At 41.8% G+C, this 72,089-nt stretch overlaps 3 protein-coding genes across 4 annotated transcripts; 1 reads left to right on the top strand and 2 right to left on the bottom strand.

Moving 5' to 3' along the window:
• Positions 1-1,536: 1,536 nt before the first annotated feature.
• LOC119657499 (synaptic vesicle glycoprotein 2B-like) lies at positions 1,537-20,535 on the top strand. Its single transcript, XM_038064433.1, has 8 exons — positions 1,537-1,662; positions 9,195-9,278; positions 9,334-9,658; positions 10,149-10,515; positions 15,501-15,815; positions 15,876-16,005; positions 17,261-17,417; positions 20,252-20,535. Exons 1-8 carry the CDS (start codon positions 1,596-1,598, stop codon positions 20,496-20,498), a joined length of 1,692 nt encoding a protein of 563 aa, XP_037920361.1. The 5' UTR covers positions 1,537-1,595; the 3' UTR covers positions 20,499-20,535.
• A 2,679-nt stretch (positions 20,536-23,214) lies between these two features.
• LOC119658382 (synaptic vesicle glycoprotein 2B-like) lies at positions 23,215-38,111 on the bottom strand. Its single transcript, XM_038065748.1, has 8 exons — positions 37,819-38,111; positions 32,741-32,830; positions 32,360-32,684; positions 31,720-32,086; positions 27,715-28,047; positions 27,519-27,648; positions 23,559-23,715; positions 23,215-23,502 (listed from the first exon to the last, which is right to left on the bottom strand). Exons 1-8 carry the CDS (start codon positions 37,862-37,864, stop codon positions 23,265-23,267), a joined length of 1,686 nt encoding a protein of 561 aa, XP_037921676.1. The 5' UTR covers positions 37,865-38,111; the 3' UTR covers positions 23,215-23,264.
• A 9,485-nt stretch (positions 38,112-47,596) lies between these two features.
• LOC119658410 (synaptic vesicle glycoprotein 2B-like) lies at positions 47,597-69,702 on the bottom strand. Of its 2 annotated transcripts, none has more exons than XM_038065807.1 (8): positions 69,503-69,702; positions 62,700-62,777; positions 62,320-62,644; positions 61,754-62,120; positions 57,229-57,549; positions 57,037-57,166; positions 47,973-48,129; positions 47,597-47,905 (listed from the first exon to the last, which is right to left on the bottom strand). In XM_038065807.1, the coding sequence occupies exons 3-8, from the start codon at positions 62,619-62,621 to the stop codon at positions 47,668-47,670; spliced, it is 1,515 nt and encodes a 504-aa protein (XP_037921735.1). In that variant the 5' UTR covers positions 62,622-62,644; positions 62,700-62,777; positions 69,503-69,702; the 3' UTR covers positions 47,597-47,667. The 2 variants fall into 2 exon arrangements, with proteins under 2 accessions (XP_037921735.1, XP_037921734.1); XM_038065806.1 differs by having other exon boundaries at positions 69,366-69,702.
• Between the last annotated feature and the right edge of the window lie 2,387 nt (positions 69,703-72,089).

Consider the following 72,089-nt stretch of genomic DNA (forward strand, 5'->3'; position numbering starts at 1 on the left):
CTAATGGGTTTCAGTCTTGATCCGCACTGTCTTCGATATAAGATCCATGTCTCTGTAGTCTAGAACCTCCGCGTCATTGGCTGAAGTGTTTGCGACAATCGGGATGTAGTAATACATTGTCGCATGGTCGCACACACTTTGCGTTAAAACGCATCATCGCTGTGATGCGGGCCTTTGGATGTTGCCTTCAGCCCATCCTTAGGTTGGTCGCCCCTCGGTCCGGTTGGGCGGGAAGAGGGTCCGTGGGCTTTTTTAACTATATATTACGAGCTAAGTACTAATCGGACAAATCCACATCCAAATGTCTTTTTAAAGAAATACACAACACCTTTCATACCGGAAGCGCCCAGCTTCCGGATTCCCGGCTGGTTTTTTTAAGGCGGCTACGGTTTCCATTCCAAACAAGAAATATTTCAGCTTCAGCCGGCAGGCAGTTTCCCCTGGATATAATTCCTACCCATGACGTGTTTACGAATTAATAAAAGGGAGCGAACTACATCTGCTAACCACTTCGGTCACCCTGGTCCCAGAGCCGAGGCAGTGGCAGTATCTAACGGATTACCTCTGTCCTAGACAAAAGCGTGGTCGTCCTTTTTTTAAAAAAATAAACTAACAATTCTGTTTCGAAGGTCAAAAGCCCCAATAATTCCACTAAATGGAAAATAATTTATGAAATTTTATTTAGTCAATCCTAGATGTATAGTGTGTGCAGACGCATTTAGTGTTATAATTTCCGAAATATCATATGCTGTATAATTGCGATATTTTACTGTGCTAATTTATTCAGCAGAATTCAGATTCAAAATTCCCTCCTGAAATTATTATTGGAATGCTTCTAGATAAGCTCAATAGCAATAGAATCTGTCTGGAGATAAAGAACATAAATGCCATTTACCATATTTCTAGAGTATATATTCTAAATCATTTTTATATCTAAGACTAGCAAAATGACGTATTGACGTTAAACAGGGGTTGTTGGGAAGTAACATAAATCATCTTCCCAAATCCGCCTACATGAAGTATTTGCTTATCCGCTTCATTACGTCTGTCAAAATTTATATCTCTTGAAACAAAGATTTAGCTTTTTCTTACTATCTTAATAGTTAGAATGATGCATGAAAGATTATTTTGTAACCATAAATACGAGATTTTTGAAGTGATAATTCTCGTATACAAACTGCATTGTATTTAATGACATCAATTCTATGATGTAAATAGAAATTAAAACTCATTGTTTTATCCTTTATTACAACTGGAGGTTAGTGCACGCAGAAGAAAGTAAACGATTCATTCAGTTATTAAAAATTAGCCATTTTATCTCAATCAATTCAGTATGAACTATCTTTACAACTATTCTATCATATACCAATCCTTATAAATACACTTATTAATAGGCGGAAAATATTCATGGACTTCTGAATATTTTAGATTAGCCATTTCTGCCATTCAAAGTGGATGTTAGTCGGCACTGGCCCTAAGCCAAAAAATTTGCATTAATTCAACTCAAAGATAATATATAAATTAGTGAGAAATGGGTATCCCATTTAGTAAATTTGGGGGTTCCTACAATATATCCTGGAATATTAGTGCTTGCGATGACGTTAAGTCCGAGCGAAAATGAATCGCCCGAGTTGTGTGGACGCCCGAGCAGTGGTTCAATTGGTGATTACTTTTTTAATCTTAATCCTTTAAATCAGAATCCTTACAATATAAGTTAGTTAAATATAAAATATGTGCTCGCTAAAATAAGTACGTTCGTGAAATATACACGCACCTTCAAAAGCTATGAGGAGCGATATAAAAAGATTTTAGTTAAATATTTATTTAAAAGAAGGTTCAAGAGTGTGGCATTGTTGGTGACACCCAAAAGAACAGTCCTAAAAGAAACTTGGTTCGATGTGAAAATATTTGTATTTCTTCATAACTTACTGAAAGTTCAGTGGGCATATTGGGCATGTTGTCGAGTGATCCTTGTATGTTCAAAAACGCACAATATGCTGTTTCTTTGGTGTCTATTGTATCCCGTAATTCGCCAATCCATCAGCTGGTACAGGACAGTTTTGGTGGACGGTCCTGCCCGGTAAGCTTGTTGTTATGGATGTTGGGGAATACGGGTTAGAATATTAGTGCTAATACTGTTGTCCATGATCTTCTCGACTGTTTTGAGTACAAGCGATGCCGATGCCGAGTTATAGTGAAAGGAATTATTTTTGCTCACTTTTGAAATAAAGGCCAGTTATGTCTATCTCCATGGTCTTGGTATATATCCCAAGGTTATGCTGCACCTTACCATCCTTAGAAATGAGCCTAGCATAATTTCTGGGTCCCTCTGAAGTGGCGCTGAGAAATACTAGTTTCCAATTTATCTTCTTTTTCCTTCTGTCTATTTTTTTGGTGTAAGGCAAAATGTCCTTGTGTTGTACCGTGGACCTCGGAAAATATATTCTGAGAAGGAGATGTACCCTGTCCTCCTCATTCACGATAAATGTCCCATCTTCCTTGTTTAGAAAGACAAAAAATCGGTGCCCTATTTTTGGCTCTAGCTTTGCTAGATGCTTCTGTGCTTTGTCCAATCCCTTCACAGAATTCCTTGATGCTCTGTCGATTTGATTTTCTGATTGCATTACTATATGTCGTCAGTGTATTTTTGTATACCGGCCAGTCTCTCCTTCCAAGAGTTTTCGAATTTTTGGTCTCATTATAGCTGGCTTCCAGTTCCATCGAGGTACTTCCCTTGATAATGCTACAGTGTTAGGTGGACCGCTGGCCCTATATGCGTCAATGAAGACCTCAACAGTCTTCCACCACGGTTTCCGGCTCTAGGTCGCTTCTGATATCACCGCCCACTTCTAAATGAGCCAGGTTATTACTTAGGCGCCCTATATAGGAGTCCTGCTCCGTTTTTTGGAATTCCCCACTACTTCTACTTCAGAGTTGCCATCAATATCGACTCTGGTTGTTCCGTGATCCTACATAAAGTTCTCATCCGATTTCCGCCAATTCATAACTATGCGGTTCATCAGATTAGGTATTCCTTAGAGTTAAGTCTAGCACCTCTTGCCTGGTGCTAATCACGCATGTTCCCACATTATATATTTCCATTCTATGACTAAGGATTAATTCAAGAAATTACTTACCTCTTCGATTGGGGCGCTTGTTCATCAGATTTCATTATGGGTGTTGGGTTGTTGTTGGTTGGTATGACAGCTGACGTAAAGTGGTGGCGCCTTCCTCTCACAGAATTTTACCAGTCTAATGACATATTTCAGTAGTATTCGGCTATCGTTTCCTGAAAATTGGGCCGATACCATGACTGCTCACTGAGTTCTCCCTCTAGTTTCTAATGAAACTTGGACAACTACGAGCCAGAAAATCTGAAAATATATATTTCACTAGATTTAAGAATGATGCATGCTCTTGGGTTTTCGCAATAGGAATCCTAAATTACGTGCATATTTCCACCTTGCAGACCACAAATCTACCCAGATATGCCGAGGATTCTTGCGCCAACAATATTCCAATATTGTACTTGGATTGCTCTGCTATGCTCTCACAATTACTGCAGATGGAACTTTTGTTTAGTGGAGGTTTACTTGGGCAATCCTAGTGCTGGCCATTGATTCCATTAATGCTTGGACCTCTTCTCAAATGTCGAACTATCATCCTCTTCTTCCCTATATATCGCTGTCCGCCCAGCTTTTCCTTCTCCGCGATTTCTTCGGAGATCTCGGTGGACTTTGCACCCGGCGTGTCCTCAGAAGTATCTTTCCTCGATTTCTCCTTGTGTGCATGCATAGAAATGTTGCCAAACCTGTATTGATAAAGCAGCTATACCTTTTAATTGCCTCTACGGATTGGTCATCTACCCTGACCGTAAGGAGTTTGCCTTTGCTTTTCTCCTTTTCCTTGTATAGATTCTCCCCAACTGCGTGCGAAGCTCTTTATTCTGAGCGATTAAGAGGCCCAGAAGATTCTCCGCCTCCGTTGCTGTGGCTCTGGGAAAGTAGACTGTCACCCTATGTACCTCTGGTACTTCATCCAGCCCCGTGTCAACAGTTCTACTCCCTTCCACCCTGGCAATTTAGGGACTACGATCTTAAGTCATCCTGTCATATCCTCCGTCGCGCAGTCCACCAGTATAAAACTTGGTCGAAAGCGTATGTCACACATATGCACATCTCATCATGATTTGAGTATTTGCTCCCGAAATAATTTTGTAGGAATAACCAGTCAAATGCATCTTATTGCACTAGCATAAGTAACGGCGACCATCTTGGCTCCTACCGTCACCTCTGACCTACGCGGAATTTTCTCCCATGTTATTCATAAGTAACCTTGATCCTCCATAACAGATGTAGACTGCACCCACCTAAGAGCTGCCGACAATGGAACCTCCCCTGGCTAATTGGTTTGCTTTATATTCCTATCAGTAGCAGCCCAGGACAATGAAATTTCTAACGTGCCTCCCAGATTATTCAGCTAGGCCTTGCATTGACTTACTAGGTCATTGCAATTCTACTTTTGTTAGAGCCTCCTAGATAACTTAGCGTCAACAACGCGTCGGATAGGGACTCACCTCAAAGCTACGACTCTTGGCAATTGAAAAAGGACTATTATTAGTTTTTGGAATGTGCGCATGCATCTTGACAACCGTACCGAGGTTCCTCATATTGCTCGCTTTCTTCAACTCGAGCGGGGATCACGACGATATAAACTGGACATTCTGGCTCTAAGTGAAGTGAGATTGTGGGACCCTGGAGAGTACTCCTCTCCCCTTGTCACACTAATGGCTTGTGTGCATTTATACTCTGGAAAGCCGAGTGATAGCAGATGCGAATTTGGTGTCGGGTTGTTTCTGACGGCTACTCCAAGGCTCCCTCTTGAGCGGGGAGCCGGTTTCTGATAGACTTTAGACTGCAAGATTCAAGTCTAAGTTAAGGAACATCATAATCGTACAGTACTATGTACTATCGGAGATTTTCAACAGAGTGGAGAAATATGCTTTCTACGATTAATTATACGCAGTTCAGGAGAGGCTACTTAAAGCGACATTTTGATTGTGATGGGTGATCCGAATGTGATGAAGAAAGACGGTCTTGGCGACTGTAACGATTATGGTGGGAGATTCGTGGATGTCGGCAACTTTTACCGCCTCGTAATTTTTGACACATTGTTCGAACACAGAGCTGGCCATAAGATCAGTCACCGTACGAGCAATTAGATTGATCACTTCGCGATCAGCAGTAGATTTAGGAGTTGTCTCCTGGATGTGCATAACAAGAGAGACGCTGACGTCGGCCTCGAAGGGGATAATCATCTGATGGTTGTTTACATTCAATTGCGTGTTGCGTCCCCCAATTTTCGCAAGTTTGGAGAGCTACGACCCCCTAAGTTCAGCATCAACCGCTTATATGATCCACCTGTCGCTCGACAGTAGGAGGGCTATCTTACTGCTCGGACGGCAGATATACTGAGTACCTCGCCTGAGAATATCGTTGAACATGGGGCCGCCATGAAAAATGCTCTTTTCTCGGGTGCTACATAGGTTATTGACTACATCCCGAAGGGGTGGAAGTTGATCGATGAACAAAAGGGGTTGAAGGATCTATTGACCGCTGCGAGTGATGGTGGGCATAATGCACTGGAACTCCGATACCGAGCGAAATTCCGAGAAGTTCAGCGTGCTATGTGCTGTAACAAAAGGGAGTTTGCTATTGCTCTGGCCATGGAAGCGAAGATGCGCAGAACGCAATGATTTCAGAAGTGTATACATCATTATGAAATAGGTTCCATGTGGTCGCAAATCTTATGTTGACGTTGTCGGTGGACTCCTCATCCACGATGATGAAGAACTGAAGAGGTCACCACGGTTTTTTAACCGTATTACAACCGGTGAGCTTCCGCTTCTTGTGGATGAATTCAGAGTATTCCTCCAAACAGATAAAAATCATTTCGGCCATCAATGCATTCAAACGGAGTAAAGCCGCGGGAAGTTTAGATCTTCGCTGCACCTGCTCTCTATCGATTTCGAGAAACCTTTCGATAGTGTGAACAGGGAGTAACTGGAGTGCTCTACGCAGGTATCCGGTCTAGGCTTGCGTTAGTAAGGAACTCCAGACATCCCGCATTCCGCCGGGGTCCACTAATTCGACATCCCTAAAAGCTGTTTGGCGATCTAAGACTAACCTGAGGCAGGGTCTGCCAAGTATTCTTTTTCTACCATAGATATTGCTCATATAAACTTTTCGGGCTGGATCATCCTCACCCATACAGATCAGGGAAGCGAAATCTCGCGGCGCCTGTTCGATCTGTATGAAGGTAGACTGTACATTTCGGGTTGTTCATCACATAATGTCAATATCGTCAATGTAGGCCAGTAGCTGGGTGAACTTGAAGAGGATGGTGCCTTTTGCATTAACATCTGCATCAAGGATCACTTTTTCTAGGGCCAGGTTAAAGAGGACGCATGATAGAGGATTCCTTGTCTTAGACCGTTGTTGATGTTGAATGGTCTCGAGAGTGATTCTGCTGCTTTTATCTGGCCACGCACATTGGTCAGGGTCAGCCTAGTCAGTCTTATCATACCGAATTCTTTCATGATCGTGAACAGTTTTACCATGGCTATGCTATTATAGGGGGCCTTAAAATCGACAAAAAGATAGTGAAACTGATGTCCACATTCCAACAGTTTTTCCATCGCTTGCTGTAGAGAGAAAATCTGATCTGTTGCTGATTTACCTGGAGTGAAGCCTCCTTGGTATGGGCTAATGATGTTCTGTGCGTATGGCGGGACCTCCAGCTCGCCGATATTTTGGTTGTTGAGCAGTTCATCACAATACATAATCCATCGCTCGAATATGCCGGTTCTGTTGAAAATTAGATTTGCCCCTTTGTCTTCGCACGATGAGCATCGAGGTATATAAAGCTTCATCCTGCTGGCTTGTTTGTAAAACTTGCGCGCATGGTGCGGTTGCTCGAGAAGTACGAGTTCCAGGCTTCCTTTACCTGTCCGTGAAATCGCTTTTCCACTCGACGGTGTTCGTGATAGGCCTCTGCGCGTGCCCGCGTTCTCTGAGAGGGTAGCATTGCCCGGTATGCAGCATTCTTCCGTTCGTTTGGTAGCTGACATTTATCGTCGAACTAGCCATTCCGACTTTTCTTGCGGCTCCCGGAGCATTATACCAACGAGATAGTGATCCGAGTCTATATTGCCGATAATAGCAGCTGTCATTTTTTGGCTGACTAAGGAACCTACTCCGAGCACTTGGTTTACTGGATGGCCACTATAATATATGGCGTAGTGTCCAAAGTATCTCTTGCAATGCTGTTACATCTGCCTTATATTAGGACAGGGTATCGGCTAGCTGCTTGGCAGCTCCATCTCTGTACAGGGAGCGCACATTTCATGAAGAAATGCATAAATTGTTATTCCATTTTCGTTGCCGTATTCGTCGTTATGAAATCCATCCTATCCGAGGCTCCTTTCGCGGTTTCGTAGCTTCAGTGTTTCATGGAAGGTGGTCAGCTCTATCCAACCCCCAACCTGAAGGACCAGTTTATACAGTTTGCCCCGTTTCTAGGCGCGGGAGATCCGCCTTCATCCTTCTCCGTCTGCAGTTTTTCATTAAGAAAGAACTCCCAGCGATCACCACGTGGAGGTGGAGATAAGGTTCAGCTGGCGTTTTCTCGGTTTTGTGATCGGTCCATCATTTCACCCTGGGACTTATACTACCCTTCGGTCGAAGGGACAACATATTATGCCGGAAAATGTCACGTACTGCATGGAGGTAAAATCTTGGAGGATTTTGAGGTCCACAGGCGAGTTCGCGAAGGTTGCATCTTATCTCTTCTTATCTAATCTCGCGGTGTTTCTAGCAATTAAATTATCTGAAATAATTAAGATTTGCCTTTTCTATTGGCTAGTAATATTTATTAATCTTGCAAGCTACAAGTGTTGTTGTTGTTACAAGACAACGATGAAGGGAACCACTGAATATCGGTATTTGCAAGGTTAATAAATATTACTAGCTAGAAAAAGGGTTGGATCTTGTCACCGATGTTATTTCTTCTTGTTCTCGGTGACGTTCTTCATGTCGTTCTTCATCCGGCCATCCGGCTTTCTTATCGGGCCATGCACCTTGGTCAAAGGGCTTTGGATTTGGATAATGAGGCAAGCAGAGTTGGACTGAAGATACACACCAACAAGACCGAGGTTCTAAGTTTGATAGGTCGTCCCAGTTTTGCTACTTGCTTAATGGGCAGGGCATAGAAGCGTTGATCAATTTGTATATCTATGATGCGTGATTTCTTTTGATCATGGTGGCACCGAACTGGATGCTGCCCGGCGCATTAACAGCGCTAGGTTCGTTTTCGCTGCTTTGCCCTAAATCTGGAAATGTATTTATCTCAACACCAACATTAGGTGGAGACTGTTCTTTCTGTATTGCTATATGGAAGTAGTACATGGAAATTGACCCCCACTGCCACTCAAAACCTCCAAGCCTTCGTGAGCACCTGTCTGCGGCATCTCACTGGGGTCCGCTGGCCTTCTACTATTACAAACGAAGCACTTGGTTGACGCACATGCCTGACACGCGTGCGCGTTGGGAGCGTAAGGCAGAAATGACAGTGGATAGGCGACACATTAAGGACGGGCAATAATGGAATTGCACTGAATTCACTCTATTAAGATGGCTGACGGGTGGGGCCTCCCAGGGGCACTTGCCGCAGAAAAGTAGATTAAGAGTTCGAGCGTCTTGGGAAATCGTGGGGGAGCTAAAGCGTATTTCAGGTAACCGCGAAGGTAGATGTGGTTTCAGGGTTATACCCCACAAAGGGGTAAATGGCAACCGTATATATCATATGTGTCCTTGAGGCAGTTACCGAGTGTTGTTTACTCCATTATATACATATATGTATTTCCAAATACCAATTGAGTGTGCGTTATACTTACGAAAAAGTCGCCTAGCTTAGACCAACGCTGACCCAAGCAAATTTCTGTTTAAGGATTAAACGGGTCTTACATGCGTCCTTTAATACTGCATTCAAGTTTTGGTGTTGGTTTTATGATGTATTTGCGTTGATTATCGTACAAAGTATTTATATTGCTTCCTAAAAACTAAAATTAAAACGAACCTCAATGCTTGCAACATCCCAAAGAAGATTTTAGATTCTAATAATTTTTTTCTAATTAGCTTTTAAGCCCATTGACCTTGACTCCAAAAACAAGATTCAATCTGATGATTTCGTATCAATTGAGACCGCTTTAGCAGCAACAGGTAAGTAATTTGTAACCTCCTTTCATTCATTATTTCAAATAAAATCTGTTGACAGGTTTCGGGATTTACAATTACTATCTCATCGTCATCGTGGGAGTAATCTCCGGTGGATTACTTGTAGAATTATTTGCCATTGGAATGTATCTTCCAGTAACTGACTGTGATATTAAATTAAGTGCTCAAGAAAAAGGAATAGTTACAGCCGCACAATTAGCTGGTGTTTTGAGCAGCTGCTACTTTTGGGGATTTATGGGGGATATCAAGGGTCGACGAAAGACAATGGTTCCAGCAGTCATGATTGCTTTTTTGACGGATGTTGTAACGAGTTTCTTAAGTGATTTTTGGAGCATAGCTGCATTTCGTTATTTAAATGGGTTCTTGTAAGTATCTTCACCTCGAATGGTGTATAATTTGGACTGTGCGATAGCCGAGTTGTTTGAACTTAAACCTCTCTATCTTGTTGCGCTTAGTTCGATAAATGTTTCGTCATCAATGTTGGTGTTAGTCCTTGTGCTTGTCCTACTATCACTTGCATACCATTGAATGTAATGATTATTAAGCACAGTCTTAATGCCTTATCATCCAAAAAAGAGTGAACAGGAGATCTATATCTATGCAGTCATTCAAATTTTCATCCAACAACTCATTCCACGGAACAGTATATGTTTACATCTTTTATCTTCCTGGTTGAAATAGGAAGTGATTTTATAGCCAGTGTTCTAAGGTTGATAAAAAATATTTCTTTTATTGTTCATTTTTGACAAAAAAATGTTTTCCTCCTTATTCAACAAGTACCGTATGTCGGGAACCAATTGTTCCTTTTTTTGGTGTTTAGATTCCGACTAAACTTCTTTTTTTTTGTCTTTTTAGTATCGCAGTAACCTGTACAATTCCGTTTACATATTTGGGAGAATTTCATACAAAAGAATTGAGATCTAAAGCGATTATGTATGCAAATGTGGTTTATTCGCTATCTATCGCCGTCGTTATTTTCGTGGCATGGCTGGTAATAAATCAGGAGTGGAAACTTAACATACCATTCCTCGGTATTGTGTTTAAGCCTTGGAGACTGCACCTCATTGTCAACTTTCTCTTGGTGTTTATGTGTGGCATTATATTAGCATTCATGCCTGAAAGTCCAAAATTCACTTTGCTAGAGGGTAAACAAGAAGAAACGATTGAAGTCCTACGGAATATTTTCAGGAGAAATCATAGGAATGCCCAGAATGAATATCCGGTAAGTATTTTATATTTCATGTAAAGGGTAGTAGAAATGAGACAGGTGTCGCCCTCAGAAAGTACCCGACATTAAACCGAAGGTCTAGGTCACAAAATACACCCAAACCCAATACCTACTAACATTAAATCAATAATAATATATTCCGAAATCTTTGAAATTCACTGGAAAATCCGACATATCTCCATGTTGTATTTGATGATAAGGCATAGGGATCTGAAGGCACAGGTTGTATGGCCCAGGGCCTTGGTGATACGCGTTACGTGGGGCCGACTGGAGTTCGGCTTCTTTAACGGTTGGAATAGGAGTTTTGTTGATTTTGATGGACAGGGTAGATATGCCCTTCCATATTTTTGGCGACAAGTGGGTGTTTCCGTGGAATAGGAGTAGGGATTCACGGCGACAAGTGGGTGTTTCCCATTAGGAGAAGTATTCGTAAAGGTCGTCTAAATAAGAATTCAGGTGTTTGTATTGGGATGGGGTTTGGATATAATGGTGGTTTAGAGTGGTCGGCGGTGAACAAGGAAGAGAGGGTGGCAGAAAGGACTGGTCCTTATAGGATGTCAGCAATCCATGAATAACATCTGGGCAGGTTTTTAGGAACTTGGGATTTCCACCTATCTAGGAATATAAGAATTAACTTTTAGAGGTGCCGATGGACGTTCAGGTCCTGGAAAGTTTAGAGGCTGCTCCATACTGCCGAACAGAGTCAGGCGATTGTCGGGGTTTTTCGGTTTAGACTGAGAAGAACGCCCGATTTCAGACTGAGGAAGATAGGTATGTAGCTTTCGGGATTGAGAGGGTTTTGGTTTTTCTTGGGAATCCGCACAATGTGAACATTCTTCAGTCGGTGGGAAAGTGGGCCTTATATAGTAGTTGATGTTTGAGGATAGGAAGATCGAAATGCTTGAGGCACATTTTTTGAGATGTTTGGCAGGATTTCAGGGTCAGAAGCTGGTTGGTAGAAGGGGCTCGTGCTCACTTATCGCAGTAGAAAGGATGGGAAGGAGGGGAATTTGGAAGTGAACTTGTTTACAAAACGCTGGTTGTGAAGATGGAGGGTACATCGGCGTGTTTGGATGAAGTGGTCTGCGAAGGTGTTCTGTTTTTCGGACGGGCGATGTTTTGGGGGAAGGTACAATGTAGCGAAGTTTTCCTAAGGGAAAATTTTTTTCTGAAATCCTTGTATGTCGCAGGATTTAATTCAGTGTTGATGAGGCGGTTGTGGATTCTCGCGAATTGACCTGCTTTAGGAACCGATTTCATCTACGAGGTGTGAGGTGTGATCGCGTAGAATATCTGTTTCTAAATAGTCTCTGCCGGAAAGTTTTTTTATATTTGATATCCTTTAAGATATCGCTGAGAAGGGAGACCAAATTGGTCAATGGTATCTTTGGAGACATAGCTGTTGGAGGGGAGTAAGAGACGTTAAAATTTGGATTTAAGAGCTCCATTTGGACGGGATAATGGACGTGTAGAAGAATTGAATTTTACAGATCGCTAGTGTCGGGGGACAGTAGGTGGATGCTACGAAGACCGTGGAACACGGGGTTTAGAAGGAGATGCGGGTGAAAGTGATAGGAGGTTGGACAAATTGTGAGAACCGTAATTTCTCGTGCGACTACAATTGTTGCAGCCTTGAGGGTTGGGTTGAGGTTGGTCCGTCCGGCAAAGGACGGAATCGTGAAAATTGGGGTTATATCTCTAGTTCAACCTGGTTTCCCACACGGGAACTATGTTGGGTTTATATTCGCCCAGGAATAGCCCAAACTTGTGCCTGCGAGCACGGGCGATAATGGAGTTGATGTTTAACTCGATTGTCCTAACGTCCATTGTTGGAAGTCAGGATAACATCGCGTTAAACATCTGAAGAAATTACTGGAAGTTCCTGCGAACTTGAGGAAATCAGGATTCTAGACTGTGGCAGGAGTTGCCGGATGGGCGCGGGGTGCGGAACTGGTTCGAAGGCATCTGCAAAGAATACAAATGGTCGGGTGAAGGCCGGGTTTGTTACCGGCCTGTCAGTGGTTCGCCGGAATTGAGAGGGAGGGGGATGGGAGGGTGATGCACGTTTCTGTGTGTTTCTCTTTACCCCAAGCTGAAGATCGAACAGCCGTAGTACTTAGCGGGGTGGTAGTTCTTGTAGGCATCTTTGGGCACTCGACTAATCCATGTGGCTGGTCACATTAGACTGAGCGGCAGGTTAAGTGGCAGTCTGTTCCCGTGGTTCTCATTCGCTGGCAGTCTCCGCATTGCAGCACTTGATTATTTTTAATCTGCCCGAAACGGACGATGTTCGACTGTATCGGTTTTATCCAGCTGATCTGATCATCAGTAAATGAGGGGTCGAATGTGACTAGCCAAAGCGCGAGGTTTGCATTCTCATTTTCCGCCCACATCACGGTTTAGCACTCGTGGCGCTCGAGACGTTTCTTGAGCCTTTAGCTCATCTACGATCTTCTGAGGGGAGAAACTTGTACCGAAACCTCGGAGGATGAAGTTAGTAACTGGTATGTGTTTCCGTTTCAATCAAGTAACGGTTGGGTAGAGCGTGAACGATTTTGGACGTTTGGACACTGCCCAGAAAGTTTCATTGTTTTCTAGTACAGCGAGTGAATATATTTTTCCACTTACCTCCTTTTGCTTTGCTGTAGCGGTGGTGGCTATTGGAAGTCTTCCTCCTACGAAAGTTCCACACTGTCAATCGCTGCTGCGGGTGCCGCGACTGACTGTTGCTCGGTTTCGTCGAGCGCCCGTTTGATAGTCGCTTCGAGCGGAATCACGGCCTTCTGAAGCCCTCGGGTGGGATTCTTCTGCTATTTATTTTTCGCAAGTGCTTCCTCAATTTTTTTGGGTGGGCGACTATTTTGTTTTTTTTTTTTTTTTGGTGTGCAACTGCTTCCTGTATCTCGGATGCAGCGGTCGATGCGCCTTTTACCCTCTCATCGTAGTCGCAAGTCGTTTCGGGGTGACTCTTCGAAGACAAGTGGGTTTCGGACGTGGTAGTATTTTCAAAGTCATCAACATTATGCACATTCGACAGGCATTTTGAATGTTGTAGTCCATTCAAAACAGGTACGAATTGAGGTGGGAGTATCATCTCGATCGAAACTGAGCGAGCGTAGTTTACCAAATACTGGGAATAAGGTTTTCTCATAGCTCATTTTCTGAACGCGTTTTTGATAATTGCATTCGCGACATCTTTTAAACAATCCTGTACCAAGCCGTTTTCGTCCTAAACTGCTGAACAGAATACACACTGCGCGGTTACTCATGGTGAAACGGCGTGAGAAGCATCGTCCTAAAGATACCTTTCGGCCGTATACCACACAAATTCATCTGGGATGCTTTCCGTTAAAAACTAGTGCCAAAAGAACTGGTGCATTAGGTTAAATTGTTCTACTGCGATCTCACGAGTACAATTACGTGGCAAGTATATTTCTTTATCGGTGTTCATCAAGGAAGTGTGCTTTTATTACTCCTATTGGTTTTTGTCATGGATACTGTTGCGTGGAATATTCATTATCCGGCACTCTATACATTTCGCTACTCAGATGATGTTTTCTTAGCGTCTTGCAATAAAGATGATCTTCAGCAACTTGTTCAGAAGTGGAATGGTCGCCCCATTCAGCACGGTCGAATTCGATGGGAAGCGTCCAAAAAATCGACCGAAATAACGATTGCCTTATAAGCTGGGTTGCGATTTGAGAGCCTCGACTCCACTCTGATCAAGCCTACGACTGAGGAAAATGTCGCAATTGATCGAAATAAGCTGACCTCGCTACTGAACCGAACAAAAGCCAAAGAAGAATTGGCTTTAGGACCTCTTCATATGCAGCTGACCAATGCCAATACCATGTCTTTAGACTGAATGGTCCTATTCTGACAGGTCTTAATGTCAGGCGTTTGCGTGTAAGTTAAATTAGAAGAGCAAATGGGAGCTACAAAATTTGCTACAGATGCTACAGGTTTGTAAGATCCTTAGCTGGAAGTTTCATGCACCTGGTTCTTACATCTTATTAGATACCATATAGGCATGGAAATCTATAAAACACCATCTCCAGGGTCTACGCACTCTGAGAGTGTTAGATTTTTAACCACTAAAATCTAAAGTGTGGTCCTTCAAAATTCATTTTTAACGTTAATATAATTGCATGCAATGAAGAGGCATGTGGGTATGATGAGGATAATACCAAGGAGTTTTGGATGATTGATGGGAGTAGGTTAAGGCTAGGGTTATATGTCTACAATATATACTTGTTCTTTTCACCAAGATATTCGATGATCAGAGCGCACATGTTGGAGATATTATTTCTGGTAGACAAAATTGAGCCGTCATCAACCTGGCTGATTTGAAATCCTTCAAGTTCGGTAGAGAGCTGTGATAAATACAAATTGATAAGAGCCGGCGGTAACATTCTTCACATCTCAGGTGGTACCCTTTTCAATTCTACGAAATTTGGGCAGATTGCTGTCGTTATGACATCTTAAGCTATCGTGGTACTGTACATTCTTCACAAGCCTCGTTAATGATTGATAAGTTGAATATGGGTCACGAATATTGGGTGGAGTAGTGCTTGCGGCTCATTGGCAACAGGTATTAATAAGGTCATTGGGCGGCAAGATTAGACTAGTATTGCGTTCTTCTTTGGTTTTAGGGTGATCATTAGATATTCTAAACGGTGTCGTGAGCATCACCACTGGGATTCCATTAGACAATAAGGCATTTTCCCTTTATCATTTACAATATTCAAGTCAATACCTTTTTACATCCTTTTGCCCAAAGTTTGATGTCGCGGAAAAGGACAATTAAACAGAATTTTTTATAAAAGTTAAATATTTCTCTTAAACGATCTATGCATAACTGCCCCACATCGTACATTCATGGTCCTTCTTTGATTGTTTGATTTTGTAATGAAGCTATAATTAGAAACTTCCTTTTTTGATATTGAATGGAAATTAAAACCCTCCTCCTTTCATTACAGTTTACTCGAATTCAGCAAGAGAAAAGTTCCCATCAATGGAACTTGGTTACAAGCGAAACGTGTTCATTTCTCGGTATCGCAAGGCAAATTTGGAATCAAACGGTGCCCTTGCTGAAGCCACCTTTCCTTCAACGTACTGCTTTCTTAAGTCTCATCTTATTTATATTCTTTTTTACAATGCGTGGCATGTACCCGTGGTACACCTTTATCGTAAATAACGTGGCTGAATATCAAAATTTATACCCAAACCGTACAACAATGTGCAATATGTTGGCAACTATGGCCGAATATAAAAGTTTTGTCATGGAAAATAAGGTAATATCTGTTGTCATAGAAAGGAATGAATTCAAAGGATAATGCTTTTGCATATTACAGGAGGAAGAATGCAAAGAAACGTTGGCAACCTCAACATATATATACAATCTTATCCTGGAAGCACTATTCCTGTCCATATCAATAACATTATCTGTATTGGTTAGATATACAGATAAACTTTATATTCTATGTAAGTAATCGAGAGTATCTCTATGAAAATAATTAATGTTTTTCTGATGTAAGTTCTTAAAAATAACAAACGAAAATAGCCAGCAGAGCCAATTTATCAGACGATGCTTCACGTTTTCCCTGGGAAACGGTTCGCAGACGCTTCTTCTTATACCTTCGCTTAAATCCGCCATAAGCAGACTGCATTGCTCAAGTGGCATAATGTATTCTTAGTTTATTAACGGATTTCTACTTACCCTAGTTTTTTTACTGAAAGATTTATTTATGGTAAAACGCTCTTTCTGTCACTGGCCACTGGGAAGGTTATACTGCATCCTATAGTTCCTTTGGAGGTTGAAGGAGACACATTAGTCTATGGAATATGCTAGTGTGCTTTCCCATTGGTTCTAAGTACGTTTTCCTTCGACCGATAGCTTCGGCTCCCGCTCCCTCTGCTCTGAGGGACCCTGTTAATCCAACGTGTTTCGAACTTCTTATCGAAATGAAACCTGGTTGTAATGTTATCTCTTGGTATCAGTAATTCGAGGTACCGCTTAAAAAGAATATCAATCTCTTATTCTGAAGATTGCCCTCCTTATCTGCATTTGTATATGCAGGTGGAGAGGAGTTAATCCTAGAAGGATGCATGGATGCCGTTGTCCTCATTGCCCCGTGGATACACACGCAAGCCAGTCTTTAGAGTATGTGTAACTCCCTCACTGTTGTGCTGAGTTGAGTTCTTTCTGCCCAGATTATCTACGCAAAGGTAATCATAGGGTTAACTATTGCAGTGTATATCCAAATGAGTATCTTCAAGGTGCAACATATTTTTTTCCTGCTGCAAGTGTGTTCCAACATGCGTCTTCCTTAGTAATTTTTGGTTCAGCGTAGTTCCCAAGGCTTTACGGTTTCTTACCAGGGCAGAGGCAAATCGTCAGACGCTGCCTCAACGTTCTGTTGAATTGAAAAGCTTTGTTCAATTCTATCTGTACTTTCTAATCAGGTTCTACGATAAACGGAGAAAATCTATTGTATATGTGAGTGATAAATTAACTGTTGCATGTATGAATATCATCGTTCAAGTGATAATGATTGCAGATATAATCAAAGGACGCTTGGACAACGAAATCATCGGAGTTAAACCACATTGCGAAGCGAGCTAGTGAATACTTTCCCGCATAATATTGTAAAAATTCCAAATTCCATTCCAAATTTGCCCAAATTCCAAAACGTTTTCCCGTAAATTAGAATTAAATCTTAATCTTGTATAATTTCAGTTATTAATTTAATTATCACTGGGATTTGCGGGGTTCTATCTGCCTATGTTATGGATCCTCAGGCTGCCGTTTTTCTGTTTAGCATGCTACAGTCAGGAGCCACTAGTGTCGGGATATTCAATGTTGTCACGGTTGAACTATTTCCAACAAGCTTAAGGTATTTTAAATCATTAAACTTAGAATTAAAAGCATGTGTGAATGGAGGTATGATATAAAATACAATATATAATAGTAACTAAATTTAGAGAAAAATAAAAATAACACTCTGTACTGAACTATTACGGATTAGGGTGGTCAAACAACCATCCTGAGTGACCAAAGACCTAGACCTAGAGGGGAGAGCTATCCCAACATTTAAAATAAATTGGCTAAATGACCGTGGAGCTCCATCAAAGCGCTTGGTGGACACGTTCTTGCACGCCTCTGCGCTAGCCAGGCTCAGGAATGTGGGGGGTCCTTTGAGTGCTTCGATCCCTCACGTGCCACTTTTAGAAAATTAACCCATCTATACTGATGCGTGGGTTCGCATCGGTACTAAAAATAACCCAACGAACAAGAGAATTCACGACTGCCTATCGTAGAGATAAACTATTATAGAACGCGAGCTAAACATGGAAAATAAAAAAAACCGCTCGACCACGCGCGTGAAGCAGTAAGTATCCGGACCCGAGTGCTGCGATCGAGGGGGGGGGGGGGGGGATCCACGCCGGATCACAGCCTCAATCATTGTTTTTTCTGCCTCAGATTTTCAATGAGGCGCGGCCCCTGAGATTACTTCCCTTCCTTGATATCCACCGGCCATTATTTGATGGTAGCGTACGAGTTTGCTGGGTCAAGGTGGGGAAGAGAAGAATGAATTCCTCAAATTGCATAAATTATCTCAAATGCATGGTATATGTAATCAAGCGCCAATTAAAAAAAGGGCATCCGATAAAGAATATAGCTAATAAATAAATAACAAAATTTCAAAGAATAAATGAGTTTAAATAACAAATTTAAAAAGCTAACTTAAAAGAGTAAAATAACTAATAATATCAAAATGATAATTTAAAAAGGAATAAAAAATAACAAAACTGAATTAAAATAAGAAAATAAAAAAAGAAAATCTTAAATACGAATAATAAATAATAAAATTAAAATAAAAGAAAAATACGGTTCCACGCAAAGCTTTGCGTCTTGAAATGCATGTTTATTGCTATGGATAAAAATGGAAATTAATTAAAGTAAAAATTTATAATATCTTGAAATTCTGTTCATGCACGTGGTACTCGCGGGCAGCTCGATTACCGGACCGAGCGATAAGATTCTCAAATTATTGAGGGAGCAGGGAATCAGTTAAATATTAAATACATTAAATATAACCGGCCAATAATGCAGTCCAGCCAACACTCCTTCACGAATAGTATTTCTTTGGAATCGTACATCAATTCACAAAAATCGAAAAAAACAACAAAAACACTTGAAGTCGAAACCAGCACTACGCTGAACGCAAAACTCCTCCCAAACTATGAGTAATTTCCCCAAGTGTCTACTCCCAATGTCGCACAATTTCTAGCGAAACTGATGCAGAAAAGAAACTCAACACTGGTTTCTTTTTAGCGATTACGGAGGCCTAAGTCCGCATCCATGTAAAGTCGGGCCGGACTAAATGGAGAGCAACTTGCTCCCACTCTTTATGGTCCACGGACTCCTCGTTTTGGGTTAACAACCAAGGTTCAAAAATGAAAAGAGGGACGAAGAGGGCTACAGTTTCTTGCCAGAAAGAGAAGTCTGTGGACCATAAAGAGTGGGAGCAAGTTGCTCTCCATTTGGTCCGATCCGACATTAAATGGATGCGGACTTAGGACTCCTTAATCCCTAGAAAGAAATTGTCTAGCTCTGGCCAAGTTTTGGCCCGAACTATGGGCGGACTTACGCTGAATATAATTCGCACCTGCGAGCCGCTTTGGTCACGCTGCTCCCAGGGCAGAGGTGAGGCAGCGTCTGAAGATTTTCCTCTGCTCTGGTAAGAAACCGTAGCTGTCGTCGTCCCTCTTTTCACTGTAAATCGACTTTTTTGCGATTCAAATTTCCTTGATTGAATAAGAAAAAATCACGTAAGCAATCCCCCCATTGATGTGAATTCGTTGCGAAAAACTCACGTTCTCCTTTCTATTGTAACACTCCTAGAAATCCGAGAGGCTCAAATTCACAAAGGATGATGACCTAACTGCTCTTTAGCGATCCGAAATAATGCTTTTACAGCAATTTAGCGGGTTGATCCGTCCGGACAATGCTCAACGAATCACCTTTTCGTGAAGTTATCTAAAAGAAATACGAGATATTTACAAAATAGAAACAAAAAAAAAATGCACCCGAAATGACAACCACACAAAAAAATCTCGCGATTTACCGCGGTTCAAAATCCTTCTTCTAAGTTTGTCACACAAAGAGCAGAACTGTCAACTCGCTTTCAACACGTCCTAAATCTCAACCAAAAATGATCTCCTTCGCTCATCAGCCGTCTCTCGATCAGCCGGTCCCGTTAAATTTGACCTTGAAATTCTCGAATTCATGTTGCGAGCAAAATGCGCAGCCGCGTTGACGAATACGGCAGATCATTCCCCTCTGTCACGATTAATTCGCCCGAATGAATTCAATAATGTGGAATATGCAGCGAAATTTAAAGTAATTCCCCACTATGGAATGCATTATTTGATCAAATTAATTCCGAAAAAGACGACCAAAATCTCGCTCCCGTCACAAAGCCGCGGCCACTACTTCATTTTTTTATTAAAAAAAACAAAAAAAAAAAATTCAAAGTGCAAGAGAACAATTTTATATTTTTTATTTTTTGTGGAATAAATCGTTAATCCAGTCAATTTGCTTCTTTAAAATAAAATATTTTTTAGAGAAAAAATTCACAAAATACCTTCATTCACCAATGCCTTAAGTTGGAAATTGTTTGCAAAAAAACTCGCGACTTATTAAGCACAATCTTTTTTATTCAAGGGCAACGGCAGGATGTATGGTATTTATTATAGGTTGTTTGGGAGGTATCATTGGTGCAAACGTGGTAGCAGTTTTATTGGAAACGGCCTGCGAAATCGCGTTCGTTCTTTCAGGAGGATGCGTTTTATTGGCAGCAATACTATCTTTGGGATTGATTCCAATGGTAAGACGAATTTTAAAACAAGAAGAATCCATCGAAGAAAAGAATGTTAAAAAAGTCAAAGTGGCAACCACCAGCAATAACTAGTTTTTATTTTTGAATTGTTACATTTAGGATTATAAATATATCACATTTGTTAGTAGACACGTGCACTTTATTAAAATATAATTTATATATGCCCCCGGACTTGTTAGCACTGATGAAGGGAACAAGTGGTTCCCGAAATATCGGTATTTGCAAGAATAAATATCTACAAAAATGAAAAAGAAACAAAAGTTTTTTATTATTTCAGACAATTAATTGTTGGAAACACCGCATAGGGGATGATGGCAAATGAAAGTGTGATAGAATTTTCTTTACTATGTAAGGGTAATGAAAACTTGATAAAAGTCTATATAATATATTTAATTGATATCTGGTGAATACTGAATTCTCATTCTTTAACTGATATGGATTATATGGTTGCCACCTACGTGCTATCGCTGTCGATTATTTGACTCCAAAAATCAGTCACCCATAATCACAGAAGCCTCTTCTGGGTAGAATGCAAGTTCGTGACGGCGGGACGCGTCTTAGTACTCGTCTGCGTTTTTTGGCCATCGGCCAAGTGTCCTAAAGCATTGCTGATGAAAATCGTAATGCCACTCTATCTTAATACAATTATGTCTTCTCTTGAGATGAGAAATATCTTTGCGATTGAATCTTCAGCAATGGATAATCTACAATCTACTTTCCGACAGCATATTTTCGGTTTTGGACTTCACAGTTGTCCTGTCTTGCGCAAGAGTTGACTGCCTTTACTTTGTGGCAGACCACGACGAAACTGGCTCATCAACTAAATGTGAGTTGCGACCGATGTCATCTTGAGGACTACTCTACCTTCCCTGCCGCACAGATGATTATCATTGGTGTGGGGGAGGAGCAAATTTTCCTCGACGATTTCAATCCCCATGCACTCGGTGACTAAAAATTCTGCTATGCTATCTACATAGTATGCTAGTCCCAAGCCCAGGTAAAGAAGGAGGGTTTGAGGAAACTTACTTTGTACTAACCTCAGTAAAACAAAAATAAATATGCCGGTACAAAGGCGGAGCATCAGTCTTTCTTTCAGGCGTAATCTCTCCATGTGACCTGGAGCGACATTAGACCAAAAGATGAATCCGAAAGCGAGCAAAGGTCTAATTAGCTGCTTGTTGAAATGGATGATGGGGTGAAGTGACCTAAGGACAACAATTACACGATTTAATGCCTTGTTGATTCGTATTCAACAACAGGACAGGTTGGATGTCATTGTAACACCCAGTTTAACAGTTTGTTTAACGGTGGGGATGGGAGTTGAGTTGATGGTTGCTATCGGAGGCGGGAAATAAAGGATGTTTTTCAGCTTGTAGACGAGTCCGTATTAGCATACGGAGGCGAAAGCTTTACTAATATTAAAGAGAGGCTGACCCTTCCACTGATGATGGACGTTATGAATTTGTAGAGGGTTGGTAAGCAAGCGTTTTATTATTTTTAACTATTATTTATCTCTGATTATAGTTAGATTATAGTTTCCTTCCTTTCTCCCCTCCTTACCCCCGTAAAACTTTTATAAGATAGGAACATCCTCCACCGTAATGCCCTGAGGACGTTAAGGAAGAGAGGAAACCTCAGAGAGGGCTCCTCGCTGAACATCTGAGTCAGGAGGAACAATGATCGAGGATGTAATCTGCCCTGAATCCTCCCTTTCGCTCGCGGAACTCGGGTTCTCAGCTCCATGTGCGCAGTCAAGCAGTCTTTTTTTTTTCAGGTTTAGCTCACTCACTCTTGAGTATTTTTTAGGATCTGTTGCGGACCCACGCACTGGCAATGGCATGTAGTTTTCATTGGAAAATGAAGCAAAATAAAGCAAAGGAAAAGTCGCCTTGTGTAGCCTGCTGTCTATGGATATCTCTGGTGTACAAGCCCAAAAGTTATATCGACTTAGATTCAGATGTGGAGCAACCTGACTTTGATTTTCACCAAATTCAATAAGTGCTGCGATTTGAGCAGCTTCGTAGCATATAGTATCACTTCTCCGGATTCTACTGACGATAGAATCGATACACTAATTTACAGGCTAAATACTGATATACAAATGATAATGCTATACCTGAAAAATACCCTTTTATACTCAAGTGAGGCCAAAGCCCAAATACATATGTTTATAAACTTACTACGATCTGATGTTAAAAGAAAGATACTGTGCGATTTCTCAAGTGTATTTCCATATTGCCCGTGCCGATCCGCTTAGGGAAAATATATTTAACTGTGCGCCAGCGTGAATATTTACACACCATTGCAACCCTAAACTGAAAAGGGTCAATGATAACTATTGGTTTGAATGTACACAATTGTATATTGTATAAATATTATGTAGGATTTAGAATTTTGGGAGATTTTAATCCAACAAATTTGAAGGTCAACCTAATATGATCATTTGAAATGAGGAACTCAAAAACGTTAATTTAAATTTAGTAGAATCGAGAAGGGAAACAGGAAATTGGAAATTTGATTATGAGAAAGAGAAAGAGAAAGAAGTTTTGCAACAAGACAAAGGATAATGATGCGCACAATTGAATGAATTTTCCCACCAGTCCAGCGCAAAACAATAGAGGAATAAAATGATTGGTTTGTTGTGAAATCTGCGTGAAGGTTGTTTGGGGAAAGTACTTAATTAGTTATGAAAATTGGAATTTGGTAGGGGAAGTTAGGTTGCCAAAAATTTATATTAAATTTATCTTATAAATTTATTAAAAATGGCTACAAACTGAGCATATTTGCATTTTTTTATAATTTATTCTAACAAAAATAATAAAGGAAATTTCATAGAAATTAACTATTTTCAGTACTGTTAGCCGAAAGACTATTTTCTGTTGGTTTCTGCTCGGCTTTCTCGTTCGTTTCCAACTTTTTTGGTATTAGGAGCCCAATGAATCCGCCAAGGACTAAAGTAATTCCCGAAAACAGAAATGCCGTCTGACAATTAGTGTCCAAAAGGGCACCAGCTATATTGGCACCAACAACGCTTCCTGACCTTCCTACCATCATGGTAATACATATAGCCGTTGCCCTGAATAGACAAAATAAAAAAATTAGTATTAATTATTGACGATAGAATAAACAAACCTTAAACTTGTTGGAAATAGCTCGACTGTTGCTGAGTTGATAACAACTGTCGCCAAACCACAAAGCATCAAAATGACGAATAAGTAAATAGATAACAACGGAATAGTGACGTAGGCCAGTGCAAATGCTGATATTCCAGTTCCTACTAGAATCACGACTGCAATGAAGAAGAGGAAAAATATTAAGAGGGGTTTAGAGTTGTTTTCTGAATAATAAAACGTAATGCCATGCATGAAGACAGGTCTAATCTTTTAATTTGTATGTCGACCTTCAGAATTTTCCCTATTCCCGTCTATTCGTACGGGCATTACCCCTACAACTTATACGTTTTAATTAATGTGACCTATATATAGTATGATTTCATGACCTTCAAACCGGGTCACCATTAAAAACGTCCCAATGAATATTTAGTTATCCTTTTAGAGACTGATAGCCTAGTAATACAATTCGCACAACTATGACTAGCATTTCCACAGACCGCGTTGAGTAAGGAGCGGTACCCTTGGCTTCCTTTGGCCCTGTTTGGGAAGGGACCTCATAGGCTACGCCTCATAAAAATTTAAGGTAGAAGAAGGATCAGGATGTGATCTGTCGTGGACCTTCCTTCCTCGATTGCGGACGAATTCGGTTACTTTCAAAAGTATCAACAGTTTCATGGTTCAAACTTCTTACGCCATCTTACTCCGTTTCTAGAAAAACAGGGTATCTTTCAAGTAAGCGGCAGAGTTCAAGCAGGAACTTTATTTATTATTTATTATTGGTGCACCCTTAACTGTAAAAATCGATCCTGATGAACCACCAAGGAAAACCACGTTATTATCAAACTGACGACAAATAAATGGCATTAAACGCAAATTTTGGCAACCCAACGGGATGGTCCAAGGAATACTGTAATCTCCTATAGCATCGAAACAGTTGGAAAACCGTAGTTCCCATATTGAGGTAGACACCGTTGCCATCATCAAGAATGATATCATATATTTACCAGTCAATGGGCTACCCGGATTTACAATCACAATGGCGGTCTGGTACGAGTCGTTCATGTAAAGACCGCAGACAGCTCATCCGCCATTTATAGCTGGGGGATCAGCTTTAGTAATCAGAAGCCCAAAAACCTGGGCATAAGCAGCCTTGTTCAAGCCACAAGATGAATCATATTTTTGTTGAGGATTCTGGGAGTCCTGAGTCCGCATCCATTTGATGATGGATCAGACTACTTGGGAAGTAACTTACTGAAATCCGTCCTAAGTTCAGAGAGGAAGTAAGTTGCTTCCCAAGTGGTCCGGTCAATCATCAAGTGGATGCGCACTCTGGATCTCTATGCCACAGTACCCAGAGTAGTTCCACCGTATTGAATCTAGACATAGAGTTCAAACGGTTTCTGCATTTCTGAACGATTTTCGAGGTGATCAAAGGACTGCTCAATGCCCTCAGTGCAGCTTGACTGTCACTGCAGATTGCGATGCGCCTGCCCTTCAACCGCTCGTCAATCACCCAGTTTGCCACCCTTAGGATCGCATAAACTTCGGCTTGAAAAACCGTTGCATATTGTCCCAAAGGAAAAGCCCACTTCTCGTTTTTATTCGAGAGCCATCGGTGTAGAAGACTTCCGTATATCCCGCCACGCATTCCTCTGGGTCTTCCCAGTCCTCTCTACGCTTCAGGGTAACTACATATCTTCTACCAAACAGATGCATGGGGTCACGAGAATCGGAAGGCATTGTAAGAACTGGATTCAGTCCTCCCAGTAACCCTTCCAATGCTCTGTGCCCCCCACATCCGTTGTTTTCCCATAGATCTAATCGAATTAGCCTATGAACTATCCAGGGGCTGCAAATTGAGTAGTGCATTCAGAGCTGCCGGATGTCGTGCTCATGGCACCAGTGATACCCAGTGCGGCTAGTTTACGGTGAAAACCTTTTTGTCTCACCTTAACCCACCACACTACGGATGCATATACGAACATCTATGGCAACGTATATCCACATTACCACATGAGGCCTGAGTCCCCATGTCGAGGCAAAGGTCCGTCTGCACAGCCCATAAGCTGTGAGAGCTCGTTTCATCTTTACCTCTACATGTTTGTTCCAAAGAAATTTTTTATCTAGAGGGACCCCCAGATATTTCACTTTATCGGAGAGTTGAAGAGTAGTACCCCTCATCTCAGGGAGACAAAGTCCATCCAGTTTTCTCCTTTTTGTGAATAAAACCATTGTGGTTTTATTTGGATTAACTGACAAGGCACCAGCTGTCTATCAAATCAACGGCACGTTGTATATTCCTACACACCGTTCCAAGATCCCGATCAACAGCAAGTACAGCCACGTCATCAGCATAAGCTTGAGCATGTATTGGCAAATATTGCAGTTCGCATAGCAGTGAGTCGATCAGCATACTCCACAGAAGCGGCGAAAGCACACCTCCTTGGGGGCAGCCCTTTGTTGCTTCCGTAGTCAGGTAGCGATCGACCCCTACCTCCGCGCACAGCCATCTTTGCCTTAGCATACCATGGATCTACTTAATTAAAGCATCATCAACACCATGCGCTTTGGCGGCATCATAAAGTTTTTGAAAAGGCGCACAGTCAAAAGCCCCTTCAATGTCCACGAACACCCCCATCGCGTACTCACCATTCAAAGTTGCATCCTCTATCTTTGTGACCAAAGAATGAAGAGCAGACTCACAGGACTTTCCACGTTGGTAAGCATGTTGGTTTTCACTAAGTGAGTGTGACCTAAGTGCGTTTCCACGAATGTGACGCTCCACCAGTCTCTCCAAACCTTTCAGCAAGAATGAAGTCAAGCTGATCTGTCTGAAGTTCTTTGGATTAGAATAGTCATCTTTCCCAGGTGTCGGTATGAAAACTACCTTAACCTGTTGTCAAGAAGAAGGCACATAGCCCAGAGCAAGACATCCTTGAAAAATATTTCTTAGAGGTCGCTCTAAATGCTCCATACCCTCCTTTAGCATTGCCGGATAGATGCCATCCATGCCAGGTGCTTTGAAATGTTCAAAGGACAGTATGGCAGCTCTCACCTTTTCATGGGTAACAACCGCTTACGCAGTGTTCCAGTTCCCCTTGCAGCACTTGCGTGCTGAAGGGGTTGCAAGAACCGTCAACTCTTCCCCTACCACTTCTCTCACCCGTTCTCCCGGGTGGTGTACTTCCTGGAGGGTCTGTACTGAGTCCAGTCTGGAGCTCGCGAAAGTACCGTCGGGTTTTCTAAGAGAATCCAACTTGGCCGACTCATCGCTTTTGAGGACTCTGCACAGCCTTGAAGTCTCCCTTTCACCTTCCAGTTCCTCACAGTACGCTTTAAAGGAGTCTACTATCTACGCTCTACTATCTTGCGCCTATGACGTAACCAACTTTAAAATACAATATTTTTAGAGTACATTTTGAAAATATTGGAACTTTCAATGGAGGGTCATAGTGTACAACGACTTGTGACTAAATGACTGGAATGGGCCGCAAACACAGAACAAATTGTCCATACTTGGTGCTTCAGTTTGAGCAGGACAAGTAGAAACTCTAGTTAGAGTCTCTTCAGTATTAGAAAAGAAAACGAGGAACGTTGAATATTGTAAGGAATACAGCAAAATAATTTTCCGGCGTATTGGATTCGACTTCTATGGGATCTCGTTACCGTTGTTGATAAATGTGCGCAAATTCCAGAAACCAATCATTAGCCTTTTTTCAATAGTTAGAAGTCGTAGCCGTGAAGTCAGTCCCTATCCGAGGTATTGTTGATGGTTCGTCAGGCATAAAGTTCCGAAATTTGCAGGTTGCTAGCCCACAAATTTCTGTTCCATTCAGTCGCCATTTACGAGAAGCAGGGAACACCTTGAGTGTATTCTCAAACTTCAATCCCCTTGAAAAAATCACTGTGTCTGCTAAGATTGACCCAACTAGGGCTGTTATATTGGCAAAATATTAGTGATAATATAGTGAATACTTACACAAAATCGGTAGCTTTCCGACTGCGTTGATTATAAATCCAATCAATGCAAATGATACCACATACAAAGCCTCTAAGAAAAGCGAATACTGATAAGTTGTGATATCAAGGGTTTCTCTACATCCCGGAACCTAGAATTTATGTTAAAAATTAACCAAACCATATCCTGGATTTCCACAGTATCAATCAGCACTTACCGCGTATTGCCAGTTTGTATTGTTCATATTTAAACTTTTCATCTTGTTGCCATCAACAATTTCACAAACGGATGCACCCCTATTCGGATTCAAGCTTCGAAACTCTCCAATTTGATCCAGAATATCAGGAAACCACATATATAGTCCATTGGCCGTTATAAATGTTATAAATTGCAACAGACAGCCTAGCACAGTTTGCTTTATGTATTTTCTATGAAAAAGGGCGCTGTTTTGCTTCCACATAGATATAAAAGTATTCAATATAGGATGTCTTAGAGTCGCTGAATCATGCTTGCGAAGAGTGTATTCGTCCGTTTGTTCAATATGTGTAAACTGAAGTAAAAGGTAAAGTATTTTGTGTGTTTAGAAATGTTAATTTTTATCTATATCTACACTGGACTTTAGGATAAAAACAATGGAACAATGTTATTTGGTAAAACATAAATCGAAGAAGACAAATTTAAAGAGACTCGCATTTTAATGGATATGAATTTATTTAGCCTTTTCACTATAGGGGCTATTTTGCGCTGCATTCAAAGAACGTTACCAGACATTGATCCTCGAAAACGACAAGAGGAACTCATAGCAGCCAACAAGAAGCTGGTTAGCCAGAATGCATGGCTCATGGCCCTTCTTGGCCTTCAAAACCGCCTTATGGTAGAGAACATTCAATACCGGGCAGCGTCGCCCAGGATCATCATACAACGCACGAGAAAATTTGGACTCAACCGCTCCACGAGAGCCGGCCCAAATCATGTGGAAGAACAACACCACTACAGCAAACTTCGCTCCACCAGGAGTTTCCTCTTACAATCGGTTAACATACCACAATAAATAAAAACGTTTCTAACTTCTTATCTATCCCACCCAACTTATCCCTCACTTCACCCACTCGCTCACCGATTCAGGCGTTCTTGGTTCAGGTTTGCGTCAAATTTGAGCCCCCAAACTGCTAAACAGTTCCAAACTCACCATAGCATTGCCAAAAACGCCACTCGCCAAGAACGCATTTGTCTTGAACAATGAAATGCAATCCCTCTTCAACTCAACGCCTTCGTACCCGCCAATACTTCCCTATTCACACCTACGGAAAAAAGACTAACCCTCACCTCCTTCCAATTGGCAGAGTCACCGAATAACGACTGCTAAGGTAGTATTGCTCAATGTCAACTCAGTTATAAGTAGGCGGGAGAGGTATCAGTTTCTTAACTTACTCAATACATCCCCACCCCAAATTCTCCGTCTTAATGAAACCAAACTGATTCCCAGACCAGCTAAGCGGAGGAACAGGCATCTTAATAGCAAATATCTTGGACGCTGAATTTTACTCCGGCCTCCATTGCACCAGTTCTCGAGCTAACAGTCATTTCAACTACCTTCGAATCTTCCATCATATTCCTCGGTAGTCTCTAAAAATTCCTAGATCCAGACAACATTATCAAATTAATAAAACACCTCAAATCCCTCTCTACGTTTCGGAAAAATCGATCCTCCCTCAATTTGTAAAATTTCAAAATATTATAATATAATATTATTAATTTTATTTAAGCGGTCATCATAATGGAGAGTATTTGGTGGCTTAGGTACCATGTGTATGGACCATCATAATTCCTTTCAGACTTTTCGGTTGGCCATTTGTTGAGAACGGGTCCTCGAAGTGATTGATCACTCCCGGATACCTGCACTCTTTCCCTTTGGAACCAATGGCTTTTCCTTTAATACCTCGCACTCCTCTTTGTGTGTGTATGGTGACCCCCTTTAAGTTCAACTTGGAACAGTGTAATTTGCCGCATGTGTGGGGGTGCAAAGTCCCAACGTTTCTATCAAATTTCATGTCAATAGCTGCAACCATTTCTGAGAAAAATGCGTGTGACAGACGGGCAAACCTGTATTGAATTGCCAGATATATCATCAGGCGCGTCCTTTCGTGCGGATAAGGGAATGCCCAGTGGATGCCTGTGAATATGCGCTTGTACGCATTTGGAGGTGTGCTTGCACGGGTAAGTTTATGTGCAAGTCAAATGGGTGGGAGAAAAACAGCAACCCGTGGACAAAAATGGCACCCAGAAAAAGAAACCAATATGAAGGAAGAAAGGAGAGTAAAAATTACGGTGCAAAGGCTCGAAACCCCAGTGCCGACGGCAAGCAGGCACCCGGTCATCGATTTCCCTCGACTGCAGTACTTCGGTCGTAAATTACTTGGCCACCGTTGCATATAATACTGCAGGTAGTTTGGAAAAAGAGGCATTTAAAAGAGTACATCACTCCCGAAAACGCCTGTTCCAAAGACGCGGAAAAATACTTAACAGACAGGTATTCGTCAGCTTATAGTGGGAAAATATCGCAGGAATTAGTGCCTGATCCATTTAGGAGAAGTTCTTCCCCGAAGTCAACAACGCTGAAAATCACTGAAGTTCCCGGAAAGCTAATAAATACGGAAGTTCACAGGGAGAGTACCAAACGGAGGAACAGTGTCCATTCCGAATTGATCATCGTCTCTAAAAAAGGAAATATGACATATGCCGATATTCTCAGGAAGGTCAAATCCGACCTGGAACTGATGGACCTTAGAGAAAGCGTCAACCAGATCATACTTTCCCAAAAAGGAGATTTGATGCTGGAGCTTAAAAAGTCTCCCAGTAAGATGGCTGAAAATTCCTTCAGCAAGGTGGAGAAGTCCTTAGAGGAAGAGGCAGGAGATTATAATACAATGAAAAGGCGCTGGACAAATAGTTCGAGACACTCGGTTTTCAGGAGTCCGCAATCAAAGGACTCGGGAAGGAATATCAAAGCACGAAAAGGTAACTATAAGCTTACCAGCTGAAGCAGTGTTAAAACTGGTGGTAACTAGTAGAGTAAAAATAGGATGGTTCGTTTGTCAACTCAAAGATCAGCTGCCCCTCAAGCGGTGTCTTACAGGACTTGAATTTGACCATATAGCAGCCAAATGCACCGGTGGTTGCGATAGGCTAAAAAGGTGTGGAAAATGTGAAGCCCGAGGCCATATATTCAAGGAGCGCAAAGCTAATCCTGAATGTAGGCTTTACAAGGGGAAAAAGAACTTCGACTGTCGGAACATCACAGACAGCAGCAGATGTCTAGTATTTAGAAGAGTCTTGGATACAATGAAGGAATAAGGTTGATACAAATCAAACTCAATCATTGCGAGGCGGCGCAAGACCTACTCTGGCAGACCACCTATGAGAATGAAATCAAAGTGGTCATAATCAGAGAGCTGACTGAAGTAACTATCCCATCCCTAAGGACATGTCCTAAGTCCTGGAAACAATTACTAAGTCGCTCTAAGTAGGAAGTTTGCGTCTTCCGAGGGAGAATCAAACTTATATGCTAGATACTAACTGACTCACGCAACTTAAACATCAAATTCAGGCCAGTCAAGATGCTCAAAGTCTCTGCCACAAAATACCTAGGGATCCATATAAGTTACCGTTTATCACTTGTGCCCCACGTAAACTTCATCCTCTTCATCACCATGAACGGTGTTAAAACACTTGTACATTCAGATAATAAAGTTTGTGTTAAAAGAAAATACTTCGAAACCTTAACCTATCGGGTTCTTAAATTACTAATTTTCGAGCCTTTTCGCTGAATTTTGTAAAAGATAAGAGATTTGTTTGCAAAAAGATGAAGCGGGGGTTCTTTTAAAAATATCACATCTTTTACTCGATTGCAGTCGACAATATCAGGGTCATAAGTCCAAGTCTCCCAGTTATCTAACCAGCCAAACAGCTTGTCAGTCAGCTATTCGGACAGACGTGGAAAATCAATTTCTTCAAGAAAAAACTGCGATGGGGAGGAGCAGGTCTGGGATGTGTTTATTTGAACTTGTGAAACAGGTTCAAATTCCAAACTAAAAGTGGCAAGAAGCTGGCGATCTAATAGATAGTTGAAGAAGTTCGAAAAAACTACTACTTCAAGTAAAGTGTAAATAAGATTTTTTCAATTCGACTGGTAACAGATATATGTGAAAGAACTTTGCCTTACCGGATATGTCTCCCTTTCGTTTCCAGTGTTTATTGAGTAAACTCTACTCAAAATCCTAATAGTATCATCCTGGCCCTTATAAAGCAGTGTATATTTGGGACTTTCCGGAATCACGAATAAGCACAAAGAGCTGATCAAGCTCGGCAATCCACAAACCAGCAAAAATAACCTCCACGGCTTATATACGATGTCAAGGAAGGGAATATAAAATTGGAAACTTTGGTTTATCACAAGCCAAGCGAATCCTGGCATTAGTAATGCAGCAATTCCAAATACCACTGAAGCTCCCATGATTGCTTTGGATCTGGACTGGTTTGTATGAAACTCTCCAAGGTATGCGTAAATCGTTGCAGATCCTCCAGAAACACTACAAATAAACAATACTTTTAGAGTTTGCTAAAAGAAAAATATAGAAAGCCTTCAGACAACAAAAAAGCTGGTATGAAAAAATAGCATGCAGGAAAATTGTCTCCGTTTGTACTTCAATAGCCACAGGGAGAGAGGAAAAGGGGAGAATTTGAACACTAACTTTGTATAAATAAAACATGAAAAAGTATGTCTGACGAACATTCTCATAAATTTCCATTTTTGGTTGCAATACCCTATTTCTTGTCATCTCTTAATACCCCAAAATACTCACAAAAATCCATTCAAATATCGGAATATAACCAGCGACCAGAAATTATTCAGGAAACTAGAAATTAGCGTTAGTATGAAGGCAATCATAAGCGTTGGGCGAATGATTCGCCTTCGTCCCTTTGTATCCGCTAGGAATCCCCATAGATGTGAGCTCGTTATAATACCAATGAATCCAATTGCACCAAGTACACCCTTTTGTTGTATTGAGAAATTCAAATCACAGTCCGTTACTGGCAATATATAACTTATGCCTAATGTGTCAAAAAGTACTGAACTTAATACAGTCCCAGCCACTGTTATCATGAAATAGTTGAATTTCCCAAATTCTGAAATATTCCAAACTCTTTTTAAAACATTCCTAGAATAATTAGAAATTAAGTACTTGTCTCCGCTAAAGCCGTCTCGAAATCTGCTTGCTTTGGGTGTTTATCATTTTCGATGGCTCTCTCTATATTTTCCTCTTGAAAGTTATCTGAGAAAGAGAAAGAAAATATTTTTGTTATTTTTCTCTTGTTGAACATGGGTTAACTAAAATAGGATAATCATCATCATCAACGGCCCACCAACCGGTATCCGGTCTAGGCCTGCCTTAATAAGGAACTCCAGACATCCTGGTTTTGGGCCGGGGTCCACAAATTCGATATCCCTAAAAGCTGTCTGGCATCCTGACCTACGCCATCGCTCCATCTCAGGCAGGGTCTGGCTAATCTTTTTTCTCTACCCTAGATATTACCCTTATAGACTTTTCGGGTACTCCGCGGAATCGTCCATCCTCATGTATGGGACCAAAAATTTTCCGGAGGATTCTTCTCTCGAACGCGGCCAAATTTCACAATTTTTTTTGGTTAAGAACCCAGGTCTCCCAGAAATACATGAAGACTGGCAAGACCATTGTCTTGTACGGTAAGAGCTTTGACCCTATAGTGAGTCGTCTTGAGTGGAACAATTTTTGTAAGCTGAAATAGGCTGTGTTGGTAGCCAACATCCGTGTGCAAATTTCATCGTCATAGCTGTTATCGGTTGTGATTATCGGCCCAAGATAGGAGAAATTTTCAACGGTCTCAAAATTGTACCAGTGCGATTCGATGTTGTTCGTTGTTTGGTTTTTGGCGCTGGCGTTGCCACCATGTACTTCCTCTTTCCTTCATTAATGTGTAGCCCACGATCTCACGCCGCCTACTCGATCTGGAGGAAGGTAAACTATACATCTCGGTTTGCTCTTTCCATAATGTCAATATCGTCAGCGTAGGCCAGTAGTTGAGTGGGCTCGAAGAGTATGATGCCTCTCGCATTTACGTCTGCATCGCCAATCATTTTCCCCAGGGCCAGGTTCAAGAAGACGCATGATTGCGCATCCCCTTGTCGTAGACCGTTGTTGATGTTGAATGGTCTCGAGAGTGATCTTGCTGCTTTCATCTGGGTTCGCGCATTGGTCAGGGTCACCCTAATCGGTCTTATCAATTTCGTCGAGATACCGAATTCTTTAATGGCCGCGTAAAGTTTTACCCTATGCTGTCATACGCGGCTTTAAAGTCGATGAAAGAATGGTGCAACTGCTGTCCATATTCCAATAGTTTTTCCATGGCTTGCCGCAGAGAGAAAATCTGATCTGTCGCTGATTTGCCTGCAACGGAAGAATGCCGCATACCGAGTAATGTTGCATTCTCAAAGGACGTGGGCACGTGCAGAGACTTATCACGAACTCCGGCGAGCGGAGAAACGACTTCACAGACGGCAAATGGAAGCCTGGGAGAACCAACAGGTCTGTGAACTCGAAAAGTACAGGGAGTAACCGCACCAGGCGCGCAAGTTTTACAAACAAGTCAGCAGGATGAAGCTTTACACACCTCGATGCTCATCCTGCCGAGACAAAGAGGGAAATCTGATTTCCGACTGAATATTGGAGGGATGGGTTGAGTACCTTGAAGAACTACTGAACAACCAGAACATTGGCGAGTTGGAGGTCCCGCCAACTGAAGACGACGGACGAATAGTGCCACCACCAAGTATAGAAGAAACAGTCCGTGCAATTTATCGGCTTCAAAATCATAAGTCGCCAGGAGCCGATGAAATTACAGCCGAATTGATTAAATATGGAGGCGACCAATTACACCAAGTGGTTCATTAGGTTATGATGAAGGTGTGGGACAGCGAATCAATGTCTGACGACTGGGAAAGAGGCATTATCTGTTTCATGCATAAAAAGAGAGATATCACACAGCGCAGCAATTATAGAGGTATCACGTTGCTGAGTACCATCTATAAGATATTCTCCACTATCTTGCTAGGCCGGATAGCCCCATACGCCCAGAACATCATTGGTCCATACCAAAGAGGCTTCACTCCAGGCAAATCAGCGATGGAAAAACTGTTGGAATATGGACATCAGTTGCACAATCTTTTCATCGACTTTAAAAGCGCCTATGATAGCATAGCCAGGATAAAACTGCACACGGCCATGAGAGGATTTGGTGTCCCGACGAAATCGACAAGACTGACTAGGCCAACCCTGACCAATGTGCGAGGCCAGATGAAAGCAGCAGGATCATTCTCAAAACCATTCGACATTAACAACGGTCTACGACAAAGGGATGCCCTATCATGCATCCTCTTTAACCTGGCCATGGAGAAAGTGATTCGCGATGATGAGGTAAATGCAAGAGGTACGATCCTCTTTAAGTCCACCCAATCACTGGCCTATGCTGACGATATCGACATCATAGGAAGAACCACCCGAGACGTACAAACTGTTTTCATCCAGATCGAGCAGGCCGTAATTAGCACACATCAATGAAGGCAAGACAAAATATATGGTGGCAACGTTAGCACCAAAAACCAACCAACCAACAACATCAAACTGCACTGGTCAAACGGAAAGAATAAAGATAGGAGAATACAACTTTGAGCTCGTTGATAATTTCTCCTATGTAAGGTTGAATATCTCAACCGATAACAGCTACGATGATGAAATCCGCGGACGGTTGTTGACAGCCAACAGAGCCTATTTCTGCTTAAAAAGAGAAGTCAAAGTTCTTACTGTACAAGACAATGATCTTGCCGGTTCTTATGTATTCTTCGGGGACTTGGGTTCCTAGCTAGAAAAATTGCGAACTCTTGGCCGCGTTCGAGAGTTTTTGGCCACCTATTATACATGCGGATGGACGATTCGTTAGCCTACATAACGACGAAATCTATGAGAGATATCATTACCGTCTGGTTGTGGATAAAATCCGGCTCAATAGGTTACGGTGGGCGGGTCACTTAATCCGTTTGGATGAGGATGATCCAGCCCGTAAAGTCTATAAGGGCAATATCTATGGTAGAAAAAGAAAACGAGGCAGACCCTGCCTAAGATGGAGCGATGACGTAAGTCAGGACACCAGACAGTTTTTAGGGATATCGAATTGGTGGACTTCGGCGCAAAACCGAGATGTCTGGAGTTCCTTATTAAGGCAGGCCTAGACCGGATACCGGTTGTTGCCCCGTTTATGATGATGATATATGTATATCATTCGCCATGCGCCAACGGAAGACGATGTCATTAAAGACGAATTCTACACCCGACTGGACAGAATTTTTGACGGGTTGCCCTCCAATGACATCAAAGTATTATTAGGAGACTTCAATGCTCATAGAGGTATAATAGGAGGGCAGAGCCTCCATAATAAAACAAACGATAATGGCCAAAGACTCACCGACCCCGCTAACAGCAAAAATTTAGTCTTTAGCTGCACTTGCTTCTCCCATAAGAATATACATAAAATGACGTGGATATCTCCGGACGGGCAGACATTCAATCAAATCGATCACGTCCTCGTCCAAAAAAGAGCCGCCTCAAACATATTGGACGTGAGAACGCTACGAGGTGCTAACTGTGACTCGGAACATTTCCTGGTTAGAGGGAAATACCGAATAGCAAAAAGCAGCCACAGGAGCAGGACGCCTTTAATCAATGTGGAAAAATTGAAAGACGACACGATTAAAGTAGCTTACATGTCCACAATCAAGGGATATTTCGGCGCACTACCTCATGGTGATCCTGGCAAACAATTAGGAATGGTATCTAGAGTGCAGCTAAAAACACTCTTGGGCATCGAAAACGAACCGCAACGAAGGGTTCAATGATGCTTGCCTGAAAGCGGTTAAAAAGAAAAATGAAGCTTACCGACTACTAATCGAAAGCCGGATCCAAGCCAGAGAAGACAAATATCACGAACTAAGGCAATACGCTAAGAGGATCTACAAATGAGAACAACGAAAGTTCAATAACAACGGAATTTTAACACTTGACGACAGCTTGAAGATGATCCAGTTGAGGATAAGCGGATCCGGACTTAGGACTTCGCAATCCTTAAAAAAAAAATATGTTCAGCTCTGGCCAAGCTTTGGCTCAAAGTATGGGCGGATTTACGGTCAATGTAATTCGCAGTCATATTGTGTTCTGCAAATTATATAAAGGAGTACTTAACATCTGCGACCGCTTCAGTCACGCTGCTTCCACGGCAGATGTGAGGCAGCGTCTGACGATTTGCCTCTGCTGGGGATGACCTAAACGCAAAATGCGTACCTATACCGCTGACTTTGTACGTTTAAATAAAAATCACATAAAGCTCCCGGAATCGGTGGCATATAATCGAACGAACGTATACAGACAACATTATCGAGGAATTAAGCAGGTGCTTGAAAAGTGCTGGGAATATGACATCGATCAACTGTCCCTTGACTTCTGGTAAGCGTACAATAGTGTAAACCATAATACTCTGTACTGAATAATGATGGAACTAAAAATTCCACCCAAGCTAGCCCGGCTAGTGAAAGCCACAAGGATTAACGACGAGGGTCAGGTACAAATCCTAAAGGAATCGACACTAAGTTTTCCAATAGTGTTGGGGATTCAAACAAGGCGACGGTCTCGCCCCCACCCTCTTCAACTTGGTGCTCGAATACGTCGTCAGGAAGGTGGCCAGAAGTTGATTTCAGAGGTATGTTACTGGTAAAATTCTGAATTTGAAATAGAAAATTTTAATGTTGAAATAAAAAATTCCGAAATTGGTTTGGAAATTTTGAAGTTAATTTAGAAAATTCTGAAATTAGTTCGGAAAATTAGGAATTTTGTTGGAAAAAATCTGGATTTGACTTGCAAAACCTGTACATGCACATCTGTGTATCCCACGTTGGGCGCAAATTATGTTTTGAACTATTTTCACTTTGGTACGTGTTTGACCTGTTACACGTTCCACAACTATTCAATTGAGTTCAAATTCATTCCTCAATAATCTTAAAGAAAAGCTGTAACAATACTGCATAGACTTCCAGCTTCTGTAGACCGAAATAGCATTTTTTTTACCCCTTTAATTCCCTTTCCAAATAACACAATTCGATTCACATGGATTGGATTCCGATCGATGGGGATGTTTTAGGGAAAAAAAACTAGAAAATTCCTAAATATCGCTCGGGTACCTTCTCTTTGCTCATTTGTATCATTTTGTGTAATCGCTTGGCACATGTTTTTCACTCCTCACTCACGAAAAATCACTATCAAAACTTATGAATGATAGTAGCACAACTGCGTCACTATCACCGACAAATATTCAACAAGAAAGGCAAAAGCAACTTTGTCACTGTTAGCACCAACTTAGACGATAATCGGAAGATCAATCCTCCGAGATCGTGTGATGTGCAGCTTTTAGACTTGGCACTGATTCAAAAAAACAATTTCACTTGGAACTGAAACCGCCCGAAGCGTTCTAGCATCTTTCGCGAACTGATTCAGAAATTCTTCTAAGATACTCTTTATACGCGAACTTTCGTACAATCCTAAAGATTAGACGCCCCATCCCCAGCGAAGTATTTGCATATGGCTTATCATTTGAATGGAAAATCTTTTTTACGATGGTTGTAATTCACGCAGATGATTTGCGAATTTACATGTTCATACACATGTATATCAGAGCACGCACAATTTTTCATTATTTGATTATTTTAGAGTAATTCCTCAGAAATAAAAAAAAACGATATAATTAGCATGTTACAAATAATGTCAATATGCGTTAGTTTCATAAATAAATAAATAATCCTTGAATACAAAATCTAGCACGACGTTTGGATTAACCCTTCTTAAGGGGGTCATCCCGTGTGCCGGGTTGGAGAAATCGATTTTTTTTTTACATGAATTGTATTGTATATATAGTGGAGAATATGTGGGCAAAGGGATTTTCCGATATTCCGAGTCGTTCAGAAATTACAGTGTTAAACAGGTAAGGAGTTTACAGCCGCGGCTAGAGTACTCGATGAGAAAGAGCATCGAATCTTTTTTTACCTGAGTCTTATAAATTCGAACACAGGTATAAATATAAAAAGATGGAAAACCAATCAATTGTCTAAACTTATTTGCTGTTTGGAATAAAAAGGATAATCCAGTCTAGAGTGAGCACTGACAGGCGTTCAAGTTATACTCAGTTATATTTTGTTGTAAGTATTGTGCTGTTTGTGTGTTTAGTGATTTTTTTAAATGGATTGTACGAAGGGAGATCGCTTTAACGTTCAACGTCATGCTCGCACTAAAAAACGAGTATTTCATGAGAATCGATACTTATCAGAGAAGAAAAAGGACTTCGCATCAACATCAGTAAAGAAACTTTTAGCAAGCATGAACATGGATGTTCCAAATGCGACAAGTTTTGTATATTGGATTTTGCTGGAGTTTTCTCCGGTAATTCTGAAAATTTCTGCAAATAATAAAATATAAGTAGTAGTAAACAAGCTAGACGCTTCAGGTATGAAAGGTTTTGTGTATTTCTTTTATAAAGAGATTTGGGTGTGCATTTGTCCCATTAGCATGTAGCACGTAAAATATGCATATTTTGTGAAAATAGCCACTCTCAAGTGATATTGACATTCATAGTCTCGAATTTGCAGAGAAGCGCCAGTTTTGACCTAGTATTACTTTGTTAGTAATAGTGCGATTTTCACCAAATTTGACAGAATCATGCTCTATGCTGTAGCCTATGTTGCTGCAAAATTTTGTGATTCTAGGGTGAACTTAAGGGGGGTTTCCTGTCAATCACTAAAAATTATAGTAATGTACTATTATTAACTTTATTTGAACAGGTATCGGTATGAAAGGTATTTCGGAGCCTAGGCACCATATAGTGACAGCCCCCTGATTTTTTTCAGATTTTTCGGTTGGGTAGTTTCTAAGAATGGGTTCGTTAAAAAAATGACCACTTTCAACCTCCCGCATCCCCCACCTTTTCAACAAATGTCAAAACTAAGACCGGCTTCGAAAAGTACTAATCGAGACCTTTAATTTGATATCCCACATGACTATATTTGACGGAAAAAAAATTTACACCCTCCCTTTGCATGTATGGGGACCCCCCCTTAAATTCGTCGTAAAAGGATGTAACTCACTATATGCGTGAGAGTTCACAGTTCCCACCTTTCTACCAAATTTGGTGCCAATCGCTACAACCGTCTCCGAGAAAAATGCGTGTGACGGACAGACAGACAGACAGACGGACAGACAGTAAACCGATTTTAATAAGGTTTTGTTAAAATCGAATCGTTAAAAAAGAATGCATAGGACATGTCGAGAAAAGAATGGGAACGCAGCTTAAAAATGCAAAGAAGAATCACAAAGTCATTGGTGGAAAAGGGGTGGAAAACTTACTGATAAGGTTATTAACGACCTCACTACATTTGTTGGGCTAGCTATTCGTCGACACGCAAATTCGATAGAAGCAATGAAGCAAGAAATTTGGGCAACTTTCTTCCATAAATAATCTACAGACGAAAATCCTCAGCATCAAAATTGTCCAGCAGGCGAGGACAGTTGGTGTAAATGGCATAAAGCGGAAGTTAAAGGAGAGCTGAAAGTTTCCACCACGAGAAGGCACCTTTAACTGAAGAAGTTCAAACAGTCATCAAACCAATCTACGAAGATTTGTCACGAGATGATCTCTTGAACAGATGTTTAGGAGCAGAGACCCAGAATAACAATGAGTCGTTAAATGCATTGATCTGAGTTTTCGCTCCTAAACACCTTCATTCTGGGGCCAAGGTCGTAGAAATAGCCACTTTTCTGGCTGTAATTATTTTCAATGAAGGATTCAATGGCATTCTCAAAATCCTAGTGACAATGGGATGTCAAGTTGGTCACATATGTCAGGTTTATGCCGACCGCCGTAATGAAGCGCGAATTTGGCGGTCCGAACGACAAACGATTGACCTCGCTAAAAGAGCCAGAATTGAAACCAGAGAGCAACAATCGGCCTTACAAAACTTTTTTGGAGAAACGGAGGGTGCTCTCTATGGACCAGGTATAGCAGATTAATGGTGAGTGAATATTCTACTATTGATAATCACATTTAAATTTTCAAATGCGTTTTTCTCGAAACTGCATCTTGAAAATCGGCTGCCACCATAGCTCAAAATCTATCCAACCAAATTCTTTGAAATTTTCACGACTTCTTTAATACATATTTCTACGGTCCGCAAACTAGGATAATTGCAATCGGACGGGTTATTTTTTTTTTTATTCATAAAAAAAGCCGCAAAAAACACCAAAATCCAAAAAATTAAGTTTAAAACCCCACCAAAAATTTACCTTTTAATATTTTCTAATTATCCTAGTTTGCAGACCGTGGAATATTGTCCACATTAAAATGCAGTTTAGTTTTTTTCCTCAGATGAACACAGCGCCCTCCAGCGTGGCAGCAGAAAAACACCTTTTTTTGGAGATGGGTGCATAAATTGACACGTATTCCGAAAACTAGCCATGATATCAAGCTGAAAAATTTATCACATATACTAGAGATATCAATAAACATTTGCTGAAAAAATCACGTTTCAATCTTTATCCAGTCCTCCAAAATAATTTTTCAAAAAAGGGCAAAAAAAACGGCCTTCACACGGGATGACCCCTTAAACCAGCCTTTTCTTAGAAATATCTTAATATCAAATCGCTATTACTTTTATTGGCAAATGCACTCGATGTTTGTTTGTCCTGCTTACATAGGTAATCTAAACTATGTACCTATCACGATGAGTTATTTGACTCGCAGTCGTCAGTCGGCATTGACCAGGAGAATGTCACATAACCGCCCAGTGAACGTGTTTACCTCGGTATCTCTATTTACCGTGTTTAATTATGCTTTTGAAGTGCAAGCAAGATAGTTTTGCGTGCATTGACCATAGTATTGGCACTATACTTATGTTATAGATTAGATGCAGTGTTGCTGGCTAGAGTAGTGCCTAGTCGAAAGGTAATGAACTTCAGGGAATCGGAGGATTAAACGATCATCCTAGTTGGCCGAGAACGACGTAGAAGGAAGAGCTATCCCAGAAACCTAAAAAGCCTGCAAAGATTGAAGCTCCATTAAAGTGCTCGGTCGACACGTTCTTGCACGCCTCTGTGCTAGCCAGGCTCGGGAATGTGGGGGGTTCTTTGAACGCTTTGGAATGATAAAAAAACGGCTCGACCACGCGCCTGGAGCCGTAAGTCACGACGGATCGCAATCCCGACCATGGTTTCTTCTACCTCAAATCGTGATTGAGGCGCGGCCCCTGACGTTCCCTCCCTTCCTTGACATCCTTAGGCCAGTATTTCAGAAGAAGTTTTTCCGGGATCAAGAAGGAAGAGAGAGGGAAGAAATCCTCAAATTATTCAAAAATTCATTGTATATTGCTCACTCCAACAGAAATAAAACAAATATATAAAAATAAAAGAAAAAATGACAATAATAATAATATATACAAATGAAAAGAAAACCAAATGAAATCAAAACATAAAAAAAAAATAGAAGAACAAGAAATGAACTTTAAACAAAGGAAAAATTGAAACTTACACATGGGATCACTCCGAGCTCGGCGTGTTATGTAGATATGATGATGCTGATTCTGTTAGCGGCTAAAAGAAAATATTTCAAACATTACAATATGAATTTCAAAAATTTACAATCTACTACTTCATTTTCCTTTTTCAATGAAAAAACTCTTTTTGAGTTCGCAGTTGCTTCTACTATGCTAAGCACGGGGATTTTCTCAAGATCGGGCTACGAAAACGATACTTTTGGTTTGTATTGTGATATCACCAGAATAATTGTAACCCCAGAATGTCCACCGGTCACCGGAATAACAACAGTATTCACATCAACTTAACATGGATCCGAAATGAATTTTCGAGCAAGGACAATATCCAAAATTGAAACACCGGAGAGATGAGGAGGATAGTTCTTTCCTTTGGATTTTAGAAATTCTGCGGCAATTGATACACACGAATTTGCAATATTTGTAATAATCACGAATGAAGTTTTGGACAATTGCCTGCAATGGCAGAAGTTAAATCGCGAACGATACCAGCATTGGTGTTGAACCAATCACTTCGATTCCTTCCATGTTTACGTTGCACGTCCGCTCGGATAACAACTCAATCGGCGCCTTTTTACCCTACTGTCTCTATCAATGTCGGAAAAAGATCCGCTTCCAGAGTCCAGACAGGGGCTCCTCCTTCCCGCCAGATACTTTCGCGAAAAAGTCCAAACTTTTCCCCTACAGATGTTCCCGCGCGAAAATTTTTGCAATTTCATAGCCAAAAGAAAACAAGTCGGGAAACCGGAAGCTGGGCGCTTCAGGTATGAAAGGTTTTGTCTACTTCTTCAGTGAGTATATTTAATTCTACATTTGTACGTAGCCCGTTATGTATTTGCATTTAGCATCTCCAACTACGCACTTCAATGTGATATTGATATTTAGTTGCAGTAAATTTTCAGGGGAGAGTCAACTTTGAGCTACTGTAACTTTGTTAGTAATAGTATGATTTTGATCAAACTTGGGGATAATATGCTTCATATTATATTTTATACTACTAGCAACTTTTATAACTCCGGGATCAACTTAAGGGGGGTTTTACTCAATTTTCCCAAACATATGGTAATATACTATTATTAACTTAATTTGAATGGATGTCGATATGGAGAGTATTTTGAGGCCTGGGCACCATATAGAGGCAGCTTCATGATTTTTTCAGATTTTTCGGTAGGGTAGTTTCTGAGAATGGGTCCGTTAAAAAAAATCATCAATTTCCACCCCTCCCACTCCCCGCCTTTCTAACAAATCTCAAAACAAAGACTGGCTTCGAAAAGTACTAATTGAGACCTTTCATTTGATGCCCCACATGACTATGTTCGGTGAAAAAAAATGTTACACCCCCCTCTTACATGTATGGAGACCCCCTAAATGTTAACCTAGAAGGATATCACTCACTGCATGGCTGGGCGTTGACAGTTCCTACCTTCTCACCAAATTTCGTGTTAATTCGTATAACCGTTTCTGAGAAAAGTGCGTGTGACCGACAGACAGACCTTGAACCGATTTTAATAAGGTTTTGTTTTGCAAACAAAACCTGAATGGCTAGAGGCACCGTAACGTCAGATTACTCACCGAGAAATCTATCACCACACTTGGCAGCTTGGTATAAAATGCAAACCCATAAAATGGGGAGAAGGAGAACTAACGCCTAGTACGGATAACAGGCGGTATCGTCTGTGACTGGGATGAGCCCCTGTAATAGACAGTTCGACGTCTAGGTATCACGATAACCAGGAGCATGGTTTCGCCTCCTGTAGCTGTTTCCAACACACAATTGCAAAATCTGTGGCGACCACTTCAGTAGGTAGGTTCGCGTAGGCACTGGATGTAGTGGATTGAGGAAAAGAATTTCTTTATGATTCGCTCCTTGTGCGAAATAACAACCGCGTGGCAGGTCAAACATTTTACCGCCCCTTGTTGCGCCAAAGATTCGTTGGGCGTTTTTCTTAATAGAGACACAATCCGAGCCGTCTTTGGGGAGCGTGTTTGACTTGAGATCATTGCGGAGACTAGTGACTAAGAGTCGATGGGGTAGAGGCGGCGGCATTAATAACACCACGCCGCACTGCAGGCAACATGTGTGGACAGAAAAACTGCAATTGAATCACTGTGCAATGCATCAGCGCCCATGGATACTGGTGGACAAAGGAGACGCCGCAGACCTCAGCTTATCGTGCAAGAGGTTAGGAATAGGTGACTGTAAGATCCGCTGAATATAAAAGAGAGAAAAAGGAACCCCGCCGCGAGGCAGAAAGTACGCCGCTGGCTGGAGCAACATAAATATGGAGCCATGGAGCTTCAGGTCTTAGCTGGTTACTGAAAACTCAGTGCTCATCGATCATCTCATTCTGTAGAAACAATGAAGATAGAAGAAATCGTGCAAACCCTTTTTCCTTTTTAATCCATCCGAACTGAACTTGTCTATAAAGGGGTGAATACAGAGGAATCCTCTCTCTTCACTATGAAGCAACTAGAGGAGGTGGTCTTATCCATGAAGAACAAAGAATGACCAGGACCGGTATTCTCAGCGAAGTGCTGAAACTTGTATGTAAATACAGGCCGAATTTGCTTAAAATATTTAACGCATATTTGACAGGGAGTGTTTTTCCTCCTGCTGGAAGGTTGCGATTCTTGTGCTGATAAGCAAGGGCAAGGGTGATCCTAAGGGGCCCTCAGCGTACCTTCCTCTCAGTATGCTGGACACAGCGGAGAAGCTGCTTGAGAAGTTCATCAAGCAAAGGATGACTAACGCAATACGCTGAGCGATACTACCCATCACCAGAATATGGTTTTAGAACGAAGAAGTGGTCCAAGCAGTGAACCTGACTGAGGCATACAGTCGGCACGGTCGGCGAGTGGGGCTCCTAACTATTCAAAGAACCGTGCCCTGCTCTACTATATGAAAACCGGGAAGGGACATAGCTATTTTCAATTTTACCTGCATATAATCGGGGAATCACGGTCGCCCACATTTATTGTAAGTATATGGTGGAAGATGCCTGCCATACCTTTTTCTTCTGCAGAAGGTGTGAGCGTCATCGCTATTACCTTTCGATGGAAAGGTGTCAAGTGTCTCTGTACACCATAATTGATGCAGTACGTTACACTCAAAACATTCGTAAAGAGAAGAAGGGGGAGATGTGGGTAGGCAAAGTGCAGGGTAGCTGAGCCTTCCTGAACCACAAAGTTTTGCTTTAACATCAAATTGGCCTGGGCAGAGGTAATGTTCCGGGTTTGAGTCCTATGCACATATGTGTTAGCCAGTAATCTATCTGAGACAGGAGCCCGGCACTTTGTACGTAAATGCACTTTGCCTCCCAACTCCACAAGAAGCTTCTGACATCGTTCCGCACATCACGTTAGTGCATTAATCTAATTAATAACACCTCAGAGCCTATCCGTAAACGGGGAGGCACTTTCCAGACAGGTGCTTTGAGTCCTCTTTGGTGAACCTGAACCCCCTTTCATGGCTACTTAATGATGTTAGAGGACATGGTTTCGTAAGTGATAACCGAGGCAGGCTTCTACAAGTACCTAAGAATTCTGCAAGGAACCCATGCTCGAGTTGGTGATGTGAATGAAGCTCTACTGTCCGAATTCTTACGATGTATTAAGCTGGTGCTGAAATCGTAGCTCTCGGGGAAAAATAAAATAAGCGCACTAAATCCCTTGACTAGCATATGCCTTCGGAATATTGCCGTGGACGAAGACTGATCTTGAAAACATTCAACGACGGATGCGGGCTAGTATGTTCAAATTCCGAGTGCATCATCTAAACTCTGCCGTGGAGCAAATAAATTTGCCTCGTGACTTTGGTGGCAAGAGGGTAGCTGACATTGCTGCACCACATCACCGCTAACTCTACTCGCTACGCGCATACTTTTACAGCAAGAAGCAGGCGAGTCCCTTGCATGCGGGTGTTTGTAAAGCAGGTTGAGCACACTTTACTTGAAGGATCGATCTCTCAATCCTCTTAGAGGGGTGAAGTCAGACCAAGGACGAATTAATGAATGCAAGCATGGAGTGCCGATGGGAGCATAGCCGGTTTACCGATATGAGCTCCAGGCAATACTTGATAGTTTTGCTAACAGGCAAGTTTTAATTATTCGCCATATACCACACAACAAGCCTGACGGGCTGCTTTTGACAAGACGGATTGCTCCGCGTACATTATTCATGTTGCTATTACCCATAAGAGCAACATTGAATGGAAATACATACGAAGAGAAAAAGCTCGCGAAATCAAAGAAGTTCGGCATCTCGAGATGGTGGTTGCAGTTCCCATAATATTTTCAGCTATGGATATTGTGTCTAGATCCCTCACAACTTTCTTAGATTTCCAGGGACTTTCACATAGTCTTGTTCAAATCATGCAGAAATATACTATTCTGCAAACATATTTGATTTTGTGGGGAGTTCTCGATGGATTCTCCTAGTAACCTACCTCTACACCTGAGTCCCCTATATATGTTTCTTGTAGGCAGAATCGTATGATGCTTACCATTAAAGGCTAATATTACGTAACGTCCAGCATCTGTCGAGATTGTGAAAACCCAGAAATAATAGCAGTGCATCCAAGAAAAACCGTTGCAACCCTTTACTGGTTATAGTAACTATAGTATGCCAAGCAAGTCTATAATCGACAGAAATTTTAATGCGTTCCCTACTTTAAAGTATTTCAACTTGACATCTGGTATTAATTATTCCCCTAGCCCGAACATGAATGTAAGTTTCGTCACTCTCCCCACAGAATGTGCAGACAGTGATGGTAGATATCCCTAGCTTTTTCATTCGATAGTGTCAGCGAAAATTCCTACTATAATCCGGACGCTTTTCTTGGTGAGATTTAAACAATCTATTGAATCTTTGAGTTCGTATCCTCCATGGACACCCTGGACTACTCCATTGCTGGTAGATTCGGCCGGTACAGTTCCTTCAACCGTTTCGTTTTATTTTTCAGCGTCGTAGTCGTGAACTTATTTCTGATTGCACAAAAGAGTTCTAGCCCGTGTAGTGGCGTCCGTGCTACTTTCCTGGTCAGCTCGCTCCTGGTCAGCAATGAGGGAGCATTGCTTTCTAACATGGGATCCAGAGAATCCTCATTGTGCGAACCAAACAAGTTGCTTCCTATAGTTCCTTTAGAGGTTGAAGAAGGAACACTTATTTATGACGTATATTTCCACCTGGAATATACCACCATGCTTACTTATTGTTCACCAACGGACCCGGAGCCCGTTCCTTCTGCATATCGAAATGAAAACTCGTTGTCAGGCTATCACTTGGTATTAGAAATTCGGGATACTGCCTAGAAAGGATATCAACCTTCCTTCGATTAAAGCAGCATGTTTTCAAATCTCCTGTTCACTAATTTCTAATTAATTAAAACTCATTTATTAAAAAAAACTACAAACTTAGAATAAAAAAAAAATTTCATAGAAATTAAATATTGTGAATACTATTAGCAGAAAGGTAATTTTCTTTTGGCCTCTGTTCAGTTTTTTCGTCTGTTTCCAATTTTTTCGGTATTAAAAGTCCCATAAATCCACCAAAGATTAAACTAATTCCCGAAAACAGGAATGCCGCTTCACAATTTACATCCAAAACGGAACTGATTATATTGGCACCAACCACGCTCCCCGATCTTCCAAACATCAAGGTAATGCAAACAGCCGTGGCCCTGGGTAGTTAAAATATGAAGGTTATACAATATATTATATAATTAATGGGAAAGGAAGTATACAAACCTTAAACTCGTTGGGAATAGATCAACTGTTGCTGCATTGATAACAACTGGCGCCAACCCAGATAGCATCAAGATAATAAATAGGTAAATGGCTAACAATGGCATGGTGACATAGGCCACCACCAAACCCGCTATTCCGCTTCCTACTAGAATCACGACTAGAATAAATAGGATAGAAAGACTTTATTATTTGGGTATTCTATCCAAAGTCATAAAGTTTCACAATATAACTAAATTTTAAAAACAAATTTCAGCAAGAAGATATAAGAGATACTTAGCAGGCGACTGGGCTACTAATCGCCCATTTTCACACTGTTGAAAGCTTTCTCGAAATCGATCCACAGGAGGGGTCTTCCGGAGAACTAATACCAGAGAAACATATGATGGCGCAAAATATCACGTGCTATATCGAGGTAAAATCTCCCAGGAATTTCCAGTCCAAAGCGGAGTTCGCGAGGGTTGCATCTTGTCAACGAAATTATTTCTTCTTTCTCCCCGATGTGAAGGAGTCCAATGGACGATGACATCTTTCCTCAAACACTCCGGCTACGCTGATAACATCTGTTTCCTTTCATGTCAAACGGGTCTTCGTATTCTTCCTATCTGCATTAATTGGCAGAGCATCGCAGGCCTCGATTTGTAAGGCATAATTTGTATATCTGGTAAGCGTGGTTTCTATCGGCGCCGACGGTGGCACCGAGCTGGATGTTGCCCGACGCATTAACAGTGCTAGATCCGCTTTCGCTACCTCGTCTAAAATTTGGAAATGCAGTTATCTCAGAACCAAAATGAAGTTGACACTGTTCTGTGCTAATGTTCTTTCTGTGTTGTTGTATGGGAGAAGCACATGGAAAGGGACTACCATTGTCACTCACTGCGCCGTACTAAAAGGTTCCCTGGCCTGATATTATTTCAAACGAAGAAATTGGTCGGCACACAAACCTGCCACCCGTACGCGAGGTGACCGGAGGGCGAAAGGGGCAATGGATAGGACACACATAAGGAGGGGCGATAATTGCGTTGCTGACTATGCCAAGCAGTGAAACCCATTTTCCCAGGATCGCTGATGAGTGGGTTACCTCAAGGACACGTGACGCAGAACATTAAAGGAGAAGTGCGAGCATTTCGGGAAAGCGTGCATTTCAGGTAACCGCGAATGATGGCGCATAGCTGTGATTGACGCGCTATAGCCTGCAAAGAAGTAAATAGCAACCATGTATAGACGCAGCCCCGCCGAACTCCATTTTGGGTTTCAAATTTGTGATATCTTGCGTCATCATACGTCGCTTTGATAATAACTAATCGTTTCTCCGGCATGCCGCTCCCGCATAGAGCAGATGGAGAGATGATCTAAACTCCGCACTCTGCTCCATAATGATCTAAAAGGTGTTAATGTGGTCGGTATGGGGAGATCCAGAGCAGGAACTAAACTGCCCGCTGTCAATCAAGCTTTCGAGATGTTTCTTACGGCTGCAGAGAGCATACAACTCCAAAAGCCTTCGCCGTACTCTAAATGAGTGTTTTTCTTTGGAATCTCAATGCTTATACGAACGAGCGGCAGGAACAACTCTGCAGAAACTGCAGGAGCTGCCAGACAGGTTTCGCAGGGAAGTCACCAATGCCGGCGGCATTGCTCCGTTTAGGGCATTGATAATAAATATATTTTTTCTTTTATTTGAAACAATAACATATTTGGCATACATTCCATTCCCCTTTTTAGTTTCAGTTGTCATTGTGGGTGAGAGTCCCACCGTTAATGTTTATCATGACTGCTTCAGCTTCTGTCTTCCTCGTGAGCACAATGGTGAAATTGTTTCTGTCATGGCGCACATTACCTTCCATTCGTCCGACTTTTTCACGGTATCCATATTCGGGCGGGTTGTTTAAAGTCTGCGCCACTGGAACAGCAAGAAAGTTTTTCCGTTGCTGAATAACCGACGGCCCTTATTGAATTTCGGAGGTCGATGTCCTGTTCCCTTGCAAACAGATGCAGTACCAGCGCGACAACCATAAGATGATGATCGCCTTCGAGGCCAATGTCAACATCTCTTTTATTACACACATTCAGAATACGCCTTATAAATCTATTGTTGGTCGATTCAATATTGATGTCGAAGTAGTGCATGTTGCAAAAGTCTACAAATCTCATCTCAGTTGTTGTTATAGTCAACAAGACTATACTCCCTATCATACGCCACCCATCACAACCAAAATGTCACCTTTAGGAACCTCTCCTGAACTGCATGCCATTGCTCATAGAAAACATGGACAGTGGATGTTGGAAATTTTACGCTGGTGCTTAACGCTTTGCAATATGCCGTCACAGTCTTCTACTATTATCAAAGGAAAAAGAGTACTATCCAGATTCCAACCAACTCACTTCGCTAATGTTCAAAACGTCCAGTCTATATCGCTGGAATTTTGACATGTGCAGAAAAATTTTCCGAGATAGGGTGCTGCGCGTCCCGTTCCCGTTGGGTAACGCACTGCAAAAGACCTGTTCGCGGCAATAGTCGGACTCGTAATTGACTAGAATACAAAGGCATGCAAAGCTTCGTGCGTTTTCAATGACTTCTGCGATAGTAATGCGGCTCCCTCTTTTATCCCTTTAGCTTGAACTATTTAGTTCTGCGCCTTCACTTCCCATGAAAAATTCGGATCTATGGAAAAGCACCATCTTCCACTCTTCCCTAATCAGGACGCAGCAACCTAAAAATACGTTTCGTATCATCATCGACTGGACCACGAACTTGAAGGTCTTATGAGGTTTATTTTCCGGGCCTGAAGCTTTGCTAACACAGGATTCATCTTTGGCTTTCAAATGATCAAAAGCCTCCAGAGACCCATAAAGAACTTGCCCTTATTCGTCTCCAAAAAAATCGAATTGAAGGTTATTCATATTCTTTCCTTCTTAATCAGTCTTAGCTACAGCCATCTGGGTAATTGCTCGCTTCTACGGCGACCCGACCGAAATTTGGACTGTTCACTGTTCCCTTGCATAACACTGATAAAAGTTAATACCACAATTGAACCAATTTCATTGGTCACTACCATGTCGAACTGCTCAAAACCTAACACTGAATTGCGCTTTCCTGAATTTCCGCTGGTCATAAGGAATTAGGGGCCTAGAATAGCAGTCTGTCGAAACGAAATTGTTCTTGAACTCGGTCGAAAAAGAGAGGTTGGAAGAGCATAGCAACTAGACACATATATGCCATCTAATTATATAGTTTATCAAATAGACAGACAAAAAATAGAGATAGAAAATCTGGGCCCAGGATAAACAGGGGTCACTCTATTTTACCAAAATATCTCTTTAAATTTGCTAAAGTCGCTATTTTGGATACCTGTGGTTCGGGCAAAATCACTCCCTTTCCTCCCCCTTCTTGTCACGCCTGGTAAGGTCTATGCAAACATCCCAAAACTGTGGTCACATTCTCCGCTAAAAGTGCAAGATAAAAGCAAGAATAATTTATGCTATGAACAAGCAAGCAAAAGTCATGAAATTTCTTTACAGGATTAGGTAAGCAAATTCTGTATTACGCTATTTTTGTAGATTCCCCAACACAAAGAAATTACCGCTGTCGAAGCTATAGGCAATATGCAACTCACTCAGTATAACTTTAATCGTGCAACTAATCTAAATTTACTCTCTTACGTTTATCTCCCGTTTTCAGACCTTCACTAAAAGTCACTGGGGCTGCTGAGGATTATCATTTTTTAAGGTTTTGTGTAAAACAAAACCTTATTAAAATCGATTTATTGTCTGTTTGTCACACGCACAGGATTGACACCAAGTTCATCCTAGAATCCTAGAATATAGGCAATAACATAGAGCATGATTCTACTAATCTGGTGGAAATCGCACTAATACTAGCAAAATGATAAAATTGTCACTTCTGTGCAAATTGAAGACTTCGAATGTCAGTATCAGGCGAAAAGAGTTCGCTCCGAGACTTCGTGGCGAACAGGCGTTGTGCGGAAAGTGAAAAATTACAGTGAGTGGCAAAAAAACGCCTTCGGGCATATTGAATCGAAAAGTTGAGTTCGGAAGTTAGAAAAAAAAAACACAGTGGGAAGAAGAAGTGACAGTGAACAGCGCAGTGGGAAAAACCCAAAGGAAGTATTGTTCCTCTAACAGTGGCACCAATATTAATTGGACAAATAAAGAAACAAATAAAGGAAAATTCTTTTATTTTCAGAGTGAACCAAGGACGGGCTTGGGGACAGGATGTCCGCCAAGAGAACAAAATTGATTCTCCCAGAAGAGATTTCGTCCGAGGAAGAGGGAGCAACGGGCCCTACAACCAAGATGGACGCAGATTCGAGCCTGCTCATCAGGATTGCGGAGCTCGAACAAGAGAAGGCCGACATGCCCCAGCAGTTGGAGTGCCAGTTCGCGCTCATCAAGGAGCTGCAGCAGGAGATGGCTGAGATGAAAGCAGCCAACATGGCCGGGAGGCAGCCGGTCCATCAGCAAGAAGAGCAACAGCAGCAGCTAATTAAGCAACAGCGACAACAACAGCAGGAGCAGGGGAAGCAGCAGCGACAACAGCAGCAGCATCGACAGGAGCAGCAAAGCGAAGAAGATGACGGTATGTGCCCGGAGGTCATCATCGAGGAGGAGGAAGGAGACCCCTTCAACTTCGTCGTCCGAAAAAAGAAGGCATCAAATAGGACTAAGGTTAGTGCTATCACTGTAAGTGCCCCACCAACCACCCCAAAATCCTCTCCCCAACCAGCCACCCCTAAGAAACTGAGAATTCCCCCGATAATTGGGTACAGACTAAATGTACCGCAGTTACTAAAACTTCGGAAAGAAAAAGGGTTGAAAGCAACCCTAAAGAACACGAGGGCTGACAAGACCCTCATCTTCGCCGAGACGGTTGAAGACCATGCTGCAATTTTCGCTCTCATAAGAGAGAAAGGTCTTCACGCCACCATCAGCACCCCACCGACCCTAAGAACCAAGTCGCTGGTTATTCGCGATCTCCACAAGGAGACAGATCCAGCAGACATATTGCGGGAACTCAATGAAGATTACCCGCAATTAAAATTGAAAACCGTGGCCAACTTAATTACGCGAGCAGATAAGCTTCTGCACAGCCAGAACCCGGCACTCCCGATGAGGTTTCAATCGGGACTATTCATAGCCACCTTCCAGCCCTCCCAAGAGCTCAGTGAAGTACTAAAAATTAAGTATATACTTCACCAGAAGATTTCGCTTGAGAAAGTCAAGCCAATTGAAGAAGTGCAGTGCTACAACTGCCAGAACTTCGGCCACATTGCCCCTAACTGTTCGATTGTGCACAGGTGTGTGAAGTGCGCAAAAAAACACGTCCGCGGGGAATGCCCCACACCATCGGCGGAGGCGCCGCACTGCTGCAATTGCGGCCAGACCGGACATCCTGCCAACTACCGCGGATGCCCGGCATACAAAGATATGGTTGCCAGAAGGGAAGCTGGCAGGGCGCGAAAAAATGCAGAAACGGCGAGGACCAAGCAAACGGTGACACAGATGTCACAAAGCTTGTCCCGGCCAGGTGTATCGTACGCCCAAGCAGCTAGGAATACTCTTCCTAGAGCTGCACCTCAAGCTCCACAAGGCAACAAACTGGCCTTCAAGAACTTGGTCGAAACGAATGAGCAGCGGCAGATTGCCGCAATCCAACTACTAATGAACTTATGGAGTTAAATATAGTCACATTTAACTCCGCGTCCCTGGTCTCACACGCCCAACGTGTCACTGCCCAAGCGTTGGTTGATACTCTGAAAGCAGACATATTTTGCGTTTCGGAGACCCACCTAAACCACAGAGATAATGTCAATTTCACCGGATATACCACTATTCGGCATAACAGCAACACGGGCGCTGCCCTTCTAGTAAAAAAAGACTACCATTTTGAGGAAGTCGTCATCGAGGGCTTACTAGTTTCCGTTTATTTCAAATACAATTCCCCAAGTGAGCAACTGGGCCATGACTTAAAAGTCTTGGGCGATCTCCAGTTAAAATCAAAATATCTTATTTTCGGTGGCGACTTTAACTCACGGCACAAATCCTGGGGCGATAAGGCAGAAAATTTAAATGGGAAAACCCTGTATAACTGGATCCACGACCCTTTCAGGCCAGCCAACCTTGAGGTGGTCTCGCCGGATTCGCCGACAAGACCCGCTAGTCAATCCATTATTGACTTTTTCCTGCTGTCTGATGAAACCAAGCAAAGTTTTCAGGTAACTTCCTGTAAAACCTTGCCAGGCATGTCCGACCATTTTGCAGTTGAACTCAAAATGGCCTCAACTTCACAACTGCAGAAGCGAGCTAAGGTAAGCATCAGGTCATTCGCCCACACTGATTGGGACAAATTCAAGTCAGATTTAGCACCAAGGCTGAACTTGAAGAAACTCGCTACAGATCGCAATCTGTCGGACAAAGAAATCGACGAAGCAATCATTTTGGCCACGGACGCCATCAATACTGCTACACGCAGAAATACCAGGCTGATCAAAGTCGATGAGTTTGTATACAACAAATTCCCGCATGACATCATGCTACATATGAAGGTCAGACAGATTTGGCGCAGGAACCTCAAGCGCAACTTCCATAAAAATGGAAATAAAGTTAATGCTGAATACAAAGCATTGCTCTCCCGGATTAATTGCCTGAGTACAATTATCCGGGAAATGGTGGCGCAATTCCGCAATAAAGAATTAACCCGTAATCTCGCAGATATTAAGCCCGGGCCAGATATGTTTCAACATATAAATAGGCTAGCGGGGAAAAATAGGTCCCGTAATTTCCTTCTTACCAGGAACAAGGAACCAATCTGCGGAGACGTCAGAAAGGCGCAAGTCCTTGCGGAATCATTTGAGTCTCAGCTCAATACCCCTCCGCCTCAAAGGAACCTGGCAATAGTGTCGATGGTTGAAACAACTATCGCCGACTTTGTCTCTAGGCATTCAAATAGATTAGTCACATTCTCCAAAACGAACTCCTCGGTAAAACCAACGGATTCGCAACAATTCCTGAGTTTATCACAACTCACCGCCTTGACCTCAAACCTAAACGGTAAAAAATCAGCCGGACCTGACGAAATTCCTAATTACGTAATTAGGCAACTTCCCCGAGTCTCCATCAAATTTTTGCTGGCAGTATTTAATAACTGCATAAATAATGGCTACTTTCCCACCACCTGGAAAGTAGCTAAAATAATTGCGATCCGGGAAAAAGGCGGCTCTACTGAGCCTAAAAACTTTAGACCCGTTTCATTATTATCCAATTTAGGCAAACTCTTTGAGAGAGCATGGACAATCGGGCTAGTCCAATATTGCAATCTCAAAGAGATTATACCGAACCATCAGTTCGGGTTCCGCAGCAAGCACAGAACTCAATATGCACTTAGCTACCTTCACGACACCGTCGTAGCAAGACTTAACGTCAATAATAAACCGACCGTAGCATGTGCATTAGACTTAGAAAAGGCCTTTGACTCCGTATGGGTAAACGGACTAATCTACAAACTGATAGATCTTGAGTTCCCAATTCCGATCATTAGAATTGCACTAAGCTTCTTCGAAGATAGGTATTTCTACGTCAGCGTGGGGAATGAATTCTCCGATCTCTTGTCGGTAACATCGGGAGTACCGCAAGGATCCATTTCTGGACCCACATTTTATAATATCTTCACGGCTGACGTCCCAACTCCCGAGCCCGGCACCGAACTTGTTCAATATGCCGATGATACTCTCATCTTCGCTTCAAGCCTCCACCCCAACAGGGCAGCCAAAGCGGTCGAGAGATACTTGAAAGACTTTGGCAAATATTACCTGGCATGGGGCATTAAGATTAATGAGGCCAAAACGCAATTCTGCACCTTCCGGAGGAAAGCTAGATACCTAGGTTCTAGAGGAATCCATAGAAAAGCTAAATGCTTGAAAATGAAGATCGGAAACACTATAGTGAGCAATTCCCAGACCATCAAGTACTTAGGAGTTAAACTTCACGAACTCCTTAAGTTCAAGCCACATCTTGAGCTCGCTATCGGTAAGGCACGCGGTGCATTCAGTAGGATCTACTTTCTTCTTCGAAAGAAGGTAGGACTCAGCATCAAGGCCAAACTGACTCTCTACAAGACCCTGATCAGACCCATTATCTGCTATGGAGCGCCCACGTGGATCACTTGCTCCACCCGAACCATGTCCAAATGTGAGGGATTCGAACGCCGGATATTAAGGTACTGCACTGGTCTTTCCTATAATTGGAAAACCAAGAAGGTTGGAAAAAACGCCGAGGTATATCGGCGCGCCAAGGTGCAACCTCTTCGAGAATTCGTTCTCAACTTCGTGGAATGGTTCTTCCAAAGAACGGATAATCATCCAAATCCACTAATCCGGCAACTCTACCAACAGGGTAGCACCTTCCCATTGGCCAACTTCCTAAGGCCCTGCCAAATAGTGAGCGAAGCTCTTAAACCCGCCATCCTTTCCCTATATGATTCTCCCTGCCTGGTAAGGGTACATCGAGGCTAAGCACAAGACATGTAATGTGCTATTGTAAATAGTAGGTTAAGTATTTATTGTTAGAATAAGTTAGATTAAGTTAGACTTAGTTAGTTTTAAGTATTTTAAGTAAGCAAGTGATGCCTTCTGGCGCTTTTAGTGCAAGCGCAGTCTTAGAAATAATTCAGATCAGTCAAAATAATTGTGAAGATTTATGTATTAAAATTAATACAATTAAAGTAAAAATTTACACAGAAGGTCGGGTAGGCCAAACAATTGTAATAGCCACCCATTGAAATAAAGTTAAGTTAGTTAAGCTTAATATTTAAGCTAGAATGTAATTAATCATGTATTAGAAAGTAAGCCACTATCATGAATCAAAAACTTAAAACTTAACTCAGGCGAAAGTGGATATTCTATGCTAGGCACTACTGGGACGATTGTTCACTCAAATGTTCTTATAAAAGACATACACAAAACCTTTCATACCTGAAGCGTCCAGTTTCCGGTTTCCAGACTTGTTTTAAAGTATATCAGTAATATTACAATACAGTGCAATGGATACTCACATAAGATCGATATCTTTCCTACTGCGTTGACTATAAATCCAATCAATGCTAACGATATCACATATAAAGCCTCTAAGAAAAGCGCATACTGATAAGTAGTTATATCAAGGGTTTCTCTGCATCTTGGCACCTAGAATGTTCAAAATGAAGCGTAACATATCAAGGATTTTGATATTATCAATCAACACTTACCGCATGCTCCAAATTTGTGTGATTATGTATCTTGTTCCCGACAAGAATCTGGCAAAGGGAAGCTCGGCCATTTGGATTCAAGTTTCGAAACTCTCCAATTTCATCAATAATAGCAGGGAACCACATGTACAGACCATTAGCCGTTATGAATGTTATAAATTGTAACAGGCAACCTAGCACAGTTTGCTTCAAATATTTTCTATGGAAAAGGGAGCTAGTTTGCTTCCACATGGCTATGAATGTATTCAACGCAGGATGTCTCATAAGTGCTGAGTCACTTACGCGAAGAGTGTATTCGTCCGTTTGTTCAATATGTGTAAACTGAAGTAAAAGGTAAAGCAGCTATCAGTACGTTATGTACCCATTGCCATTGGAATTTTATATTGTATTTTCATCATATTTGCAACAATGGCACCTTATTCAGAATAAAGGTATCTTATATGTGATATATCCTCTAAGACTGAACTCTTACTACTTCCGTCATTTATATACTGAATTTCACTAATTCATATTAATTACTCATAGTCCGAGAGCCAACTGCATACAGATTTTATATATAAAATACATATATATAAGATTCCCTTCACCCCTTGGTAGGGTATAGCGCGTCAACGACGCCTGCGCGCCGTCGGTTGCGGTTACCTGAAATGCCCTTCAGCTCCCCCACGACTTCCTGAGACGCTTGCACTCATCCTCCACTGTTCTGCGCCAAGTGCCCGTGGGGCGATCTTAGGAAAGTGCATTCTACTGCATGGCATTGCTTGCAATGCAACTGTAGCCCCTCCTTAATGTGTGACCAGTGTACTCGAATGATACGGCACAGACAGATATTGATGAAAGTTTAAGCCTTTGCGTAACAGTGGAGTTCACTTTCCATGGACCGCTTCTATATAGCAAAACAGAAAGAACACTGGCGCAGAATCGCCTCAACTTGACCTCGGTGTTGAGATAAGTGCATTTCTAGTTTTTAGACAAAGCCGACGAAGGCAGCGAAAGCAGATCCATGAGTGTTAATGCGTCGGGCGGCATCCAATTCAGTGCCAGGAACCATGCCTCGTAGATATACAAATATATATGTATACATAGATATATATACATACAGAGAAAAATGTAAAAATTGATCAACGTTTTCGATGCAGATAGTGAAAATGCGATGACCCGCCAGACTGAGAACGGTACTTTTGTTGGTGACAACAAGGCAGGTTGAAGAACGTCACCGATAGCAAGAAGAAGTAATATCGGTAACAGGAGGCAACACTGTCGGACTCCGCTTTAGACCTCAAAATCCTCCGAAACGTTACCTCGGTACACCACATGACATTTTGCGTCATCATAGGTCGCTCTCAAAATATTAGTTTCTCCGGAATGCCCCTTCTGCATTGAGCACCCCGGATAGACTCTCTGTTCATGCTATCGAAAGTTTTCTCAAAATTGATGAAGGGGAGATGCAGCGAAGATCTAAACTTCGCGCATTGTTCCAAAATGATTCTTAGGGTGTTGATGTGATCAATGTAGGAGGATCCAGAACGGAGACCGGCCTGGTCTCTGTCCATCAAACTTTCGAAAGGGAACACTCAGATACCCCTCCAATCCTCACACTGAAAACGGGTCCCCTTCTTTGGGATCTTGACGATCATCCCCTTTTTCTACTCTCGGAGAAGGATCTCGGATTACCAAGATTTCCGCACGAATGAAAGCAGCAAATCTGCAGTAACTGCAGGTGCAGCGATAAATAACTCTTTGGGAAGACCATCAAGCCTAGCGGCTTTACTTCATTTGAGTCCATTGATGGCCGAAATGATTTCTCTTCCGCTGGGAGGAACAGTCCGTCTCCGCATATTACGGTAACTAGCAATTCCATCCACAATAGAAGAAACCTCACCGGATGTCATATGGTTAAAAACCACGGCGAAGTGTTCTCTTTCCACCTCTTCAGTTGTTCATCATCGAGGATGGGAAGTCGACCGTTGACGTCCCTTATAAGACCATCGAAAGATTTGCGACCACATGCAAGCTCTTTTGTGATGCAGTGTATAGTTCCGAAATCATTGCGATCTGCGAAATCTTCCGCCTCCCTGACCAGCGCAGTAGCAAATTTTCTTTTGTCACGGCGTACACTACACCGAACTTCTCGGGGTGCCTCGCTTCATCGGAGTTCAAGCGCGTCACGTCCTCCATCACCCATTACGGTCAGTAAAGCCTTCACCCCCTTCCGTTTATCGATCCGCTTCCATGTTTCCCTTTCAGGACGTCGCCAACGACCTGTACAGCACTCGAGAAAATTAAATAAATTAATCTCAGGCGGGTTACTCAGTATATCTGCCGCTCGATCAGCAAGATCACCATCATCAACGGCGCAACAACCGGTATCCGGTCTAGGCCTGCCTTAATAACGAACTCCAGACATCCTGGTTTTGCGCCGAGATTCACCAATTCGATATCTCTAAAAGCTGTCTGGCGTCTTGACCTACGCCATCGCTCCATCTTAGGCAAGGTCTGCCTCGTCTTCTTTTTATACCATAGATATTGCACTTATTGACTTTCTGGGCTGGATCATCTTCATCCATGCGGATTAAGTGACCTGCCCACCGTAACCTATTGAGCCGGATTTTATCCACAACTTGACGGTCATGATATCGCTCATAGATTTCGTCGTTATGTAGGCTACGGAATCGTCCATCCTCATGTAGGGGGCCATAAATTCTTCGGAGGATTCTTCTCTCGAACGCGGCCAAGAGTTCGCAATTTTTCTTGCTAAGAACCCAAGTTTCCAAGGAATACCTGCCAGTCCTCGTAAGATCATTGTCTTGTACAGTAAAAGCTTTGACCCTATGGTGAGACGTTCCGAGCGGAACAGTTTTTGTAAGCTGAAATAGGCTCTGTTGGCTGACAACAACAGTGCGCGAATTTCATCATCGTACATGTCATCGGTTGTGATTTTCGACCCTAGATAGGAGAAATTATCAACGGTCTCAAAGTTATAGTCTCTTATCTTTATTCCTCTTGTTTGACCAGTGCGGTTTGATGTTGTTGGTTGGTTGGTTTTTGGTGCTGACGTTGCCACCATATACTTTGTCTTGCCTTCATTGATGTGCAGCCCCAGATCTCGCGCCGCATGCTCGATCTGGATGAAGACAGTTTGTACGTCTCGATCAGCAAGATAGGCGGTGCGAATTGCAAAAATCCACGGACCGTGTTTCCCCATCACATGCTCGAGTAAGGTGTTGTCAGACCCCACTTTGACAATGAGATCACCCATCACCATCACAATGTCACCTTTAGAAACCACCCCCCTTAACTATCATACATTAATTGCTCGTAGAAAGCATCCTTCTCCAAATCTGCGTTGGTGCGTTGCAGTGTGCAATTATTATGCTCATTAATCTGGACCAAGATCTAACAGTTAGGAATCTGTCAGAAACCAACTCCCAGTTCAAAAGAGAGCGCCTAGCGGTAGCCATCAGAAGCAACCCGACACCGGATTCGCATCTGCTTCCACTTGGTTTTCCAGAGTACAAACGCACATTACCGCAAGGGGGAGAGAAGTACTCTTCAGGGTTCCACTATCATCACTTAAGCCCAGAATATCTAGTTTATATCGTTAGAATTCCTGCTCAAGTTGGAGAAAGCGAGCATTCTGGGAACCCTCACTACCATTGTGAATTTCGTCCCCTTGCGTAGCGAACAAGATTGTCTAGCAAGTTTTCAAATTCAGGCAAGGTGAGGTTTGTTGGGGTGTAGCAGCTGTACATGAATACACCGCTTACTTTTGCCCACACAAAGCCGCTAGTCGCATAACTCAAGGTATATCGTATGACGACCCCACGCCCACATCGCCGCCCTACCAGTCAAATCTGTGACCACCAATCTGACAATCCCATCTTGAATTCGTATGCGGTATATGCAAGCAAATCCTGCAATGATTCAGATTTATTTGAATTAACCTTTTTTGAAGGATTTGTGTAAAACTTAAACGTAAACATAAGAAGGTGTGGTCTGTGAATCCCTTTACATATAGCCAGTGGCGCCATTTTGCGTTGAGTTTGAGGAGGGCGCCCCATATATGTGAACGGAGGATGTAAATTTTTTTTCATCAAATATGATCATGTGAGGTATCAAATCAGACAGACATATGTGTGTACGTGCTAGTGAAATTTGCGGGAAGTGTCTAATTCAGATAGATATATTTGAAAATTAAACCAGCGGTATACAATATACATATGTATGCTTTTGTGCACGAAGTAAATCGGAAATATGGGCACGATCAATTTATGTACACTATTCGGTAATAGGCAGCTTGTTTGTTTAGGGTGAGGACAATAATAATTCAATACAATTTCGCTAGTAAAGTTTCTTATTTTTGCATATGCTAATAGATTTTTCGACAACTTTTTAGCTTCCTCAATGCAGGATACCTATATTTCTTCTTAGTTTTAGCACCAACTCTATTATTACTCTACTTAAGTGTTTTTTTTTGCGTAACCTTATTTTTCTTACCATAATAGGAAAATATGAAAGGACTCACCGGATATGTCTCCCTTGCGTTTCCAGTATTTATTGAATAGATTCTGCTCAAAATCTGAATAGTCTCCGCCTGACCCTTATAGAGCAGAGTATATTTCGGGCTTTCTGGAATCACGAATAAGCACAAAGCGCAGATCAGACTGGGAATTCCACAAACCAACAAAAATAATCTCCACGGCTTATATACGATGTCAAGGAATGGAATATAAATTTGGAAACTTTGGTTTATCACAAGCCAAGCACATCCTGGTATTAATAACACGGCAATTGCGAATATCACTGCAGCTCCCATGATTGCTTTGGACCTGGCCTGGTTTGTATGAAATTCTCCAAGATATGCGTAAACAGTTGCAGATCCTCCGGAAACACTAAAAATAAACAATACATTTTTATGTATCCTGCCAAAAGGAAGCTTCAAGATGACATGAAAGTTGGCGTATAAAAACATCTTGAAGTCTCCGTAATGATCTAAGATAAATTTACGAAGGAAAATTTCCTTATACATATACTTGAATTACCATTGGTACCATTCTTTCATGTCATCTCTTAAAAGCATAAAATACTCACAAAAATCCATTCAAATATCGGAATATAACCAACGACCAGAAGTTATTAAGAAAACTAGAGATCAGAGTAAATGTGAATGCTATGATAAGCGTTGGGAGAATGATTCGCCTTCGTCCTTTTGTATCCGCAAGGAATCCCCATAGATGTGAGCTTGTTATAATGCCAATGAATCCAATTGCACCAAGCACGCCCTTTTCTTGCGTTGAAAAATGCAAATCACAGTCGGTGACTGGCAATATGAAACTTATGCCTAATGTTTCGAAAATTACTGCTCCCAATATCATGCCAGCCACTGTTATCATGAAGTAGTTGAATTTCCCAAATTCTGAAATTTTCCAAAGTTTATGAAAACATTCATTGATTAATTGGAAACTAAGTACTTGTCTCTGCTAAAGCTGTATCGAAATTTGCTTCCTTTGCATGTTTATGATCCCCGATACCTGTCTCGATATTTTCCTCTAGAAAATTAAGAAGAGAAAGAAAATATTTTGATTATTTTGTTGAATATGGGTTCAATAAAACAAAACTGTATTATATTCCTGAAATAGAGGTACATCTACTCTCCCTCGGACCCCACCTTCTCGTGGTAGAGGAGCCTGTAGTAGTTTACTAATAATAATTATAATCGTTGGCGCAACAATCCAATTGGATCAGGACATTGAAGTGCCTTAGAGCACTTCATTCAAGAGTACACTGTAGGTGGCAATTGCCCTGATTTGACTCAGGTACGCATTCACACTACTATAGGGGTGTCTAAAAACATGTCCAAGGGGTAAGGGACAAATTTCGAATCCACCCGCGTTCATGAGCAATCAGGTCGCGGCCGAGGCGCAGATTTTAGAGACCTCACCAAATTCATGTCTCGCTACGGAAAAATCTGTAAAAGACATGCTTTCCAACTCAATGGAAAGCTTGCATTTAGTGCCTACGGCGCTGCCGTCAGGAAGGAAAGTACGGCAACTCTCACTTTGCTTCTCCCAAGAAAATCAGAGTACGCCTGGCGCCCCCGCGGTACTACTGCCCAAACCTACCCATAAGTGGCAGAGGAAGGCTCGGCGGTATGTGGAAATGGATCCAGGCGCCTCAGATATCATGAACGTGGGGAGGCTTCAAGCCAATGGCAGAGGAAGGCACTGCGGAAGAAAGTGAAGCACCTTGGGAATAAGGACATGGACGTGGGTGCATTAATAATAATAATAATATCATAATAACACTATTAGGTGCGGTAATGTCCAGAGAAATCGGACACAAAGAAACGAAATCTTCGGCGAAAGTGGGGACAAACTGGTAACCCCAGTAGGACGCACCAAACTCTTCTGTCAGCGATAATGTGCACAAGAAGCGTAAAACCAACACATCTGCGGTGAGCAACGCTTAATTGTGCTCTGCACTAAGATCTAAATCCACGAATTCTGCGGGGATTAGGACCGGTGTATTGGAAGGTGATCAAATCATCGAGAGAGATCACAAACGGGTCCCTTCCATAGGAATATGGACCCGAAAGCGGGAAAGAAGAGGACGTATACACAAGCTACATCTTCATTTCTGACCATGCGGGTTGAATCCAAAGTTGGCAAAATGCCAGAGGGGCAATTTAACATCCTCCAGGAGTGCCTGTGGTAAAATTGATTGAGCCTGGAACGAAGCCAACATTTAACAATTAAAGATTTCGCGATGGCTCCTCAATTTAGGGTGCACTGATGACGCAGCCTTAAAATGGCTCCAGCAGGTAATGCCAACTTTGGTTTCTCACGGTTGGGCCAACTATTGCGCGCACTCCGCAGGACACCTGACTCTCGAAGGAAGTCATGAGGTATTATCCGCATGCTGGAAGAACGACCCCGAGCAAGGATTTCAGACACTGGAAGGTAAAGTTCACGAACACCAGGAAGGATCAATTTACAAACGTGGAGGATTTCAGCTTGAGGTTTCGAACTGCACCAAAAGATTCAAAAGGTGCTCAAGGACAGTCACTATACGGTGGTTCATTTTTTTCTGGACTGATTGAAATTCAATCGTATCAGGAAACTGAAATGAAAATGGATCAAACTGTAACATCTTCGATATGCTTTGGTGGGGAGTTGAGCGCAGATGGTAGTGCATACAGTGGGAGAACCCCCGTATGGGGACTTATACTGGCAAGGCGAGTGGAAAAACTTCATACCTACCTCTGCCTACTTACTCTACGCTTCTTTGCGTCCTCCATTGGCGCAATGACTAAGGAATCTGGTAGGGTATGCAGAATTAAGTGGTCTCTAACACTTAATAAGTTGCGATGCGAACCCTCAACATATTTGTTGGTACAGTAGCAAATGCAATCCCAGAGGAAAAAAGCTGTTTGATTTCATCACTTCAGCAGCTCTCATGACTGTAAACGTACGTGGAAGTTTCAGAAGTCATCAAATTCTTCATTGTTATTGCTTAAGTCACCAAGACCGTTTTTTATTTACGAAAGACAAGCGAAAAAGTTGCCTCGTTAAGTGTTTGGAAGGAGACTCCTATAAGGGCAGCTGGAAGGTTAAGAGAGACTTCAATTCAGTGTAGAGTCCTTCAAAGGGTAGAAAATCCGATGGAACCATTACGAATTCCAGATCGGAATCAGTACAGACCCTCTTGGAAGTACATCACCCGGGAGAATTAGCGAGAGAAGTGGAAGGGGAAGAGTTGGCGATTTCTGTAAACTTTTCAACAATTAAGTGTTGCAATGAAAAAGGGAGAGCCACCAGACTGTTGTTTGAACACTTCAAAACACCTGATATAGATAGCATCTACCCAGCAATACTAAAGAAGGGTATAGAGCACTTCTAAAAAATATTTTTCTAGCATATATTGATTGCATTGGAATGCGTGCCTACTTCTTAGCAGAAAGCCCAGGTTATCTTCATATCGAAGCCTGGGAGAGATGACTATTCAAATCTAAGGAGCTTCAGACAGATCAGCTTAACATTAATCTTGCTAAAAGGTCCCACATTTATAGGAAGGCGCTAGGGTCGCAATTGCTAAATGAAAACCAACGTGCTTACCAATGTGGCAATTCCTGTGAGACTGTTTTTTAAGGTTTTGTGTAAAACAAATATTAAAATTGGTTTACTATCTGTCTGTCTGTCTATCATATGCATTTTTCTCGAAGACAGTTATAGCAATTGACATTAAATTTGGTAAAAAGGTGGGAACTATAAACAGCAACAGTGAGTTACATCCTTTTACGTCGAGGGGAGGTCCCCATACATCCAAAAGGGGAGTGTACACTTTTTTTTCACCAAATATAGTGATGTTGGATATAAAATAGACGGTTTCAGTTAGCATACATACAGAATCACGAAGTTTTGTAGCAATGTAGGCAGTAACATAGAGCATGATCCTACCAACTTTGAAAATCGCAATATTACTAACGAAGTTTAAATAGGTCAAAGTTGTCGCTTCGGTGCAAATTCAAGACTCTAACTCTCAGTCTTACGCGAAAGTGGATATTCTCACATAATATATGCATATATTACAAATGTCCCCTCAAAAGTTTTTATAAAAGAAATACACAAAATGTTTCATACCTGAAGCGTCCAGCTTCCGGTTTTCCGATTTGTTATTCTTTGATTCTAAACATAGAGAATGCAACTGTGAGTACGCGATGGGGATATTCGGAGATATGGAAGAGGCGTCTTTTGAAAAACTTCGTGATGGCGTCGGAAAGCATGGTGTCGATGATACTTTAATTAAGTGGATCTATGCTATGCTGACGCAGAGATAGCTGTGGGTATAGCTACCTAACAGCGGAAATAACGGAAGGCTGCCTCCTAGAGGATGTGCTATCGCCACTTCTATGGGATATGCTGATGGGCTCACTACTATGCGAATTGCAAAATTATCCAATACACGTTCAAGCCTTTGCTGATGACGAGACTGTGCTAGCTGTTGGTTGAGATCTCGCGACGTTATGTAGAAACATATCATTGGTTTGGTAAATCCAAAAAACCACAATGATATGATTTACACAAAAAGACGACTGAATAGTTTTTGCCTTCCAGAGATGAGAGGTAAATGCAAATGTAAAGAGGAAACGATGTTCGCTTATGCATTCGTAATGCGATGGATCAAGGTGATGGGTGAATCGAATATAATGGACCACTTATGTCTAAGTACTCAGACACTTTTCCTATGTTGTATTCTCAAAGAACGCGGGCACGCGCCGAAACTTATCACGAACTCCATCGAGCAGAGAAGCGACTTCCCAGACAGAAAAAGGAAGCCTGGCAGAACCAACAGGTCTGTGAACTCGAAAATACACGGAGCAACCGCACCAGGCGCACAAGTTTTAGCAACAAGTCAACAGGATGAAGCCTTATACACCTCGATGCACATCCTGACGAGACAAAGAGGGAAATCTGATTTCCGACAGAATGGGTATATTGGAGCGATGGGTTGAGTACTTTGATGAACTACTGAACAACCAGAACATCGGCGAGTTTAAGGTCCCGCCAACTGAAGACGACGGACAAATACTGCCACCACCAAGTATAGGAGAAACAGTCCGTGCAATTCATCGGCTTAAAAATCATAAGTCGCCAGAAGCCGATGGAATTACAGCCGAATTGGTTAAATATGGAGGCGACCAGTTACACCAAGTGGTTCATCAACTTGTGGTCAAGGTATGGAACAACGAATCAATGCCTGACGATTGCAACGAGGCATTATCTATCTCATACATAAAAGGGGAGATATCACACAGTGCAGCAATTATATAGGTATCACGTTGCTGAGTACCACCTACAAGATATTCTCCACTATTCTGCTAGCCCAGATAGCCCCATACGCTCAGAACATCATTGACCCATACCAAAGAGGCTTCACTCCAGGCAAATCAGCAACAGATCAGATTTTCTGTCTGCGGCAAGCGATGGAAAAGCTGTTGGAATATCGGCAACAGTTGCACCATCTATTCATCGACTTTAAAGTCGCCTATGATAGCATTCGGTATCCCGACGAAATTAATAAGACTGACTAGGGTGACCCTGACCAATGTGTGAGGCCAGATAAAAGCGGCAGGATCACTCTCAAGACCATTCGACATCAACAACGGCCTACGACAAGGGGATGCCCTATCATGCGTCCTCTTTAACCTGACCTTCGAGAAAGTGATCCGTGATGCTGAGGTAAATGCAAGAGGTACGATCCTCTTTAAGTCCACCCAACTACTGCCTATGCTGATGATCATGGGAAAAACCACCCGAGACGTACAAACTACCTTCATCCAGATCGAGCAGGCGGCGTTTAACGCGAGACCTTGGGCTGCACATCAATGAAGGCAAGACAAAGTATATGGGGGCAACGTCAGCACCGAAAACCAACCAACCAACAACAACATCAAACCGCACTCGTCAAACAGGAAGAATAAGGATACCATGACCATCTGGTTGTGGATAAAATCCGTCTCAATAGGTTACAGTGGGCGGGTCACATAATCCATATGGATGAGGATGATCCCACCCGGAAAGTCTATAAGGGCAATATCTATGGTAGAGAAAGAAGACGAGGCAGACCCGACCTAAGCCAGACAGCTTTTAGGGATATCGAATTGGTGGAGCTCATCGCAAAACCGGGATGTCTGGAGTTGCTTATAAAGGCAGGCCTAGACCGGATACCGGTTGTTGCGCCGTTGATGATAATGTTCTCTAACAATGTGCCGCCAATGGCGAAACTGATGGAAGTTTCAGAACATCTACTGATCATCGTTGACAATACACGCTGTAAACTGTAACCACAGTCTTAAGTATTAATGGTGTCTTTCAATGAACAAAAGTCAACACAAATTAATTAAATCGATTACCTAATAGTCATGGAAAGTTTTTCCCAATTGAGTGGGTCTAGGTTCAAGTGTTTGGTGTTTTTTTCCATTGGAGGTTTTCAATTTAACCTATTGTAACTGCCAATAATTGAGCAATTAGGATAACATGACGCTAACATAATTTCATCACAATAAATTACATTCATTTGTAACATTTGTAACAGAATTTGTGTATTGTGTATATAAAATTTGGAAGTGGTTCCCGAAATATCGGCTTTTGCAAGAATAAATATCTACACCAACGAAAAAGAAACAACAAGTTTTTTATTATTTCAGATAATTATTCGTAGGAAATACAGCATAATTACACTAAAAAGAAGAAATCGACAAAAATTACCCAATTTTTTGCTTAAAATTGCATGAGAAATCACAGGGAGAGTTTTCAAACATAGATGTGAAATAAATTGATAGATTGATAGATTTCCTCCATAACCCTGAACGTGGAATTTTGGTGTGAACGAAGTGGCTTGACTTCAGTCCTGAGTAAACTATCAACAAAATTAGCTTAACAATTTTTTCGAAAACACAAATAAAGAAATTGGACAAAGATGGTCAGCACTCAAGATATTACGCATTAAACCAAAAGAAAGATTTATTTCGATCAAAATCAAGATTGTTAAAAACGAAGCCAGAACTCTAGACATTTCGAGCTTCATTAGAAAGCCCAGTTTTGGATCCAGTATTCAAGGACTGATCTGGAAGACTAGATATTCGTCCACCCCGCGTTGGGCGCCGATTACTTTATGAGTTTCCAGTTCGAAACGTATTTGGTTCGTTGCACATTCTAAAAGAATTATCTACTATGAACTGATAGGTTGAGTTAAGGGCGAAAAGCTTTAATTCGCCCAACATCAAACTAGAAACCCAATCGAAAAATTCGTCTCCTATCAAATTTAGAGAAAATACAACTTGCAGGACGACTATAAGTCTTCACCACGAAGGTGTTCATCTGTTACCACAAGACTACCATAGATTATCTACAATTGTCAACGATTTCTTAATTTCTCGAAAAGTATGTACGTTTTAAATGGAGTTTAAGTTCATTTATCACGCATTTTAAAGAAATTCTGTAGAGATAGCATTTGTTGATCCCCTTCAAGTTTCTTTCAAAATAGTTAGCATGATTCGATTTTGATGGATTTGATTCCGATCAATGGAGATGTTTCCTCAAAAAAGGCTAAAAAATTCCAAAATATCGCTCTGGTACCTTCTTTTTCCTCATTTGCATCATTTTGTGTAATTGCTTTGCACATGGTTTTCACCCTTCACTCACGAAACAATCACTACTAAAACTAATGAATGATGATAACACAATTGCGGAGCTTATCAATGATAGTAGCTCACTTGCTTCACTGTTACTAGAATGCACCCAACAAATATTCAATAAGTAAAATAGAAGGAACTTTATCAACTTTAACACTAACTAAAAAGATAATCGGAAGATCAGTCCTCCGAGATCGTGTAGCAGGCACTTTGTATAATAGAATTCGACACTGATTCAAAACAACAAATCCACTTGGAAGTAAAACTACCCGAACCGTTCTAGCGTCTTTCGTGAACTGATTCAGAAATTCTTCAAAGGAACTCTTTATACACATACATTCGTACAATCCGAATAATAAGACGTCCCATCCCCAGCAAATTATTCGCAGATCGCTTACCAATTAAACGAAGAAAGTTTTTTCCTATGGAAATAATTCACGCAGAATCTGTATGTTCATAGGCATAGTTGGTGTATCGGAGTACGCACAATATAAAAATTTTCCGTTACTTGATTATTCTGGAATAACTTCCTCCTTTCCCGTAGTCTATGCAATGACGAAATTTATGAATGATACCACCACCGTCTACTTGTGATAAAATCCGGTTAAAAAGACTAATAGGCTGCTATGAGGGGGTCAGTATGCAGTACTTTCGTTTGTAGAGTAGTTCTACCTATTAAATCTAGAAATAGAGTTCTACCGGTTTCTAAATTCCTGGATGATTTCTTAGGACTGACTGACTATCGCAACAGATTGCGATGCACTTGCCCTTTATCCGCTCGTCGCATTCATTTCAGCCTGAAAGGCCATTACATTTGGTCCCAAGGGGAAAATCCACTTTACCTTTCTATTCGAAGGGTAAGTTCCTGCTCCAGAACCCTGTTCCACCAATGTAGAACACTTCGGTATATCTTCCCGCACATTCTTCTGGTTCGTCTCAGCTTTCTCTATATTTCAGGATAACTTCATATCTTCTACCGAACCGGTATATGGGGATCCGAGCATTGAAAGACATTGCGAAAACAGGATTCAGTTCCCCCAATAAATTTTCCAATGATCTGTGACCCTTAGATCCATTATTTGCAGTTGGGTCGGAGGTCATGCACGTAGTATCGGTCATACACTTCTTTGCAGTGAAGCAGAAACGTATATCCACATTGCTACACGAGGCCTAAGTCCCCATGTCCAGGCAAAGATCTGTAGGCCTGTAGAGCTCATAAACTGTTAGAGCTCGTTTCATCTTCACCTCTACATGTTTGGTCTAACGAAGCTATTATAGAATTTACTTTATCGGTGTGCTGAAGGGTTATTCCCCTCATCTCTGGATGGCAAAACCCATCCATTTTTTTCCATTTTGTAAATAATACCATCGTGGCTTTATTTGTATTTACTGAAAGACCGTGCCCGACGCATTGACAGCTGTCAATCAAATCACCAGCGCGTTATATGTACAGCTACAGCATTCACAAAAGCTTGGGAGTGTATTGACTAATTGCAGTTCGCACAGTATCGCTACAGAAGTGGCAAAAGCACACCTCCTTTCGGGCAGCCTTTCGTTGTTTTTGTTGTCAGGTAGCGATCAACACCCAATTTAACACGCAGCAATCTTTACTTAGCATAGCATAAATCCACTTAATTAAAGCTTCATCGACACGATGCTCTCTGTTGGCATCACAAAGTTTTCGGAATAGCGGAAAGGCCCCTTCAATGTACACGGACAGCCCCAAAGCTGTTTCAAAGATGTGTCCTCTATTTTTGAAACCAAAGAGTGAAGAGCACAAGTGGATACTACCTTCGCACTATCTCGCGAATGTGACGCTTAAATAATCCCTCCAGATAATTCAGCATGATGGCAAGCTGATTTGTCTGAAGTTTTTTGGATTTGAATAGTTGTCTTTCCGAGGCTTAGGTATGAAGACTGCCTTAATCTTCTGCCAATAAGTAGGCATGTAACCCAGAACATGACATTCTAGAAAAATATCTCCTAGAAGTCACTCTAAGTGGTCTTTACCCTCGTTTTAGTATCGCTGGATACATGCCATCTTCGCCAGGTATTTTCAATTATTCAAAGGACATTATATAATAGTAGCGCTTGCTTTTTCATTGGTACCACCACTCTCGTAGTATTCCAATCGTCCTTGCAACACTTTCATGTTGAAAGGTCTGCAGAATCGCCAATTCTTCTTCTCCGACTTCTATCACCTGTTCTCTTACGGACTCTACACAGCTTTGAAATCTATCTTTTGCCTCCCAGTTCCTCACAGTATGATCTAAAGGAGTCTCGCCCCTTATATTGTTGCTGTTAATTCCGAAAGTTTAACTAGTCTTCATACTCATTGCTTGATTTTCTGAAATTTTGCAATTCTCAAATTACTCTAAAAGTGTGTGATGCAGAGCTAACAATTAAACTTCTACCGCGAAAAGAGACATTAGTCGCCTAGGAAGCTGCACCTTGTTGCCAAGAAGTTCATTGAATTTTGTTCAATCCATTTTTCTAGGGTTCTGTCTTCGTAGTACAGTCAGTTCTTTGAAATATTCAAACTAAATTACTTCACTTCCACTTGGCCCCACGAACGTAAGGACGCACCCTATTTTCGCGATCATCAGACCAGCTGAAGTGATGAAATCAAGTAGTTTCTCTTCTCTAGGATAACATTTACTACTTCCCC

Source organism: Hermetia illucens, chromosome 5, assembly GCF_905115235.1.
Source record: "Hermetia illucens chromosome 5, iHerIll2.2.curated.20191125, whole genome shotgun sequence".
NCBI lineage: Eukaryota > Metazoa > Arthropoda > Insecta > Diptera > Stratiomyidae > Hermetia > Hermetia illucens.

Excerpts from the sequence above, each read along its gene's own strand:
- LOC119657499 (XM_038064433.1), top strand. The coding sequence starts at position 1,596 with ATGACGTTAAGTCCGAGCGAAAATGAATCGCCCGAGTTGTGTGGACGC. Across the intron at positions 10,516-15,500 it reads ATGCCCAGAATGAATATCCG|TTTACTCGAATTCAGCAAGA; the intron begins GTAAGTATTTTA and ends CTTTCATTACAG. Across the intron at positions 15,816-15,875 it reads GTTTTGTCATGGAAAATAAG|GAGGAAGAATGCAAAGAAAC; the intron begins GTAATATCTGTT and ends TGCATATTACAG.
- LOC119658382 (XM_038065748.1), bottom strand. The coding sequence starts at position 37,864 with ATGTGCCAAGCGATTACACAAAATGATACAAATGAGCAAAGAGAAG. Across the intron at positions 32,685-32,740 it reads GACGGCTTTAGCGGAGACAA|AATTTGGGAAATTCAACTAT; the intron begins GTACTTAATTTC and ends GGAATATTTCAG. Across the intron at positions 23,503-23,558 it reads CTATTTCCAACAAGTTTAAG|GGCAACGGCTATATGTATTA; the intron begins GTTTGTTTATTC and ends TTGTCTATTCAG.
- LOC119658410 (XM_038065806.1), bottom strand. The coding sequence starts at position 69,411 with ATGTGCAAAGCAATTACACAAAATGATGCAAATGAGGAAAAAGAAG. Across the intron at positions 48,130-57,036 it reads AGGAAAGATATCGATCTTAT|TCGTGATTCTAGTAGGAAGC; the intron begins GTGAGTATCCAT and ends TATTTATTCTAG. Across the intron at positions 47,906-47,972 it reads CTATTCCCAACGAGTTTAAG|GGCCACGGCTGTTTGCATTA; the intron begins GTTTGTATACTT and ends TTAACTACCCAG.